This window comes from Lepeophtheirus salmonis, chromosome 1 (genome assembly GCF_016086655.4).
Source record: "Lepeophtheirus salmonis chromosome 1, UVic_Lsal_1.4, whole genome shotgun sequence".
Taxonomy (NCBI): domain Eukaryota; kingdom Metazoa; phylum Arthropoda; class Copepoda; order Siphonostomatoida; family Caligidae; genus Lepeophtheirus; species Lepeophtheirus salmonis.
In genome coordinates this window covers 19,162,828-19,234,916 of record NC_052131.2, presented here as the reverse complement: position 1 = coordinate 19,234,916, position 72,089 = coordinate 19,162,828, and the positions used below count along the sequence as shown (strand labels likewise).

General features: G+C 33.5%; 2 protein-coding genes and 3 long non-coding RNA genes across 6 annotated transcripts; 1 reads left to right on the top strand and 4 right to left on the bottom strand.

Annotated features, from left to right (window-relative positions):
• Positions 1-14,002: 14,002 nt before the first annotated feature.
• On the bottom strand, positions 14,003-20,878 carry LOC139905535 (uncharacterized). 2 transcript variants are annotated; one of them, XR_011780400.1, is made up of 3 exons: positions 20,667-20,878; positions 16,194-20,280; positions 14,003-16,131 (listed from the first exon to the last, which is right to left on the bottom strand). It is a non-coding gene; the product is annotated as an uncharacterized lncRNA (long non-coding RNA). The 2 variants fall into 2 exon arrangements; XR_011780399.1 differs by having other exon boundaries at positions 14,003-20,280.
• A 2,827-nt stretch (positions 20,879-23,705) lies between these two features.
• On the bottom strand, positions 23,706-25,240 carry LOC121124795 (uncharacterized). Its single transcript, XR_005866434.2, has 3 exons — positions 24,940-25,240; positions 24,706-24,882; positions 23,706-24,013 (listed from the first exon to the last, which is right to left on the bottom strand). It is a non-coding gene; the product is annotated as an uncharacterized lncRNA (long non-coding RNA).
• LOC121120036 (uncharacterized) lies at positions 24,977-29,918 on the top strand. Its single transcript, XM_040714888.2, has 11 exons — positions 24,977-25,726; positions 25,792-25,855; positions 25,976-26,086; positions 26,143-26,214; positions 26,280-26,444; positions 26,507-26,817; positions 27,613-27,721; positions 28,609-28,766; positions 28,819-29,418; positions 29,475-29,574; positions 29,629-29,918. Exons 1-11 carry the CDS (start codon positions 25,580-25,582, stop codon positions 29,763-29,765), a joined length of 1,974 nt encoding a protein of 657 aa, XP_040570822.1. The 5' UTR covers positions 24,977-25,579; the 3' UTR covers positions 29,766-29,918.
• On the bottom strand, positions 29,845-30,721 carry LOC121120046 (uncharacterized). The gene is made up of 2 exons (XR_005864905.2): positions 30,304-30,721; positions 29,845-30,213 (listed from the first exon to the last, which is right to left on the bottom strand). It is a non-coding gene; the product is annotated as an uncharacterized lncRNA (long non-coding RNA).
• Positions 30,722-31,628: 907 nt separating this feature from the next.
• On the bottom strand, positions 31,629-34,989 carry LOC121120026 (uncharacterized). Its single transcript, XM_040714880.2, has 7 exons — positions 34,852-34,989; positions 34,738-34,793; positions 34,539-34,683; positions 33,106-33,288; positions 32,272-32,483; positions 32,015-32,218; positions 31,629-31,944 (listed from the first exon to the last, which is right to left on the bottom strand). The coding sequence occupies exons 1-7, from the start codon at positions 34,892-34,894 to the stop codon at positions 31,921-31,923; spliced, it is 867 nt and encodes a 288-aa protein (XP_040570814.1). The 5' UTR covers positions 34,895-34,989; the 3' UTR covers positions 31,629-31,920.
• Between the last annotated feature and the right edge of the window lie 37,100 nt (positions 34,990-72,089).

Genomic DNA, 72,089 nt, shown 5'->3' with positions numbered 1-72,089 from the left:
ATAAAAAATGATAAGCCTACTAGATGGAAACTAAACGAAAAGTTACTCGGAATTGCTCACGTTGAGGAGGCAATCCACAATGCAATTGATTACATTAAGGAAGATATAAATTCTGGATGAACGGTGGAAGACGCATTAAGTCTTTTTTACACGACTGCTAAAAGAATCTTAATTTTTACTGGTAAAACTGAGGCGAAGAAGAGAAGAGACCGAGAAAAGATTCTAAGAAAATTATTGGAAGAAAAAGAAAAACAGTATATTGAGTGAAGAATTATAAAATTTAATCAATTATAAAATGGAAGGGGCACGTACAAGAACCCGTACTTTAAATGAAAACATAAATTCAAGAAATTTAAATCTATTAAAAAACATAGCAAAAACTAATGGAGTTGATATAATAAATGTCATTGAGACTGAAAATACAAAAAAATGCACCACAGAACAGAAGATTGAATTCATTCAGACCTATTATTAACGCCTATACACTGCAAAGAAAGAGCTTGGGTCTGGGGAGAAATAATAAAGGAAAATTATCTGTTTGAAAAAGTGCAGAGGGATTTGACAAAGAGATTTACTCCAACGGAGATCTGGGAATACATAATTAAAAAACTTAATGTAAAAAAATCCCCAGGTATAACCGGATTCCCAGCTGAGTTTTACATGCATTTTCCACAGTTAACCATATCTCTTGCAAAACTTTTCACCAATGTTTTTTTTTGCCCAGGTCTCTCAAACGATAGAAAAAAGGGGATTATAATTTTAGTTTTCTAATTTCTATTAATTGAAAATTCTTTAACTTTATTTATTATTTTTTTAAATATATTCTATATTAGTTTTTCCTTGTCGTCTTTTAAGATCATTGAAATATCTCAAACATCTTGTTGTAATATAGAATTTATTGATTCCTAATAGAGTTATAACATTGATTATTATGATGTATTTATAAGTATGTGTTTGTTGATAGGTGTGGAATACCTCAGAGAATCCCCTGCGCGGTCCACACACTACAATGGATATTAACCTTTATAAATAAGGACGTCTCCTTGCGAGTTTTGTTAAAAAAAATTCGCCAGTTCGTGGGGAAACTTAGGAAGTCTTCAGTGGCAACGGAGAAGCTGATAGCTGAACCTGGCATTGTTCTAATAAAGGACTGCCCGACCAGATGGTAAAAAATGAAAAAAGGTCAAAAATTTGAAAAACGGCTTTATATTTACCAAAATCAGTATTTTCACATGGTCAATTATAAGTTGCATTTTCAAGAGTGCCAAAGAAAGTGCAGATTTGATTATATTAACATAAAATGGACAGAACAAAACAAAAATGTTGTATACAAGGAGGTTTTACAATAGAAATGTACCTATTATATAATTATAGTTTAGAGTAAATTCTTTTAGTATGTAAATTTATAGACATTTCGGTTAATTCCACTGTAAATCTGAGCCCATCAACTGGAAACTTCCTTAAATAGGAGATCAAATTCGTGTCTCGCTCATATTTAAATCCGTACTGAATTTCTAGACCCCATACGTAACATATTTGATACATGAGTATTGCAACCCTTGATAATAATTTCAATTGCGCATATATTCAATAGATACCATAGAAAAAAATCATACATATGACCTTTCAGTGTTGCAAACCTTATCGACAAAATGCTAAAATCAATGATTTTTTTTTGAAAAAATACAAATCTAATTTTAAAAGTCATATAGCACTTCCAAAATTAGATTTGCAAGAACAATCCTTCAGTTACATTGAATTGAAACAATATATTATAAAAAATCTCAATTTAAAACCCTTAAGAAATTAAGAAATGCATTTCGTATTTCCTTCCCCCTTGTTCTTCTTCTTCTCGTCTTAATTTCTTGTATATATGTATGCATTAAAGTACTGTCTTTTACGTAGTATAAATAGTCATGTATTTTGTATATTAATTAGAGTAAGGTTTTGTATTATAAAGAATACAGATATTCCTTTAAATAAGTATAGTCTTATTCCTCCACGCCATTTCTCTCGGTCATCCTGGATTCATCGTTTGTGTCTCCTCTCCCTCGTCAAGACACACCAAAAAGAAAAAAGGCAAATGGATGACGTTTGACGCTTCTCCCTACTCTTTCTTCTTCTATTTAAATTTCATATATATATTCATGGTATTGTGGTCAACCAAGCAATCGAACAGGGCCAATCCGAATCAATCTGGCGCCTTAAACAAAATATTACCCAATAATATGTATATTAAATATTAAACTGTTGCACAAAGCTGAATATCTTACACATTTATTATATTATGAGAAAATATAAATACCTCTAATAATATAATATATAAATAAGAAATGTATCATCAATAGCCAATGCAAAATATAAAATTGAACTATGTACAAAAAGAAAACTGTAGAAAAGTGTTACAAAATAAAAATATTACAACTGCACGAATATTTGTATAGTGTATCCAGTTGATATGCAGCATGCACTTATTAACTGGTCGGAGCAGTGCATTCAGGTTGGGTTGTAGCCGAAAATATAGACTATTGATTCAGGACTAATTTATGCTTTCACACGACAAGAACCCCCCACTACCCCCAAAGTCTTGCATTAATGTCTCGAAAATAATAATAAAAACAGAGCCCACCTGTCTAGAGAGGTTAACACTATAGACAAACTAAGACCACTCTGGGTCTATCAGATATGAACTCACAGGAGGAATTTACAAGCTTTTGAAAAGTCAGGAAAGCAATTGAAACCCAATCAGAGGCCTCTCTACAAAGAATCTACTAGAAAATAAAAAAATTAAATCCGACTGGACCTGACAATTAAAGACCGACCAGACCCTAGTTTTATGGGCGCAACTCGGCCCAACTATAATGTTGTAAAAATTGAAACCGTCCCAAAAGTCGGTCAGGTTAGGGGTCACCATTTTTTTCCTCTTTGCACCTATTATGCCACCCCTGAATGAGCGTAATACTTAGCATTTGCCTATATTGTTAATGCCACGTGTAAATCTTCCCAGTAAATAACGTGCTATAAGCAAAAAAAAAATATTTTTAAAGAAATTGGACACCATTTTATAAAAATTGTGAGTATCATTTAGGAACCCCAGGGATTGCTTGTATTGCTTTTAGTAAACTACGCCCTTGAGGCTCATTTTAATTTATTACGAAACAAAAAGGGATTATTCTATTAATGAGTATTTTTTTAGGTTGGACTTTTTATACTAGATAAACATTAAATGAATAAATAAATATTAAAAAATGAACGATTGAACGGAAAAAAGAACGTATGAACGGCAAACGGAGAGTTTTTACAAAATGAACAGCTAGACTGAAAAAGAGTGAACGGGTACAAGCCTGCTTTATGATTGATAGTTATTATTTATTGATATCAGTTTTCATATTTAACATCGTTTGGTGTTCTATAATTTGTTAATTGTTTAAAATTGAGTACACCATCTTTTAAGACCTAATGATTTTATAAGAAATTGTACAGACAATAAAAATATTAGTGCCAGTGATTAGAAAAACTTCGCTGGAAATATTCATTTAATTTTTCACGTGCTAATTATGAATTCACATGCAGTTTATACAAAACCGTTATATAGAAATTAATTGACTTTTCTAGTTCTCCATCTTCAAGTTCGAATCCATGAGCTGTCTAATTTGAAAAAAATACAGATAGAAAAATTTCATTCTAATTCATTATTTTTATATTAGTGACTTTTTCCTCAGATTAACCCCCCTCCACACCCCTTCTATAAAAAGAAAAATGTTGAATAGGTATTTAGTGACTATTTACTTAAATGAAAGGTATCTGATGCCGATGGTAGACTCATTGCCAAATATTATCTAGTGATTAGAACAAATTTTATGTCGGCGTTATAACAATATTATACAAGATCTGGCGTTCAATGAATTAAATACGTAATATTCGCCTATTATGACTTCGAATACAATGAAAAAGGAACACTGGTACCAAAGAATGATAATGTCAGTAAAAAAAAATCAATATTTTTTCTCGCAGATTCATGAATGATTCACAAAGGACTAAAATTTAACAGATTTTGAATATTTTATTTTTTAACTTCAATAAATGCTATTTTTCAATTTATAGTTATGCCTCTTGAATGTTATTAAGCCTGAGTTCCCCATTCTGGATGCTGATCGCCTTTGCAAACCCAGTAAGAAGTCAAATGAATCATATACATTTATAAATTTTAGTTATAGTCTAGAGATCATATAAAAAAACAGTAAATTGGCGTTGGGTTATGAGCCCACTATATGCTCTGCAGAAAAAGTAAATAGAGTCTCGAATAAGGGATTCCTTTACCAATTACAATGATTTGGAAGTGGGTTATAAACCTACTCCGTGCAATACTGACATATTGCACAACTTGTGTGCCGATGAAATACATACACACACAGACACTTAATTATTAATTAAATTTTATACGCCTTAAGAAAAGTTTTGTCACCATTGGGAGATGTTGCATGAACCATCAGCATCAGTAATAACATTGATATTTTTTGTCTTCGTAATCTTAAGTCAGTAGTTCTTGTCAGTTTCCTCAGTGTCATAATATTATCTTTGTCAGACATCGACATTGGTCCGTCGTAGTTTTCTTTTATTTCATCTATGCCCCGTCTTTGTCTCGTCTTCGTCTCATCTTCATCTCGTCTTTTTCAGAGTTTGGCCTTCACCAGAGTTTGGTCTTCGTCAGATTTTTGTCTTCTTTATTATTTTTGTCAGTTTTATTTCTTTGTCTCATCTTCGTCATGAAAAATAGCTTTGTTGACGAAATGATTTCGTCTCGTCAGACTTGACAATGTTAACATTTTTATAGACTTTTCTTAATGTTTTTTTATTACAGTACACCAAAGGAACGACATTCTTCATTAGCTATTCCATTCTTTCCTTCGGTATATATATATATATTTAAATATATTCCATTTCTTATCATGTACAACTCTAGAAATAGCAGATATGAAAGGAAAATGTGTGCTAATTTTGTATTCATATTAGAGGGAGGAAATAATTGTCTAAAAATGTCTTCCAATTATACCATTGAATTAGTGGGCATCTTATCTTAATGGAAAATATCATACTAAATTTAGTAGATGCATTTTCGACTACTTCCACTAAATCTTTAATACATTCAATTTTCTGTTGTTTATAATAATATTTTGAAATGAAACAGAATGTGCTGAAAGTGCACCTAAAAAATTAAAAATCCAAAAAACGAATTATTGTAATAACGGAAAAAAGGAAGAATGAATATATTGAATATGAATTACTCTTACTAATCATTAATAAATTAATTCGAAATAAAATCTATAATACATGTACATCTTAGTGCTATTATACTAATAAAATTTATTCTCTGTAACAATAAAGATAATTAAATAATAATCATATTTAAACGAACTTAATTAATGAGTTTTGATATAACTCATACTACAAGTATAATATCTAGTTCCTAATTTCTTGGAATTTCCTGGAATTACTCCTTTCATTATCTTATCATTATTTCTATACGAAAACTTATCCACAAAAACCATCTCCAAAAAGTTTATAAACATAATTTTAATATAATACTAGCACGAATACGCTGTTTATGTTAAAATTTTAAACATAAACGATTTTTTATAAACTACATATAATTATATAATAGGTAAATTTCTATTGTAAAACCTCATTGTACAGAGCATTTTTTGTTGCTTCTGTCCATTTTATGTTAATATAATCAAATCTGCAATTTCTTTGGCACTCTTGAAAATGCAACTTATAATTGACCATGTAAAAATACTGATTTTGGTAAAAATAAAGCAGTTTTTCAAATTTTTGACCCTTTGACTTATTTATTGTCATTGCCATTGATAACTTGCCATGTTCCTTCTGCCACCATAATGAAGATTGAAGATACATACTAAGATTAATTCGCTCATCCTCTTCCTAATTCCCTTTTTTAATTCGTATTTAAAATACTTAGGGTTGTTGGAACCGTTGTTAAAGAGGGAATTTGATTTGTTGAAAGAGATTATTTAAAAAAAAAGGAATAAAAAACTTTGTCTATTAAAAAACTATCTCAAAACAAGAGAAAATCTTCGAACAAATTTCCCGAAATTGATTCATATTACATCTCTTGCTCATGGATTACACAGGGTTGAAGATATGGCTGGATAAAAGTTACCTTGCATCTTTTAAATAGTTTCTCCTAAGTATGATACTAATCGTCAACAAAGTAACTTCCCATTACTGTTCTTTCATGTGCATCATGTCGAAGAAAAGTGCCTTTTTTCATGGGTCTCATAAACGCAGGAGTTATAATTTGTTGAATAAAAGTATGTCTTGCAGTTTTTAGCGGGTTTCTTGTGCCCATCTTATTAGTTATGGCAAGTAAACCGCCACTCCGAAACCTCCCATCACATCAACAACTTAAAATTCTTTAAGAGATAAAAGACTCAAGGAGACGAAGGATGCTTAAACAGTGCATCATTCAATTTGGATATAGCAAAGTTATTTGTGTCGTGTAACATCCCTTAAACTGTCCTGAATTATCCCAATTTCTCCAAGTTAATTGAAAAATATACTAGAAAAACTACTCCACGTCAATGAGTCGTTTACAACTTGATCAGGGAAGTATGTCAATGAGTTTTGAATATAATAAAAGAAGAGGTGGAAGAAAAGGACATTTTCGTTGCACTAAATGAGACAAGAGATTATCATGGGAGATCAATGACGGCAATTTTGATTGCCCCTTTTGGACGGACATTTCTTTTGGAGACCTTACGTTATTGACTAGATTGATATTGAGATTGCAAATGCAAACAATCTAAAGAAAATCGTAATAAGCTTAGTTTATAAGCTATTTGGTTAAGATTTTGTCCCATGTAGACTTAAAGTTGTCATCACTGACGCCGCCTTGTATTATCTCAAAGCAAGAGAAGATCTTCGAACAAATTTCCCGAAATTGATTCATATTACATCTGTTGCTCATGGATTACATAGGGTTGAAGATATGGCTCAATAAAAGTTTCCTCTAACGAACAAACTTATATACAATGTGAAGAAGATGTTTTTGAATTCCGGAAGAAGGAAGCGAGTATTTATTGCTTCATACGAAATTCACCTCCCTCCAACAACAATTATTAAAAGATAGGGAGCTGGTTAGTGGAGTACTACTACCATCACTTTGATGTCTTCAGAAAATATTTAAACAGCCTTGATGAAGATCTGCCATCAACCAGAAGAGCAACAGAAGAAATTATTAATGATTCCATACGAAAATAAATCGTATTTATACAGGTAAATTTTTGTCAAATACCTTTGGCAATAATTGCGCTTGAAGAAAGATTACCTCTTCTTACCACCCTAACCATAGTAGAACATCTGACTCAAGATTTGAAGGAAGAACCATTCAAGACCAAGTTAAAAGAAGTACATACATTAAAAGAACCCTGGCTACAGAAAACTAAAGGAACCCTCAATAAGTGATAACCTTGTATGCAAAAATGCTCCCAATTGTCAATTATGATGCTCAGAGAGTCATTAGTATTCTTTTATTGCTTTTTATACTCACAACGCCATCACAAAGTCAATTGAGTCCAAAAGTAAATTATTGTTGTCAAATATTAAGGAATAACTTGTGGATATCATGCCTCAGACGAGACTACAGGTAGATTGAGATATTATTTACTTTTCCATGGGCTCGAAACCAGAAAAATCCGAAGCATGATGACTCAACATTTAAAAAAGGTAGATTTTTATTGATTTTTGATCAATTTTGTTTTAATAATAATTTGGAATTTTTCATGAAAATATATTACAATATTATTCCGAGTGGCAAAATTGAATCGGTAATATATTTATCAATTATCCATTTATTTTGAATATGAAGCATCTATAAATTTGTTTTAATCCTCTTACATCTAAAATTTTAATCATATTAGTATATATTATTTTTGAAAAACTAATGAAAAGTTTAAATTTTTTTACGAAAAATTATCGCAATCTTTAATCAACGCAACCTCACCATCATATTTTATGAAATTACCTAAATTATTATTAACTCAAAATTCACCAAAAATCAATCAAAACCGACTTTTTTTAAATTAAATTTAAAAAAAATTAAAATGTGAGGTCTATTCTAAAACTTCAGCTAGGATATAAAGCACTTAAAGAAACAATAAAAAAGATATTTACTTCTAAGTAAGGTCCTTCATTTTACTCAATTTTTTAGTGGTTATATACATTTTTTATTAATTGTAATCAAGATAAATTGAAAATAATTCTTTTTTTAAATGCTGAATGTTTGTATCAATTTGTTATTTACTTTGATTTTCATCTACATATTTAGGCATTTCATGTCAAAATAGGGCACTGAATCGTAGCTATATCCAAGAAACTTGATCTTTTTAAGAAGGCTTTAAAGGCCATACCTACATACTTTGAAAGTTTTAATGGTCATTTTCGTATTCTACGTCTTAAATAACGATAATAAATGTGGGGTTCAGCTTGCGGGCGCTCCAAGGTTAAAGGTTTTTATAAATAAATTGAAATGGATTTCAATATACAACACAGAAAAACATCTAAGAGGACTAGCATGTCCGAGAGGGTCGAAAGACTTCCTGGATTAACAATTTCAATGAACCTTTGTAGTTCAGTCTTTTCTTCATTGGAGTCTCCAATACTTACAAAATACTTGACAAAAGCATTCAAATCAGCCAATAACGGTAGAGCTGATGTCTTGTATAGGGCATAAATATGTTATAAACGTCAATACGCGCCTGGAGATTCAAACTTTGACGAAACGATATTGTTTTATATACTAAAGCTATAAGTGTAACCTAATTTGAATCAGATTCTTGTTGCCTTTCATTCTCAATGCCAATACAGTAGTTTTTCCTTTGATGGTGCAACCCACAAGCTTTGATCCTATATCTGGACTCCATTCATTTAATAGAAGAATACTCGTTTTTCTTAGAATAGTTTCTAACTCAGACTTCTTTTCCTCCTAATGAGTTGAGTTGATAAATTGGCTTCTATAAACAACATCACATTGTCGGCGTAAATATCAAATATATGGGGGTTGTCATCAAATAAAATACTATAACCACCATAATTGCGCTTAATTTTATGGTTAATTCTTCTATAACCACAACAAATAATATAGGAGCAGTACGACATCCTAAACAACAGCTCCTATCTTACATTATCGGATTAATTTTTTCTTTTTCTATATTAATTCTAGAGGTCTCGTTAAAAAGTAAAGATCAAACAAGCATGTAAAAACCCTCGGTAAGAAATTTCTTCGTAGTATGGAGAATGTGGTCATGATTTAATGTATGAAATGCCTTACAAAAATCAACGGTGATTAGGGTGCCATATTTTTTGCTACTTTTTACCGACCCCACCCAACATCTAACACTTTTCTTCTTTTTTTGGAAACCTTTCTTATGTGTACCAATCTTCTTATTTAATATTGGCTCAATCTGATCCTCAATTACTCCAGATATAATTCGATATGTCTCATTTAGCACTGTTATCGGCCTCTAGTGACCAATGTCAGTCCCATCTCCTTTTTTTGGTATTAATACAATTCTTCGCTCTGTGATTGATCTAGGAAGCTTTTCGTGTCTTTCCATAGATTTCCTATCACATAGTAAATATCGAACAATCTCATCTTTAAACAGAGAATAAACTTTTCCTCCTATTCCATCAGGACCAGGAGCTTTGTCGTCCTTAAAGTTATTTTTAATGTAGTTCAATATAATTTCCGAAGAAAAAAAGAGGAGCCTTAGACTTCTTACAATACCACTATATCAGAAATTCTAAATCAATTAATAGTGTCGGATGGAAAAGTTCGCCAAAATAGAGTTCAATTTTTCAAAATCTTCTCTTGTAAGTCATCAGCTGTCTTTTATGATGGTTAACCAATCTCTTGGAAGAATCAAGGGTACAATGCTTTTTTTTATCCACAGGAAGTACTTAATTTAAATAGATAAATACAAACAGGAAATTAGTGTAAAATATGCATACATAAATAAACCTTATAGTTTGGAATTAATTTCCTATACAATACTTTAGAGTTTTAGCTGCCCTCTGTGCATGAACTAATGCATCGAATTTCTCTTTCAATCTATCCTGCAATAATTATATAATTGTATTCCCCATAAATATCATTTGTGGGATTTTGAATTTACGTGATGAAGAAACACTCCTAAACTCAAGATAGTTCAACGTGATAATATGCTTTTTTAACCTTAGAAAATAAAACGGGAGACAGAAGAGGCAAATCAGTTCTGGAAAATTGTTTTCCTCTTCTCCATGATATACAATCCCTTTGATTCAAAATACCCAACCGTGTCTAGTAAATCGAGTTCCAAAATCAATTTACGAAGAATATAGTTATTTGCATATTTTTCTGATGATTCAAGATCACCATTCATATCCCCAATAATAAAAGTGGAGTAGGCCCTTTTCTTTGAATATTTATGATTGCCTAAAAGAATGGAAATTATTTTTTGTTAGGACCATACGCATTTATTAAAGAAAAGTTTATGCCAAATGTCGAAATTAAAATCCTATGCCATTGACTAGAGCCGTTATAAGATTTTGTACATATAGAATCTTCTACTTTCTATTGTTGAATAATTCAACGTAAAAAATCGTAGAACGATTTATGTAGTCAAAAGGAACATGCTATGTTACAAGACGAGGAAACGAGGAAACTTTGGATTTAACATCCTGAAGACAGATTACATCAGGTCTGCAAGATAATAAATGTTTCATCAGGGCGTGGGGTGACCTCCAATTTTTTGATCTCCTTATGTTTAAGGACATCACTTTATTAATTCTGAGGCTCTTTGGTCTATCATTCGTAATGTTTTTTACTCTATCATAAAAAAAATCATCGACTCTCATTTGTACTTTTCCCCTCGTGTTTATTTTGATATTACACATGACAGAATAATATAAAATAGACAAAATCAATAAAAAGACCACCTGTTATTTATTTGGAGCTCCTCGATTGATTAAGGAGGTTCTTCCTCTTATTTGGTGATGACAATATGAATCCGGCTTATTTTGTTTCCCTACTGATTGTGAACAAAAACGTTTGGACAAAAAATTTTGCATATCAAAATCAATATAAGGCATTGGGGGTTTATTGAACTTTCTCTTTTCATTTGGGTCCTTAGAGCTACTAAAGGACCCATAGATTGAACTACTTTCTTCGCAAATATTTGATACTAAAATGATTTTCTTATTACAATTTATCTCTGTCGGAGTTGTATTTTCGCTTATTTTAACCTCTTAATATACAGTACAAGTGTTTACTCTGTCATATTTCTCCTCCCATTATATCTGTTATTTTTAGTGGTGTCAACAATGATGTAACTATTATCAGTGCTTTACTTGTTTTATTATTATCAATCGTATTTTCTTAGGATAAAACTTCCTTAACTGACTTATGATAATCTCTCCCATTTCACAAACTGATTGAATCAATTTTTGCAAAGTAACCTGTATTGGAACACTTTACACATGTTATTGACCGACCTACGTAGCTAATTCGAGTCTGTAAACCTCTAAAAGCTATATATCCTGGAATTTCACGATTTGGTATCAATCCAGGACATAAAATTTCCATTGTTAAGGATTTTTAATCTTCCATCAATAAAAATAATCTCTTTTGCAGGTTTTATAATTTCGTCGAAAACTTTTAATGCTTTATCTATGTGGCAGGGTTTGACAACCTCATGGGGAGTGTGAATTGTCATTTTCTTTTCAAATACAACAGGATTTCCAGACTCGTCTTTACGTTGGGCTCTTAACCCTCTTACAACTCCTTAAATTCCTCCATCCCTATTATTTGCTCCCCTTATTGTAAAGTATTGTGTCTTGACGAGGTTGATAGATACAAACTAGTTAAGTAGATGAATCCAAGGCGACCAAAAGAAGCGAGGAGAAGACGTGAAGGAATAATTCGAGGTGGGATTTATAACATGAACAAAGACATATTCTTATTAACTACATACTCAATACTGTTCTGACAAATACATCAGGGTCACGGCTATTTATACCAGAGATTAAATAGTACTTTACATACATCATATTATCTAATCATAATAAGAAGAAGAAGAAGGAGAAGAAGATGGAATGTAAATACACTACAGAAAGCTATCCTCTTCGTCAGAAAAGGCTATACTAGTATCCAATTCGGTTTTCAGTACTACAATAACCATACGACGAGATCTATGATATATATGAATTCATTGAGGAAGGAGTGTGTCTATCTTTAGTTCAAAAAATTTAATTCTCAACTTCTGAAACAGTTAACCATTTAGAAATGTGACCTCCATCAATGCTGGGAATGCCACTTATTACCTTCGTTCTAATTGCTTCTGTAGCCAATTTTTTTTTAAATGCATTTAAGTAACTATGTTCCCCACTAGATGATTCGTTCATTATTAAAATGTAAATTCCTTGGAACTTTTTCTCATATGAAGTGACAAACAAATATATGCAACCTCTTACCACCTGATTGATGTCAATAAGAATGTAAAGATGATATGCAAAAATTAGAAAATCTCTTTTTTCTCAAAGCTATTCCGCTCTATTAGATATGTATCTCACCAAATATATGTAATTTATTCGTGTTTCCTTCCCCCTTGTTCTCTTCTCTTATTTGATTGTATATATATATATATATGTAAGGTACAGTCTTTTACCTCGTTTTAAGTATAAACAGTCGTGTATTTTATGTATGCATCAGAGTAGGTTTTTGTTTAACTAATAATATAGATGTTCCTATTAACAAACCTTTGTATTATTCCTCCACGCCTTTCCTCCTCCTCACTTGTCTCTGTCGTCATGGATCCCTCCTCCTTATAAATAGTTTCCTTCTCCTCACCTTCGTCAAGACACAACATTGGCGAAGAGGATGGGATCAGGATCACGTGACCTCCCTGCTGTGGGATCGTCTGTAAAGCTAGCCCTGCTGGAGTTGGGTAGCCCTTTTTCGTCCAGAGGGAGAACACTCGTTCGTCTACGGAAGGCGGAGCAATACGGGCTGTGCCTCAGTTTGGGCCTCGTGGAGGAAGGAAGATAACCATGGTCACTTACAAGAAGTGAAGTGTATGTCCGTGTCAGGGACCACATTATTCAAAGTGGATTTCATCCTATGAAGTTCCGGTTCTTCGTTGTTCCTACTCTCCCGTTCACCTCATTGGGTTATGAATGTGCAATGGTTTCTCCTCTGGATCATCCAGAGTTGGATGAGGGTACATTGAGTGAGATCGATATGTTCCCCAGGGACGAGCAGGGTACTCATGGCCCTAAAACCTCTATAAGGGTGAACGATGTTTCTCCTAGGTACGAGTAGGGTGCTCGTGTGCCTTTAACCTCTATAAGGGCGAACGATATGTCTCCCAGGGACGAGGAGGGTGCTCGTGTCCCTAAAACCTCTATAAGGGTGAACGATATTTCTCACAGGAACGGGCAGTATAGACACAATATATCTAGAGTCTCACTTATACACAAACTCAATGCAAAACTCCATTATAATAATACTTATGAAAAATAAAAATTAGAGGGCCAAATAATATGCCTTGTCACTCTTCTCCTCTTTCTTTGAGGACAGTTTGTTAATACAAGTTACAACTCCTACAAAATAGCAACTTGTACATGATGGACCATAGATATAGTTGATAATATTGTAGAGAAAAACCCATGCGAGGAGAAAGGGGGGAGAAAGACATATGGTATCATTGTTTAAAATACTGATGTGATTCTCACTGATAATCACATCAGTATTTTTCACTTGCCTGCTTTATTATGATTTTTGAGGGTATAACGAAAGTATTTATTAGCAAAAATGTTTAATAATGGTATACTACGTATACTTAGACGGGCTTTATCCCTTGCAGTAGATTTGAAAACGTGACGCTCCATGAAATTGTAATTTATTATGAACCATATTCTCAGAATAATAACTAATAAAACGACAAAGTAAGAGTATTTCGAAATATATTTGAAGTTCCAAGTTTAAAATAGAAGGCTTAAATTAAATATAATCTACATACTAAAAATAAACCATCATACATTTATGTTCAATATACAAAATTAAACAATTAGAATCATATAACTAATAATAACAATAAATTATAAATACAGAATATTGAAATAATAGATTGATCCAAATAATATTTTCTTGTTCTAACATCGGAATTCAGTTCCATATTTCATAACTTTAGGTTCCAAACCACAAGCCAGACGTGGTGTTTAATCAAAAAGATTATCACCCTTTTTTTTTTCCTCATGTACAAGTTGCATATACAATTGTGCACAGGATAGATATATTTATATCGATGAGATCTTAATAATTATTAAAAATAAAGTGTTGCGTCTTGACGAGGGAGAGACACAATCTGATTTATAGTAGGAGAGATCCAGGATGACCAAGAGACATGAGGAGAAAAATTCACGTGGAGGAATAATGTAACACTGTTTATAAGATCATGTGTATTCTAACTATACTCTAATATATTTACAAAAGACGAGACTATTTACAATACGTAAAATATAGTACTTTAATACATAAACGAATATACAAGAAGATAAAAACAAGAAAGGAAATATGAAATACATAACATCACCCCCCAAGCACCAAATCCATGGCGGTGCTTACACAGGTTCCTCTCCATGAACAGCAGCCTATAGATCCGCTCCATCCATGTCCAGGCGCGGACAAAACATTCTTTCTTGTACTGCAAAACTTTATCTCCATAGACGTGCCGTGCTCTCAGCACGCGCACCGGAGAAAGGAGGACAATACTCCTCATAAAGGTTTTAAGGACCCGAGCACCCTGCTCGTCCCTGGGAGAAATGACATTCACCCTTATTGAGGTTTTAAGGACCCAAGCACCCTGCTCGTCCCTGGGAGAAATAACCTTCACCCTTATAGAGGTTTTAGAGACACGAGCACCCTGCTCGTTCCTGGGAGACATCTTGCTCGATGTACCCTCATCCAACTCAGGCTGATCCAGGAGAGAGGTCGTTGCACATCCATTAACCAATGATGTGAACGGGAGAGTAGGAACAGCAGAGAACCAAAATTGCGTAGGACTAAATCCACTTTTAATTATGTGGTCCCTGCCCGGACATACACCTCACTTCTTGAAAGTGACCAAGGTTCTCTTCCTTCCTCCACGAGGCCCAAACTGAGGCACAGTCCATATTGCTCCGCCTTCTGCAGACGAACGAGCGTTCTCCCCATCGACGAAAAAGGGCTTCCCAACTCCAAAAGGGCTAGCTTCGCCGACGATCCCACAGCAAGGAGGTCACGTGATCCTGATCCCATCCTCGTCGCCAATGTTGTGTCTTGACGAACAAGAGAGTCAAACTTATTTATAAGGTGGAGAGATCCAGGATGACCAAGAGACATGAGGAGAAGAATTCACGTGGAGGAATAATGTAACACTGTTTATAAGATCATGTGTATTCTAACTATACTCTAATATATTTACAAAAGACGAGACTATTTACAATACGTAAAACATACTACTTTAATACATAAACGAATATAAAAGAAGATAAAAACAAGAAAGGAAATATGAAATACATAACATAAAGTAAATGTCAAAATCATAAAATAATGTTAGATTTAAATCCATATCTTTTTCCATTCTTAGTACGAAGAGCTTTTAGAATCCCACTTTCATTTATTTCATGTTTATCTAAAAAAAGAAAAGTTAATCCATGCAGTCAAATTTTAAACCTTAATTACTTATCTTAGATATAAAAATAAGACTCTTTTCTAACTGATAAGACAATTCAGGCAATCATTCTTGACTTAATGTAGTTTTCTAACATGACATCGTAAAGATTTAGAGCAAAAGCTAATTATGTAGTAATGTCCGGCGATATTACTCCTTATTAAGAGCATCAAAAAAAGATTTCCCCGGTTATTTATGCTTGTATAACAACATACTATTATCATGAAGGATACACACTATTGCTAATTATAATGCTACACCCAATGCAACTACCCCCGTTGTTGTGACCATTTAAGCCGTTGTTTTTGCCTTTTTATGAGTTTTCTGAACACCATTTCTTGGAACTTATGAACCATAGCTAACCCTTAAGTGACAAAAAAGTAATATTTATTGACTATGTAATATTGAAAAACCTAATGATCATACCCAAGTCTTTAAGTGAAGAAACTAGTGTCAGACAAACTAGTTGCAAACCATCAAAAGCTACTACCCCCGTTGTTGTGACCATTTCAGCAGTTGTTTTTGCCTTTTATGAGTTGTGTATCACAATTCTTTATATTTTTAACTAAAATTGAATCATATTTTATGATTAGATTTAAAAAAATGAATACTTACTGTTAGATGGTACAAAATTCAGAGTTCCATTTCGAAATCAGTAAATATTTTATACTTTTTACTGATACTTTTATCGTAATTCTCTAAACATGCTGAAAATTCTCTCAACTTCACAATTTACAATGGGGGTATTTCTATAAATTGAATCTTCAACACAGGCTAGGTCTCGCAATTCATTGTAAGCTGGATTTTCTGATTGGAAATTGGTCAATTTAGATCGAAATGGCTCTAGCTTAATATCATTTCGTAGCAGTTCAACGATGGTAATGCTGACAAGTAAGGGTAATCGTCCTTCTAAAGCTGTGATGGCCCCAGAAATTTGATTGAGATTTTTATGAATATTGGTCAACTCTTCAAATATATATTCGTCAGTAATGATCTCCTTTGCTTTAATTATAGAAAGCATTTTTTCATGGAGGCTACTTAAATATTCCCTGATTACTATGAAGTGCTTGAAATAGTAAGCTGCTGCTTTTAACCAAGTTCCCTAACGTGTAATGACTGGAGGTGGGGTTAAGGGGATTCGGTAAGAAGCAGCGAATCTACGTTTTCTTAGTCTAGTGTTCAAAAATATTTTTTTGATTTCGGATATTAATTCATTTTTTCTAGGGAACTCTTTACGAGCAAGTTCAGCAACGTTATAGAGCACATGAGCCACGCATATAATATGTTTCAACTGAGAGTAGTATCTTTTTAGGTCTTCGCCAGCTTTTTTGCAATAAGAAGCTCCATCTGTAATAAATACCTTCAGATGAGTAGCATTAAAGTCGGTTCCAAGTGTAACTTGAATACTCTCGACAATAAAATTTATTATGTTCTTGGTATTAGCACGTTTAATGTCTATCACGTTGATGAGATATGGAAGACCCAAGAAATAGCCGTCCAATGGACCAATTAATAAAGCAGTGATTGATCGCTCCTGATTATCTTTTGTCTCATCGACAGCAACCAAAAATATCCTTATCTTCGACTTTTCCTTTGATTTTGGAGATGGCATCGTTACCAACATCCTTCATTAATTTAATGATGGTTCCTCAGGAAGGGACGGGTTTACCCGTGTATTTCTCCATAAATTTTTTGAACGTCGGATGATTAGCAATGGATAAGGGCATATTACATGCAATGAACATCTTTGTGAGATCAAGATGTAGTCATCATTAACTTGATTTTTTAGATGACTATCCATGCTGTTGATATGAGATGAGGATAATGAGTGGCGTTTAATTCTAGACGGGGGACTAAAATCACATTTATATCGACAAGCAATCTGTTTCTCCTCTGGTAAGTATTTTGCAAATTCCTGGGTCTCCATTTTCATAAATCCAGACAGAAGGCGACTTTATTTTAGGCATTTTATTCAGTTCTCTATCGACTATCAGCATCTAATATTATATTAATATTGAATAATATAGGCGGGAATGATAACGTTCTTGATAGAAGAAGATGTATACTATTTAATCAATGATGCCATGCGTATTTATTCCTTTGTCCTCGCACGCTTTTCTATTCTTAATAAAATTATCCCCTTTAATCATAGATAATGATGGAAATCCACTGTAGAATGGGCACGTTAAAAAAACAACCCAAAATGAACATGGTAACACTCACAATTTGAAGAATGATTAGGAGGAGAGAAATAATTATGCTCATGACGTTTCATTCGATCAGCTGTGACTAGGGAGGAAGGCGAAAAGGATATAAACAAGGACATTTTCTAGCCTTGTAAACAATTACTCCGACACGATCCCCAACTCTACTCTGAGTCCAAAAATGTTTTACAATAATAGCTCTGAAACAAATTCTCAGGGTTACGCTCCGTCTTTTATGAGCACACACGAGTGTTAATAATGTTTGGGCTAAGCCCACCCTCCTCCAATTATGAAAGATAGCAACACCCTTGATAAAGACCAATAAAAAAAACTTGGAGGGCTTGGAACTGCTAGCCGTTTAAGAGGTTTCATTTTCTAAAGTATTTACATTTTTAGTTCAAAACTAAATATTAAGCAATCTTAAGTGAGTTTTAGGTCAAGAACAAGACATAAAACTGCCCCCTCCCCCGTGAACATAGATAATTCCTCCCATTTGGAACTTTTGACTTAGACAGATTCCTTGGTAATCCACTAGTCATTTGACAGAACTTTACAATAAATTAATTTAATTGGTGAATTAGCTTGGCAGATTATTTCATGAATCTACAAAATCAGCAGAATTAGAGGAATAAACAAGAAAATTAGCCCAATTAGTGGACTAAAGAAAATTAGAAATCCCCCCTCCCCCTTTACTAATAACCGGCATTAGGTACATTGTCCAAGACCCATGCATCCCACATTGTAAGGAAATAATGATCATGACGACAAGTACAATCTACAGCTACAATCAGCATGGACATTCTACTCTGAGTCCATCAAAAGCTTACAATTATAACTCGGTAACAAATACTATGGATTTTTAAGAGAAAATAAAAATGTTCAATCAGGTTTTCAATGTTATTGACTTATTTAGGAAAGGATATTCATCACACAGGAATTAAATAATAATGAAAATTACAAAGTAAAATAAAATTACTTATTTTTATTACCAATTACAAATTAACGGCCAGCTAAAAAAAAATCCAGATCTCCATCATTAACCATAGAGATAAGCTACATAGAGTGATTGTCAGGTTAATAAAATTAGCGGGCTATACCATCATGTAATCGGACTTGCTAGAATTTTCAATTTGATGTACTGTACCAACTAGAGGACAAGGGATACAGATTTTGATGTCAGAGTATATAAACGGTATATTAACAGAAAAAAATTCTAGAAATTATATGATTAACAGTAACAGTATATTATACTGTTATATAAGTCAAAAATCAGTTGGAAACATGGCAACTTGGGTGTCCTATAATTGTACCTCAAGAGTGGCAACTTTCGTAAGATATCGTTTTTAAGAAAAATAAGAGGTCTTTCAATATATTAATTATAATTTCTTTGATTCATCTCCAGGCATAAAATTATATAATTTTGGAAAACATGAAAGTGAGATTTCTTTGATATTTGGCAATATTACGAGACAAACGAAGCAAAAAAGTGAAGTATCGTGATATATCTGGAGATTATGTTCTTAGAACAAGTATAGGGCTTCAATAAAACAACATCTATAATGTAGAAAATAATTTATTCACATTAAATAAACCAATAATAATTCATTCAAGACTCCAGTTAAAAAAAAAAAAAAAAATGCATATAAATTTTTTAAATACCCTCACCGATTTTTTTTAGTACAGCATTTATAATATTTAACCTTTGCAACAATATTATACATACAATTATTTTTGGATTTAGACACATTCAAATAATTTAAGATTTTCTTGGTATTAACAAAGGGACCATAGCTTTTAATAATGAAATAAAACGTTTCTAAGTTATTAATTCAATCAATTTAAAAACATCATATAATTTTACTACGGACTTATAAACTAGGCCCATTGTATATTTTAGTCTTCTTCTGTCCTTATTGATGGTGAAAAGAGTTAAATTCGCAAATTTTAACTAATTGGTATACGAGACATTAGAAGAAATCAATTCCTCAATTTTCGTAAACATTTATTTTGGTTCCACATTATAGTCTTCCTACTCAAGAATGACTTTCAAATAGGCTTTAACGTTATGAATTGCATCAACCTTCTTAACTTTATTTGAACTCACAATATACACAAACTTTGACTATGGAACCGAGATGAAAGAAATAGATTCATGAATAGCTTTAAAGGTTTAGCCTTCCCAGAGGATCAATCCATTCAGGGACCTAATCATTTAGGCCTGATTGTGCTTCAGAGGTCGTATCGAGGCCGTGATAGAGGCTGATGTCAATTCTATCGACCAAGTCTCAAGGCAAATTACCTACCAATGACTTTGTTTTTATTTGAAATAAAAATATTATTTAATTACGTTTTGTAAATACAAGAGAGGGCGTGGATTTCATATTCGAGGCCTATATACATTATAAATTTCGAGGCTATCTCAGTTAATGTTGCGTCAGTCTAGTTCAGTCTTAGCACCGGTCCTTAGGAATGTCAGTCCTTGGGACTGGTTTTCAACTAAGCCAAATAAGATATATGAGATATGTGTTAAAATCATTGCACATATCTTGCAAAAAAGGTTCATGTTTTAATTACAATGCAATATAAAACAAAGGTATTATATTTTTACTGAGTTATATAATTTTATTAATGATATAAGAAAATAATTTTTAGAAAAGAAAAAACCCTCATTGACGTCACTAGGGATCAATTTTACCTTCTTTAATGACTGAAAAGTGGGACTGGATGGAACCGTAGTCCTTGCTCTGAAATAAGGATCGACACAACACTAATTTGAGTGTTTTTTTAAAGTTTCATGCTTGGACGAAAATAAGAAAAACTAATATGAAAGGAGAGAAAGAAAAGTTGTTTTATCCAGGGTAAGAATGGAACTGAAAACATACTTTCAGCCTCCGCTCTTTCACTCACTTTCCCTCCTCACACGTACTCAATATTTATGCATGCATAAAAGAATGTTGTTTTGTTGGGCCATAGTTTGAAAATGCTTTATTATTTTTTTACGTAGCGAACAGCAACAATATATTTCTGAAAGATTGAAATCATTGCAAGATGCGTATTTTTGTTACATTTTGGGTGTGGAACTTGAGTTTTTTGCTTTCTATTTTTAGTGTGTATGTACATAACATGAAGTTCATAGAGAAATAGATAGACGTACGACTCTTACGCTCATGATATTCTTTTTATTGCCCACCCAATGTAAAACGCTTATATATGTGTGTGTGTTTCCTACTTCAATCCGTGTGTTGTTTTTTGCGCCCATATTTTCTGATGTCCTTCCCTTCCCTCATTCAGTAATATAAGTAAATATAAGTCCAAATATAGAGGGAGCAAGTGTCTTGCCGTTTTTCCTTCACAGCTCTTATTATCCTACAAAGAAGGAACGCCATTGCTTCAAAGCCTCTTCAACATTTATTCTTCAAAGATATGGAGCATATATTCCCTCAGCCAATGGGGCCTAAATTAAATGATCCCCTTTCCTAACACTGGCTCATTGCATTATTGAATCAGAATCAAAACAAAGTCTTTATTTCACAAAGAGACTTGACTTATGCCCATTTTAATTTACAGTTACAGATTTAATCACGAAATTTTATCACTGGACTTTAATCTAAAAATTTATCTTTTGAGAAAGATACAGTTTAAATTTGGGAACTGCCTTCCTCACGGTTCCCTAATTTTTAATTGGCGAAGGGTCTCTTTTGCCATACTTTTTGTAATGTGTTTGTGTCTCCTTCCCTCTTATTCTCTTATTTATTGTATTTTCTGTATGTATATATATTTGTAAAGTACTGTCTTTACCTCGTTATAAGTATAAATAGTTATGTATTCTATGTATATACCAGAGTAGTGTGTTGTATTAATAAGAATATAATTGTTTCAATTAAACAATCCTTGTATTCCTCCACGTCATTCCTTACCTCATTTCTCCCGACACTTGTCGTCATGAATCATTATTTTCTTAAGAAGTGGGATAAATGGGTCTTGGACAATGTACTTGATGCTGTTAGCAGGGGGGACTTCTAATTTTCTTTAGTGCACTAATTTGCTAATTTTCTTGTTTATTCCTCTAATTCTGCTTATTTTGTTGATTCATGAAATAATCTGCCAAGCTAATTCACCAATTAAATTAATTTATTGTAAAGGTCTGTCAAATGACTAGTGGATTACCAAGGAATCTATCGAAGTCAAAAGTTCCAAACATGGAAGGAATTATCTATGTTCACGGGGGAGGGGGCAGTTTTATGTCTTGTTCTTGACCTAAAACTCACTTAAGATTGCTTAATATTTAGTTTTGAACTAAAAATGTAAATACTTTAGAAAATGAAACCTCTTAAACGGCTAGCAGTTCCAAGCCCTCCAAGTTTTTTTTATTGGTCTTTATCAAGGGTGTTGCTATCTTTCATAATTGGAGGAGGGTGGGCTTAGCCCAAACATTATTAACACTCGTGTGTGCTCATAAAAGACGGAGCGTAATCCTGAGAATTTGTTGCAGAGCTATTATTGTAAAACATTTTTGGACTCAGAGTAGAGTTGGGGATCGTGTCGGAGTAATTGTTTACAAGACTAGGAAATGTCCTTGTTTATATCCTTTTTGCCTTCCTCCCTAGTCACAGCTGATCGAATGAAACGTCATGAGCATTATTGTAATGTATTCGTGTCTCTTTCCCTCTGATTCTTTTTTATTGTATTTTCTTGTATGTATATATATTTTTAAGGTACTGTTTTTACCTTTTTATTAGAACTAAGAATATAGATGTTCTTATAAATAAGCCTTGTCTTATTCCTTCACGCCTTTCCTTCTCCTCATTTCTCTCGGTCGTCCTGGATCCCTCCTCCTTATAAATATTTGGTACCTCGGTCCCCTTCATCAAGACACAACAATTATTCTTCTCCTCCTCCAAAACATTCTTCAAATTGTCAGGGTTACCATTTGATTTTCGGTGTCTTTTGTTTTTAACGTAACCATTCAATTTTACTTATCCTTGGGAGGGGAACCGGGGGCTCCAGTGATAAAGGTTACCTCGAGTGTCATAATTACTATGACACCCACTGATTACCGGCATTCCAAACATCCTTATTATCTACATACATACTGATTCATTAATCATAATGAAATTGATACATTTATTGTTATGATCAAGTTGCAACTTGTATGGGCAGACAATTTCTACTTTTCATTACGCGATAATCCAATTATAATATTAGTCATTTCATCATCCATGTCATGTATGTTACCCAAGGTCGTCCGCAGGGAGTAGGCTGGAAGAGCTGTACACCCCCCCCCCTCCCACAAAAAAAATGCTTATTACTAGGATATTTATTATTTTAATTTTTTTTTTCAAAACATTTAATTTTTAAAATTAAATTAAATTTTTCAATTTTTTTTCCGAAAAAGCTATTCCCAAAAAAAAAAAAAAAAAAAAAAAAAAAAAATTAAATTATTTATTTTTACCTCAAATGCTGTAAATGTTTCATTTAAAAATTATCCATCTCATTTACTTGATGTAGTTTAACGAATTTGTACTAGAGGCTGACCAATAACCAATACATTTTTTATGACCGATTACTTTTTTTAATTTTTTTTGAGCGAAATATGTGACTAACAATTAATAGCCCAATTTATTTCAAACTATGCCTCTATTGCAATAATTTATAGCAGTGGCTCAGTGGAGCATAAAGGTTCTGCAAGGTTATACCTAAAGGTCATTACGAAATGTCTTAGGTACACTGTATATGTTTGCCAGCACGTCATATCTTCGCATTTATTATCTCAAAATTAGTGTCTACGTAAGCGGAAAGTAGAAATTCAATTATAGGTATCTTTTAATAAATAATGAAATAACTTTTCTAAGTGAAGCAAAGCGACGTAATGAGTAGCCAAATATATTATTGGAGAAGGAGATTAGCGGTAGTCTTGTGTCAGTCCTTATTTAGGACTGAGGACTGAGAACAGCCTGTCCAGTCCAGTCCCATTCAGTCCCACTGGTCGGCTCTTAAAAAAGGTAAAATTGATCCTTCGCGACGTCATTGAAGGTATTCTTCCTTTATATAATAACTTAAATTATAAGTAGTTATTGGTGATTTAACAAAAGGAAAAGCGCTATGGTAGAACCTTGTATTTCTATTAACATTGGTTATCCTAAATTTATAAAAAAGAAGGTTTGTACAGCCATGTAAAGGTAAACTTATAAATGAGCTATAATATATATTATTTTTAAAGAAATAAATACTGCATTTATAAAGAAAAGTGGTCCACTTTTGTCGTGGCCCTGGAATATTAGCCCCACTGTCCCCTGATAATCCCCTACCATCTATGTATTTAACTTAAGAAATTTAGGAAGCTTCCTTCTCTCTTCCGTCGTCTCTAACGTGTTAGTTCAGAGGCAATACAAAAGAAACAAAGATATTTTGGGCTGAGGTTATAATTAAAATAATAATAAAAATAAGAACATAATTAATCATTGTCTATAATTATTACTATTAAGATATATTTGTGATGGCTGAAAGGGGGTCGAAGGGGAAGGGATCTTGAGTGTACTCAGAATATTAGTATCTAAATCATTAGATACTAATATTCTGAGTACACTATAAAAATAATATATATTATAGCTCATTTATAAGTTTACCTTTACATGGCTGTACAAACCTTCTTTTTTATAAATTTAGGATAACCAATGTTAATAGAAATACAAGGTTAACCCATAGCACTTTTCCTACAAATGTTTGACTTCTACCATGGGGGTTGTGAGTCGATCCGTGGACTGAAGAATGAGGTCAGAGGAGATTACATCTCATTAAGTAAATCACTACAACCTTTTATTGAATCTACCATGAACCACTACTGTATAATAATGGATGAACGTAATATTTATCATAGAGAGAAACTACTATGTCATCAAATCCATTTACTCCTGAAACAGATAATCAATATAAACATATGTTCATAAATAAAAATATACTGTACATACTCCATTGATTGTCTTATCCTACGTGTTAATTTATTCCAGTATTTGTGATCGGTTGACAAGAGATTACTTTCCTCCTACTACAATTAATATATATTCTTCACAATACTAAGTTGTTTAATTGTTTAATAAGTTTAAAGTAATTGAATTTGAAATATCCACTGTCACTGTCTCCAAAACCTGAAAAGTTTCCTTTTTGAATATTCCTCGGAATTTTGCAACCCTTGACTGTATTTCCAATATAACTTTTGAAATCTTGCCTTGAAAATGAAAGAAAAAAAAAACCGACCACCTCCTTGCTACATTTACATCCTGATTGCTGTGTATTATAGATAAGGAAGTTTCATTGTCCCACCCTGTATAAATAGATTTCCCAGTAATGCAAATGTATATTGTATATACATAAAAATCGGTATAGGTATTGACGTTAGACCTAAAATTTGCTACAGATAAAGCCTTCTACCATAACTATAATGATAAAATGTATCTTTGATGGGAGTTTTAGAACATATTAAGGGACAATGGCACATCGAGTTAAAAATAAAATATAACCACAATGATTATAAAATTGATAAAAATTACTTTATCATTGAAGGGTAGAACTAGTTTACTTTCATTAAACTATTGTTGAGGTCATAACAAAATGTCTACAAAAATGTATTATATCTGTTTAAGTTTTCTCATATCTGCAATAACAATTTATGGAGAGGAATGCAAATTACCATCTCTTCCGAAGGGTTACATAGCAAGGATACAAATGAACTCCGAGATTGGGTTTTTTAAATCAAAAGTAAAGTTTTCTTTTATTCTAATATTTATTAAATTACATAGTTATCAATAATATATCATCCACAGTCACATAGTTTTACAGAAATCGTAGATATAAATCCCAACAGAGCATTAATCCACAGTTTTACGGGTAAGAAAGTGATGTTATACCGAGATAAGTTAGATTTGTGTGAAAAATATTATCCCAAATTAAAATAATAGTATTTAAATTTATTTTCAAAAATATCTAATTATTATGAGCTTTTTCTAGAAATCCAATATGATGAAGGCCCGAATAAAATATTTGAGGAATGGGGCATTTGGTATCCAAGTATGGATGGGTTTAAGAATTTCCTTCATGTTTTAAAGGATGAAAATAATCGTAATTAATTCATTTCGCAATTTTATATTTTAAATTACTCCCATGAATTTGTATAGATTATAAATGTACGGTTGATGACTTGTCAGATAATGACCTTTTTCTATTTCTACTCGGATACTCTGAAAAAGGTAAGCTTCTTTAAATTCTGCAAAGTTGGTCCAAATTCGTAAATATCAACAATTTTTATTATCAGAGAAAAATCCAGGAGTTATAAACACTCTACATTTTGGCCCAAATCACGGCTACACCTGTGGAGAAGAAACCGTTATTAATGGAGTACCCGTAAAGGAGTATACAACTAAATGGGTACAAAACAGTGATCCAGTATTTGAAATGGACATAACATACTATTGGTCTGGTAATTGACTAAATATTTTTTTTTTAAATGAAATAATTTTGTGAACTGATAAATACTCTTAGTCGAGGGGAAGTGGTTTGGAACTACAGGGCCTGATCAATCCATGCCAATTAATGCAAAAATGACTGGCAAACTAGGTGGTTCCGAAGAAGATACCAAGGATTTTAAATTTGATCTCGTGTTCTCAGGATTTAACGCACTGTCTGAGAGTTATAACCATAATTGGTTGAGTCATTTTCCAGCTCTTCCATGTAAAGATAGAGTCCCAAACATCAAAATTAATTTTTATCCTGAATATTTTGGTTTTAACTTTGAAACACATTCAACAATTAGTAATGGCGAAGAGTCATTCCCTATAACCGTTCGCGGAAGGGTAAGCTTTTATTATTATTTAATGTTTAAATGAATGGGTCATAAAATTAGTGTTGGATAGTTCTAAAAAAACTAAGAAACCTCTTTTAAAAAAAGACAAGATATCTTATTTTTTAGGTAGGACGTGTGTGACTAGAACTCAAGTGTTTTGCCTATCCTCATTTAGGACTGAAAACTGCAGTTATATATTTCTTTCCAACTCTATGTACCTGTGTCCCTTAATATCCTAATTCCCCCCATCAAAGATAAATTTTATCATTATAGTTATAGTGGGTGTCAGTCCTTATGTATTCAGTCCAGTCCAATCCCGTCTTAGTACTGGCCTTATCAGTCCTTAGGGATCCTTTTTCCCCCCAAAAAAATGTCAAGGTTTTATTAAACCAATTAAGATATACGAGTATGAGATATGTTTTGCGTTCGTTGCATATATATCACAAAAAATATTCGTTTTTTCATTATAATACAATATACCATAAAAGAAACATATTAAACTATTACTTGGTTTTATAATTTGTTATAACATTAAATGGATTAATTAAAAGAAGGAAAACACCCTCAATGACGTCATGAGGGATCGATTTTACAGTTGCTTAAAATTCATGGTTAAACAACAGCCGTACGCTGTGGTAACTAACTTATTAAATCTTTGATTATTAGGTAAAGTAATAATATTGCAAAATACCCGCATTACTACTAAAAACTATTATTTAAATTTGATTGATTTACTACTTGACTCAATAATATTTTCATAAACTCTCCTCTAAATCATATGTTTTACTCGACAATTTTTCTATAGGAATTCCATCATATCACTGAATCTTATCTGAGGAGAGAATTTTACTATTCACCCATCAATAAACCAGGAAGAGTCATTAATCTGAACATTGTTAAGGACTTTCGAAAGGGTAAGACTAAGAAATTTTTTTAAATGTTTATTTGATAAAGTGTGGGAACCCATAACATACATAGCAGTAACTTAATTACGAAAAACGTGATTTTTGTGGAATCAAGAAAAGACAACTCAAAAATAATTTGTGAAGTGCTTAAATGCTATATTTAACTATATATTTATTTCAATATGTCCTCCTTCACAAGCAATAGCAGACTATATACGCTGGCGAACTTATTGGCAGCATCGACGATGAAGGCCGTGTCCATAGCGTAACACGCGTTCATCATGAATCCAAATTCGGATGAGTGGTACAACAGACATTTCTTCGCCAAGGCATCCGAAACTTCAATAGTCTAGGGGATTGAGGACAGGACTGGAGGGAGATAAATCGGGGTGGAGGAGATAGCCCATATGTTGGCTTTTCTGTTGTTGCTCCGTCATTTCTATTTTTAGAGACATGGGATAAAAACCAAACTTGTTCAATATCTTTCAGCTGTCGTTTGGTTGCGTAATGTAACCTCGTAATTCTAAAAAAGTTTCAGGTCCCCACTCTGTATGTCATATTGGCACTATTTATTAAAAAATGTCCTAAGAAGGCTATGCCTTTTCTAAAGAAGGTCATTTAAACATAAAATAATGCATTCTTTTATTTAAAAAAGCCATTTGATAAATATTATTAATAAATTAATTTTGAAAATCCTAGTGACATAATCACATTATAGACGTGAATTCAAAATTCAAAATGATATGATAATACTATTGTTACAAATTCTAATTCAGAATACAACTCTTAATTAATATTATTTGTGCATTAAAGTCTAGGCTTTTAGTATAAATATCGAATACAACCATGTCATACAAAAATAATGTTTAGATTTAAAAAAATATTTTTTTTTTGAGGTTTGTCATACATAATGAACATTGATGAAGGAACCTGCTTAATAAAAACTATCACTGATCACGATTCAGACGCCATAGTTACTCCCGATGGTTCTATTATTATGGCTGATTCAAGTCATTTTTGGAACAGCGATCAGTTATACAACTCGAATGGACATGTAACTCAAATGAACTAGTTCAACATTCCAAAGCTCTATTTAAAAATTTCAGGTGAAGATAAGGGGTATAAACGCAACTGTTTTGGTTAGGGTCATACCAAGAAACAACTCGGAATCCATAACGAAAGCAATTTATTTCAGTGCTGATGATTGGAATGAAGCTGATGATTTCGTATATGCTAAAGGAGTTCCTCTCAGAATAGAAACGCACGTCACCTCCAAGTATGGGGATCCAAAGTTTGCTACTGTACAGAACATTGAGGGGTTCACGTCAACTTTTAGAAATCTAGATATTTTTGACATTGGACCTTGCTTTCTTGATGAGCAAAAACGAAGAAAAATGATTCGATTCCCATTGAAAGAGGGCATGCTACTGGGGGAATTTCCAGAGTTAGTTAAATTAAGTATCCGGGATAGTGGGTCAACCTGTGCTGGGATAGAACCCATAAGACTACAAAATATTGAATTCATAGCATCTGAAGATAGTAATTTAATTTACGTTTTCTTCGATGTTTTAGAAGTAGGAAAACCTAACGATGGTGGATTAAATCCAAGGTTCGCTACCTTGGGCCTTACATTGGAAGGAGCTTTGAAAAACCTTGAAGAAAAAATCAATGACTCCAAATTTGTCATATATGTTCCTTCGCTTGGAGTGAGTTCAATTTAAATGTCTATTACTTTAATATAATCCGTACATTTTTATTTTAGAAAAGTTTAAAAACTATAGCTGAGCCAAATTTCTTTATTGATGTACAATCTGAGGATGCCGAAGCCTTTCGACATCTTGAGCCAACTACTTATGGTCCAGGTAAGTTTTTGGCATTCAAAATTATAAGATAATTCTTTGCATTTACAATTTTAGGCTCAATGGCAGGAATTGCAATTGGAATGCTTTCTATTGGGATACTACTAGGTTTTGCTTCTTACTATAGTCTAAAACGTTTGGATATGGTTCCCGCACTCTCCTTAAATCGGCCTTTTGTACACTTCAATCGATGAACAGTAACCTCCTTTGTTATGTTTTTTCACATCCATGAGTAAAATTATCACAAGTTTTCTATATTTTAATAATACAAAATTTAATTTATATAAGTTATTTATAATTTTTGTTTATTCCAAAGAAATAGAGTTAATTGATTTAGTTATCTGAAATCCATCTCGCATTGCCTTAGTTCCTTCTTCATGTTCTTTTCTTTTCCGAACCAGGGATTGGCGTAAATTCTTTATATCTTCATCATATATTTTTTCTGTTTGGCCCGAGAACTTGTCATAAATTTTATCTATTTGAAAGGAATAACGAACTGATGAAGTTAATAGGTTTTTCAAGCATTGAGGACCAGTTTCACAAGGAAGGAAGCCCTGAGAGTTAATAAGTGAGACCCATATGGATAGATTGACAACAAAAATAGCCAATTTCATCTTAAATAAATAACCAGACAACAAACCCCTGCAAATATATAATAATTTATATATAAAAGATAATATATACTTATGAACATGAAAAAATTGAATAATTCACCTTTTTGAATATACTCACGTATGTTATGATGGGGGCTCTTCGGATAATGTTGCAGACGCTACAACATCAATACTACTACTATCAAGATGCAGTATCGAATGAAGATATTTATTTTATCATCTTGTCAAATCCAGTTTTTTTATAAACCTTTTTCCATATAACATGAATTTGTTCGTATATAAATAGTTTGAAGTACATACATAGTAAGACTTATTAACTCGCTATAAACAATAAATATCAAATCAAACAAATTAATTCTGACGCTAAATCAAAGATGATGATTAATTAACATACAAGATCTACGACCGATTTCGAATAGTGATGAGCCATGAGCTGAATTTTGCTGTCCTAGTATTTTAAAGTAAATAAAAAAACAACTCGAGAAATTACTGGATATACTCGTTACTCGCCCTAAAACTTATTGTTCGCTATCAAACTTGTATGTCATAAAATAATATTTTTAAATGAAGGATTGAAAATTTGTCAATCAAAATTTTTTATACTAAAACTTATGGTTAATAGATTAAGTAAAAATTATCTTAACTTATTTAAATCGTGGTCATGAGTAGTAATGAAAATTGTTTTTATTTTGAGCATGTTAAAAAAAGACACTGAAAATCAACATGGTAAACATGATAATTTGAATAATGTTTTAGAAGGTAGAAGCTTAGCTGTCATGACGTTTCGTTAGATCAATTACATGCAGCTGTGACAATTGAGGTGGAAGAGAAAGAAGGCGAAGAAATATTAAACTAGAATGTTTGATTATATATTTTTAAATGCATCTTCACCAGAGAATTTTAGATAATTCAAAATTTTATTGATTATTTGCTGTCTACGTAATGGTTAAAAAATATCAAATTGGCAAAATAACTCCTATATCGGTCCTCAATTCTACTCTGAGTCCAACAAGGACTTACAATTATAATTATGCAATAAATCATCAAGGTAACTCTCCGTCTTTTATGAGGACATATGAATGCTAAATCAAGTCTTGAATATAATTGAAAATGAACTTCACTACTTAGAGTGAGATAATAATGACAACAGCTGTCAAAATTCCTTCATCAAATTATCAATTCCAAAAAAATGGCTTAGCTATAAAATACACACAATTTACATCACTGGTCATAAGCGTAATTCAACTGTTTATATAATCAACACATCAATCTATATCTATAATTGGGGTATAACCAGTATATCTTTAGTAGTATTGATGTTTAAAAACATGAATGAATAATAATTATAGAAAAATAAATTTTTTTTTAAACGGGTAACATATATTTTTAAATATTCATTCTTAAAGAGGAGAAATTGACTTCAAAAACCATTCTCTAAAGTAATAAGTAACAATATATTTATTTAATATCGTGTTTTATCATAATTTAACAAATAAAATATGCAATTGACATATCAATAATGTTTCAACAAATAAATAATGTTCCTTTACAAATGAGAACAAACATTACACGAGCAAAATTAGAATTAGTCTCCCCATACAAATGTGGCTAGGATAAACGACGATCGATCAAACTCTGAGATAAGTTTAATACGTTTAATTATACAACTTGACATACTACATGACAAGGCATATATCAAGAGTAATATTGTATTGACGTGGTTTGATAGTACGATTTAATAGTTATAGTCATCACAGAGCTGAAATACATGTTGAAATGAATTAAGTACATCAAAACGATTGTTAGTATATATAATGTTTATAACTTACAAAATTTGAGACTAATTTTAAACAGCTGAGTTTGTCCATATTTTCAATACTATTTAAGTGGTTATGAATCGAAGGTACGTGAGCATTCTGTAGAAAACATAGTTCAAAAGCCATCATCACTATCTCTTTTACCTTGGAGTTATTTTCGAATAACAAATCAATTGATGACCTCACTTTACTGGCACTCACAGTATCATTATCAACCTAAAGTTAATGAAAATTTAGACAAAGAATACCTCAAAATTAACTCTTCTTACCCATCCCAATTCTTTATAAATACAATATTCTGATTGACTATTGTCGTCCGGGCATTCTGGATCACATTCTGCCCAATGAATAATATCTACTTCAGGAGCAGTGCCACACCAACGATTGCCACCAAAGTCTATACGAGTACATCCGTTATATAGCTTACCCTTGTATTTGAATGGGAAGTAACATTGAGCTGTGGGTTCTATTGTTGCACAACCTGAAAGGAAACATTTCCGAATATTAGAGAATGATCATGAGAATTAATAGGACATGACTATAAAAAAAAAAAAAAAAAGGGGATCACTCAATAATTTTGCTCGTACGTCATGTTTTCTCTTTTTATTTTGAAGTTGGAGACCTCATCATGCGGAAAGTTGAAATTCAATTATTGCAACCTTTTAATATTTGAGAAATAACTTTGCCCAACAAAAAATATAATGTTGGAATAGGATAAAAGGGACACGGAGTCGATAAGGGGACTGAGAGATGAGACCAAAGAAAATCACATCTGATTATGTAAGGCACTGCAACTTTTTCTACGGTCTGATCTCCCCTGGTCTCATCCCTTCAGTCTACGGATAGACTCCAAAAGTCCCTCTTCTATCTCTCCCCCCCACGAATACTCCATAAGAGAGGAAGTCATAACCTCCTCCCCTTAATGAACCCTTCCATTTACTTTCATGATCCTCCAAAGGGCTAATTATCCGAATATCTTGAAGTTATTTCCTTATTATCCAAAAGTTGCAATAACTGAATTTCAACTTTCTGCTGTAGAAAGAGAAATTATGACCTGCAGCCAAACTTATACAATATACCGAAATTTAAAACCCATTGCTTACCTCCGCCATAGGATTCCATGCATGAATGCATAGTCGTGTTGCATGCTCCATAGTCCCATAGACCATCACCTGTTTTGCACCAAAAAACGCCTCCCAAATCCTCATCAGTACACTTTTTATATCTTTTCCCCTTATATCTAAAGGGAAATGCACAAAGTACGCCATTATTGGTCCTGCAGTCCTCTAAATAAGAATAAATGTATTCAAATAATTTTTGTAAGAAGGGATATCACAAATTCTAAGAAAAAAACACATGTATTTTTAAAACACAACTGAGGCAATATAAAAGAAAATATGGTAGCCCTGGATAATGAAATACAGCTGTAAATATTTGAATCTTTGGAGAGGGGCGTGGAGTTGTCAATCATCAAACATATGCTGCAAGATAATAATCATGACAAACACCCATCGATCTTGGATTAGTGAACGGATCGATCATCTGAGAAGGCTAAACCTCTAAAATCTGTTTCTTTCATCCCCGTTTAAGTAATCATAATCATGGATTTACTTTGATAAAAGAGTTTATGAATTTCTTAGCCCCACCCAAATTTAATTCGTCAACTTGACATGTTGATGACTCATTATTTCAATTCTAAACCAATTGGTTATCTTTTTGAGTACTCAAATCCCAGTCTAAGCTCACTGAAATTATCTCTATTTTATATTACCTAATTTTTCCTTTTAAGACCGAGATATTGCATCTGCAGCAAAAAAAAAAAAAGTAAAAGAAAAAAAAAAAAAAGCAGTTATTGAAAATGAGATATTTCGTGTAAAATCCGTTAAAGGGTTAAATAAGGTGGATAATTATTTTCATAAAATATCTTAAGCTGTTATGTTTCCGCTTCTTTTCTCGTAATGCGTCTGTTGAGCGTTGCTGGGTTATATAATAATTACTTCTTTTTAATCTGATAACAAATCCCAACATTGACTGAATTAGAGTTCCGTAGTTTAAAAGAAATGGGGGACTACCAACTGATTTGGGCCTTCCCCCCTGTTTCTTTTAGGAAGAAAGGTTGCGAAATACAATAAAGTTAGCAACGCGAACAAGGGGGGTATAATACAACAAAATGACGTCGATACGAAAAGGGCCAGAAACAAAGGCCTAAATTAGTTGGTAGTTTACCAATTCTTTGAAGCTATGGAATTATTATTCAAGAATGATTGAGAAGTGTTCACAGTTTAAAAAGAACTCATTCTAATTAAACCAATCAACGTTCAGAGTACTGATCAAGGAAAAAAAGAGAAAAATCGACGGCTGACAACAAAATACACTATATATTTTTGTACTAGTTAAGTAATGCCGTTTCATATTTCTAACAGCTAAGTGAATTTTGATTTAAATCCCAAATTGATTGGTTGACATTAAGTCTACAGCCCTTACATCTGTGAGTTGAGTCATGAGCTCATGGAGTATACAAAAAATATCATCTTACCCTCACGAGTTCTCTCGACTGACGAATTTTCTTGGAGTAAATTTACATTCTCTTCCTCGTTGTTTTCGGCATTACATTTACATTGAGTTTGAGCCTTTCGATATTCTTCAGCGAATTTGGATCCTTCCAAACAAGAGCCTTCAAACTAATAAACATTGGGAATGAGTACAATACAAAATAAATCAATATTTTAACTTACTATATCAGAGCAAAAGTCATGAGTATCCGTAGATCCTGTCACATGAACTCCTAAGTCTATGAAAATGAAAAATGTATCCTCATCTCTTTCAAAATGAACCATACTTTAACTCACCTGATAAGAGGGGTAAGACAAATAAAAGAACTCGAACGATCATCTCTAAAATGGAAATATCAGCTATGTGTGTACGTATATCGAATATGTAAATATCTCAAAGAGTTGATTGAGAATGTTTGAAAGAAATGCTTAAATATGGATATATATAGGTACATATGCAACACATGTGTCATGTACACATGTGAAATCATTATTCAACATGTTAAACGTAACTTCATAACTGTCACTCAGTACCATTATATGTCAATTTACACATTACACACTGTTACAAAAATCCATGGAAAATTAATTACTCTATTTACTTCTGTTTGCACCTGAAGCTTTTTATCAACTCGCAACCTCTACTAACAAAAAAAAAAAACAACAATGGAACAACTAGAAAAACGTTTATGCTAATTTCCCTAGATATAAAGATATAGTCCTCTATCATCATTCATTTTTTTGGCTCCTTTTTCACTGTTTATAACTTCAGATATTATTGGTTTATGAGTCTTCATTTCTCAAAATAATAAATTATAAAAATACTAATTTCATACAAAATAATTAAGGTGATTTTTTTTTACGATATCTCATTTTGATGTCTCAGATTGTAATGAAGTTTAACACGTAGAAAATATTATTTACTCTATTGGTGTCTGTATTGCTTATTCTATTATAAAAAAAGGAGCAACTGATTGTAGCAGAAGTATGATCAGCCATGACATTTTAGACACATGGAAGTCTATCAAGGTCATATTTGCTTCTTTTTTTCAACTATAGTCGTAGATCCTTCTTCTTATACATACTTTATACAATAACTGTTCATAGTGTATAAAAGGACTCTTCAAGTGTCATTTTTTCAACATAAAAGACCGATAGGGACCGGTTCTAGGACTGACAAATGTTATTTGTACCGCACTTGTAGGATTGCAGTATTTTTTGACCGGTCTATCACTAAAATGTACATAGATATTAAATATTATATACTTTTAATTGATAATTTTATAAGTACAAAAATCCATGGCTGACCATGAAATGACAATAATTCAAGGTCCTTGATTTATATGAATTAATATAAAAATTCTATTCTGTTTGAGTTGATAATGTTTTAAATTATAGAAAAGTCAAATAAATAAAGTCGAATGCACTGGATCTTTGTTTATTTCAAAAAGTTAATCCTATTGTTGAATAACTATGAAAAATAGCTATTATACTCGTATGTGGCTATTCTACTGCGATTATTTGTTGACAAATTTAATTTATTTTCCATGTAAACTGCATAGGGTGTCAACATCAAAATCCTGGTTAGTGTGTTATAAGAGTGAACTATCGGATGTCAAAATGGGGTTAAGAAATATATTGACTTAAACTTCTTGTATATCAAAAATCCATCCCCTTGATAGATATTTTTATGAAACAAATATCTGACACTAAAATACAGTAATAGTAACATATTTTATTATATCGTTATACAATCTTATTTTCGTGTTGTAGATAAAAACTAAGTATTATGAGGAAAATATTCTACATTTCTCCTCCTAATCGATCAAAAACAAAACAAAAAAATGTACAAATCTTACCATGCTAGGGATTTTCAGCATACTTTGATTTATTTCAAATATCAATATTTATCATTTCCAGTAAGTAGTGTTCACTATAAATGTTAATTCATTTATCAATTCTTAAACCCATTAATGAAATTTATTGGAAATGTGTCCATTTAATGAAGTAAAAATATCAACCTTTACACCTTAAATGACGTCTCTTTCTATGTTTATGATGCAACTTAAGACGTCAGTGAAAAGGGTGGATCCTAGACCTATTAACTTTCCTCGAAGCGCCACAAGTGAGAACTTGCATACCCCCAGTGATACGCGTACAGCGGAGCCTTACAACTCGAAGTTATTGTTTATTTTTAGAATTATTTTTCAAAAATTGTTACAATATGTTTATTTATTAAATTGACAATTTTTACGTAAGACAAAATGCATATTTTTTTCTGTTACGCCCATTGATCACTCCAAATATGAGTTTATATTTTATGTAAAATTATCCAATTTGCATCATTTTTTATTTTTAGGATTTTTATTATAAATCTAGCGACTTTATGAAGTACAAAATGACGTCATGTTATTTTACAAAAACCCTCACGTTTGAAACAACTAATTATTTGTTGATAAATACTACTCTTTGTTAAGAGATTTATTCAACGTGTAGTTAGATAATTGATTGTTTACTTTTCAAAAGAAGATAAGGTTATGTGGGTGGAGAGAAATTGATTAGATTGTATTTAATTAGTCAAAAATAACTCGAGGTTTATAAATGACATTTAAAAATTTCGTAATATGCTATACTGTAGTTGTATTTATAAACTAGCGGTAGTACCATACATTGTCCGGAGTTATTAGGCGTCGACGAACTGACAAACTTAGCTTGAATAATATATAACTCCCCAAGAAATCCTCAGTCTTACTCTCTTTTTCATGAGCATACTCACACGTATTTACTCAATACTTATTTGTTTTCTCCTCAAGAATGAAAGTACAATAATAATAGCTGGAGAGTTAATATGACGTGATGAGCCATGGAGACTTTAGTCTCTAGAGAGCTACTTGGCTGTCCTTTATCTCCCCACGCTCGTTGCTTAACCTAATCTAAAGTCTAAGTTTTTATATGTAGGTATGTTAACAAAGTAGAGGTCACCACCGATCCTTTTGCACAAGGGAGTTATGTAGCTCTACCATATGATTCATTTTCAAACCGGTTCTTCAACGAATGTTTGATTATTGAATGATTAAACATTATTTGATTTGAATACTGTATTTTGGTAAAGTTTATCAAAAGTGTATTATATTTAATGAGTTTAACGTTTACATAAAGTTCCTAGCCACATCACTGTCCAAAAAAATATTCAATTCCGTGAGATATAACTATATTAATTCGTCATTTAAGGTAGCGCCTTCAAATTCTTGTCACGGATAGCTTTTATGTTTTTACTCCCGAATCTCTCCAGTTAACTTGTAGGTTTTTTTTAATACACCCTACGTAAGTAGTAGGGTTTTATCCAATATTTGTCCAAATTTCAGCATACTTTATACTGGTTATTTACCCTCAGGTCTTCCTCAAATTAGGGTCATAATTAATTAAGTTGAATTAATTTGGATTATTTTCCGTTTATTACTAAAGCTTTGATATAATTGAACAATTTCTCCTTCTAAGAATGCCTGAAAGGGCTATTAGAAAGACTTGAATTGCTAAAACGTTTATTTGTCAGCATTTTAATTCATTTCCATAGTCAAGCAAGGATCTCAGAAATTGACCTATTCTTTATGTCTATGTTACATCCAGATACTATAATGCAATGATAACTTCACGAAAGTTGGAGGAAGTATGCGAATTAAGATATGAAATATCAAAAGATTTTTTGTTTTACTTTGCCTTTAAACGGATTGTCTTAAGGATATATACAAAATTCAAGAACCTTTCCGATACAAATATGATGGCAACATTCTCAGACGAATATAATAAACTGTTCCTTTGGTCGCCTAACGCTTTTGAGTCTATAAATCCTTCTCCGTATACCTCAAACTTAAATGACCGTCAGACCTCTCTTTCACAAAGTGTCTCCAAAACAACTAAGAATACCTCCAAGTTAAATGAAACCCAAGCTTCTCATTTTTAAAGTGGCCTTAAAAAATTCAATGAAATATTTGTCTCACTTTCTTCACTCCAAAAAAAAAAAAAAAACACACAAACTTTAAAATTTTAGTTTCAAAATATAAGAATAAGTCCAAAAGACATTCTATTTATGAAGATTTTAATTACCCTACTTGTTTAATCCAACTACATGTTCTAGCTTTTTCTGGGCAAACTTCTGAAGGGGAAATGGATGAATAAATTTTACAATTCTTATGATAATCAATTGAACTATCTTGATGCGATTCAAATAGTTAAAGTAGTTTTCGAAAAATTAAAAAAGAGTTTATTAGATCCTAGAACGATTTCTAAATCAAATAATGATTTCTTTGGATAACTATTAGTTATGGAGATAACCTTTCGGAACTTCAAAGAATTAAAATTAATTCTTCCTTAAATGATATGATGAAAGCTTGCATTTCTTCCACAATAGTTGTTTTAGAGAGACAATATAAAAATTATTTTGAATTTAACAATAATAACTTATCTGAAAGATTGAAGGAACAAATTACGTCGGCAAGGTGCCACAACATGGGAGCTGAACAACTTATTGGTATGTTTCTAGCAATAAAAAATAAATCTTTAAGTACTACTATGGACTATATATCATCTTGATTAAGAGCTTCAAAGAGTGGTACTATAGATTATACATACTAAACATCTCCACTTGGAGAAGACATCATAACAAAAAGTGTAAAATTTGCAAGAATGTATATAAATATTTAATAGTTTTGCAATAAATTAGTATTTTCTTCTTTGTAAATAAAGATTATTACTGAATTAATAATTATTAAACTATATATTAATATAGATTTCTAAGATTTTTATTTTTTCATCAAGTTTATTTATTATTATTATTTATAAGTATGTGTCATGCTTATTATGATTTGTGACGTCATTTTCAAATTTGCAGGACCAACTAGTGTTCAAATAGGTTAAACATACACAAGTTGCTCATAAACAAAGGGATATGATTACCAGAAAAGATTTTAATTTTTTGCAACGAAAAATTGCAATTACTTGTGATATATCCAACCAATTAAAGTAATTTTGGTATCATTGCATTATATAGCTAAAATTATATAATTGATATTATATAAAAAATACAAAAATATACTGTTTTGATATTTTGTTAACATACCTATTATATGTACTTCTCTCTTATTTTACTTTTTTAATGAGCTAAAATTACTGTATAGATTACATACATCTTATTCTTTAATCGTTAGATGGCTCTGAAGAATAATCCATGCAACTTTTTAAAGTCTTTTTCACGACAAATTGCGATGTTTTTTTTGTTGCAAAAGAGTATATGTTTTATTCAATTCAGTCAAACTGTATAAACTCATTGAATACTTAAATTGTATCTCATGGTAACCTAATAAAAGATTATACATACAGACAGGCAAACTTTGCTTAATGAATATTTATTATTTAAAAAAATCAAACTTGTAACATTTATATGTTCTTTTAAGCTATAAACTCCAATTTTTATTGTGTAATCAAAGAAGATACTTATTAGTCATAAACAGGTGTGGTTCTATATATATATTATTATTATTATTTTTTTTTTTTTTTTGGGGGAGACACACACTTGAAAAATGACTTAAGTTGCCTTACCGGGTCTACTGATAGTCCGCCAAACCATCCCTGACTGTGATTTCTGTATATTCGAGTCCCTGTGAATTAAATCAGCAGTACATATAAAGCAGTGACAGTAAAATTTAGCACTGCCTTTGAGCGAATAGGTGATGGGGAATAAAATATTTTCACTGGCGTAATAAATTACACCATACAACATATCCTGAGGGATCAAAGTTGATATATTTACTACATAAGATAAACAAATGTCCCATAAATCTTGATTATTTCATCAAATGACAATATGAACATAAAAAGACTTATCATTGGCATTGAATACTAGTAGATGCCAATGATGAAAACTGATATTCGTACAAAAGAGGGATAAAATATTCATAGGCAGTAGGGTTTAAGTCTTTTTACTTATTGGACCCAATTAGACATTCAATAATTCATTATTATTTTTATTTTTATTATAATATATATATTCATATAATTTATTCTCAACCAAAACAGAAAAACATAATTATTATCAATATAAATAATAAAATACACATAAAAACAAAGAAATTGAATGGATAGTTAAAGGGATTTTTACAAATTCATTCATATTTTCAGTGAGAAGCTTCTAATCGTGTATAAAAATTAAGAAAGTTTAAGTTGTTTCATTCATTTTTTCTTCTTCTTTTCGTTTCGATTTTCTCTCCACCCTGGGCCCCTTCCCCTCCTCTCCCCAAATAAACAGATCAATTTTCAAAAAAAAAAAAAAAAAAGGAACACATATTGAGTAATAGAAAAAAAAAGAAAAGAATTGAAAACATTTGTGACTATTAAGACAGGTTAACGAGTGCACGCATTTCCTTCTCAATCCATTACGATATTACTCAACTGTTTAACTAGAGTCCACCGCAGTTATTTGTGTAAACATTAAAAAGAAGAAACGTAATAAGTTTCTCGATCTTGATGTCTTCTTAGCTTCTGGAGACATAAAAAAAAGCCAGTACCTCTCCTTCAGTGTTATTCCGTAGCCTTCCTTAACCCTTTCCTTGATCTTGCCTCGTAGCTCACATAACTCCCGGCAAACCCATGGATAGTTGAGAGGACGTTCCACTTCGTCTTTACAGAAATTAAATTTTCTATCTTCTTGCAGGGAATGTTTGGAATTCGTAAAGAGAGAGCCCGTCGCCAGTCGGTATCGAAACAGCCTCTGATGCGAATTTGTAAAGGGGTTATTTAAAATTCATTTTACGTTATTGAAAACAGAGTCGTAAAGATCCCCTATGAAGTTGTCACTTTTTAACAAATTGCTCTAGTTATTATGTATTCAACTTCCTACTATTACCATTTTAACCGATATACAGGGAACATTTCTTATGGGCAAGAGACAAATAACTAGTATTAGTAATACAGATGGAAAAAGGGTTTTCATTGTTATAGTACTTTGTTGTTCAGTCACATAAAATGGTTGACATTAACAATGCTAACGTAAAAATATTCTATAAAAGTCTCATATAAAACGCCATCTATGTAAAAAAACAAAAATAGATTTTGACAAAAACATTATAACATATTTTTTTTTTGGTCATATGCTTATTTCAAATATTAAATCGTATCTAGAAGTTATTAATTATAATTTGCCCCATCAAATAAATGTTAACTTTTACAAAGATAACAAAAATAACAATAGGAGTGCCATATCTTTTTTCTTTTCTGTTCCTCCAAGGTCACGGTTTTACAAGTAAATACTATGGATAAATAGAAATATCATCAACATATTAATGTTGTATGTAAAAAAAAAAGGGAAATAAACAATATAAGCAGTATTACATGATTGATAAAATGACTTAGACAGCACACGCAATGTGTACAACAAGTGTTTGTTAGGCTTCACCTCCTACTTTACAATTTTTGACAAATATATGGTATGCCATAATTGAAGCTTGTGCCAGCTCGGGATGCACCCTCTACAAATTGGGGATTCGGAAGCCTCATGACAATATCAGAAACATCCACAAGACAATGGCCAATATTACCCCAATTATTATGTCTCATAACACCCCACTAAGCCATTGTATATATTTGATTATGTTACTAAAAAAAATTATACGTATTTTCACATAATTTATATGTTTGTACAACAAATTTAATTCACTAATGAATTTTAAATGGAAAAATAAATAAAAATATGTTGAAAAAAAAGTTAAAAATAATAACATGGTTGTCCCATCGGTGTCCCAATTACTTTGAATATAAAATGGTTGCCGTTTACTGTCACATGTCAAAACAATGTATCCCTAAAATGAATTAAACTGTATATTAGGGTGTCTTATATTACCCCGTTATTTGCTTAATATAGGTTGTATAAGTGGATTGTACAAGTTACGATTTGTAGGTTGCAACACTTTATTAAATTACAAAATCGGCTTTTTTAATTACCTACTATTATTGATGCAATCATTTCATTTTAATCAATTATAATGACTTGGTAATGGAATATTTTCGAGTTATATAACTGTGGGCATTTGAGCCTGATAATGTGATAAGGATTCAAGGATTAATTAATAATTTTCAGTCAAAAAGTCAAAAATGACATAATTAATATAATTTGTTGTAAAAATAAATCAATTTTTTTAATGGGGGAAAAAAAAGTTATATTAATCTTAATTTCCTTGGCAATTAAAAAAGTGCTTACATGATGGTCGGAATTGACGATTTCCATGATTTTATCCACGTTTCGACAAATTTAGGTTCCAAAGCGTGGTTCATCTTTGACATCAAAATTACCAGAATGAAATCGTTGAAACCAAAATTGCGGTAATTGGTTGTCACAGTATCAGTACCATATATGTACATTATTCACATTTTCAGGCACCTGGTTGGCGTTTTGTCTTAATCGCAGAAAAACTGTAAAATATTCTGTGCTTCCTCTTTACAAGAGTCTATTTTTGACGTACGTTCAAACAAATCTGAGTCAAACAATCGCAAAACTGTCTAAAAAAGTTATTTAGTACAAAATCTTATCTTTCTAACACTACGTAGCATAAACCGATTACACTTATACAACGTGAGATACACATTACTAAATCCATCTATAGGAAAACTGATGAATTTTTCTGTACTAAGGCTATTATATCGACCATCCATGGAATTTTCAATCATAGTATTCTCTTCATTACTAAATTATCTATTTTTTGTTTTGCAACTTTTACAATTTGTTCACAATTTACATATTGTACAAACACGGAAATGGTGTGCTACACATCAATAAACTAAAGAATTTTAAATTGTTCAGCCAAATTAATTTTTATAAAAAATGAGACCCTGGAATTCATCTTGATTTGGTAAAGCAAGATGGGAGATAAGTTCATATAAATTATTGAGAATTTTCCAAATGAATTTCCTACTCTAAAAGTTTCTACAAATACCAGACGATTTAGAATCATGGAGTCTATCAAAATGAATAATAAGACTTGCAATTCAAGTTATATAAGATTTTTATCATAAATCTTCTAGTAAATTGTACATAGAAACATTATTACAAATATGTTGATTTCATATTACAGGAGTTACAGATAAATCCAGACAAAGTCTGACTTCATCAAAATCAATAACGAAAGTAACATGGTCAAGGTCTACGGTCTTTATTTAGGAATATATGTATAGAAATAACATTTAATTCGATTTGTCCACCATCAACTGCCACCACACTCTCGATCCTTATCCTAAAGTTGATACAGATGTTTCTGAAATTAGACGGATCTAGCTTCATATCCTCAAGTACAATGCGGGTCTTCAAGGAATTCATCGAAGGGTGAGATTTGGATCCTACGAGCAAATCTTGGAAAATATTGGCGCCGTGTACCGTTTCAAAGTTCTGTTGGAGGAATTAAGGGTATCCGACCGCAACCTTGTTCATCCGAAAAAATATGGGTTCTTGAAGGTTACCCAGAATAAAAATAAGGTCTAAAACAGCAATTTTAGGTTAATTGTACATATTCATCTAGCTCTGTAAGAGTCCTCATTGATGAGCCTTTGCTTTGGTAGAATAAGAAGTGTGGGATAAAGTTACCCTTACTCGAGACTACGCCGGGAATATGATGGTGGAGGGATGTTTGCTCTTGTACTTCGGGCTGACATCAGCCTTGCTATCTGAGATCCACCTGTCGTTTCTCCTGATTCTCTGTGTGTCGACCTTGAAATTTTTTTCGTCGGAGAAAAATAACATAGGAGAAATTGGACCCATATTTAACTACCTTAAGATCTTGGTACAGACGATTGGCTATAGCTACGATCAAAAGGAAATGAGATTGGCCCAGTACATAGGAGGTGAAGCCCAAGTCCCTGATAGCTCTATTTTTGGTCATTGTGTATTCAGAGCATTCCTTTGCCGGATTCGAATCATATTTGTTGGATTTGTATCAATTGACTTGTTCTGGCCGTCAAGGATTGTGAGACTCCTATTCTTGTCGCTTTGGAGCTTGTAAGGTCTCATCGAGTTCGCCCAACTCATTGAGGTGCTATAGAACATCATTGACGGTCGTCCCAGGGTATCTGTTGGAGTTGATAATAGCCCTGGTGTCGTTTTCTACTCGGGCTAATTTCAGCAATAATCAATCTTTGCATCGATTCTGAACCAAATGTTTGCTAAACCTCTCACATCCGGCCATTAACTCGACCGAAAGTTCCCTCGTTATTTGTCAAAATAAAGTCAAATTTTATCCTTATTTATCAGTTAGCACATTTACATTCGTTTATTTTTCTAATATTAGTAAGTCTTTTAAATGGCTCATATCATTACCCTTCAATAAGAAACTCCCATAATCGTTCATTGTATTATGATAGTCAATCTATGAATAATAACTTTGTATATGACATACATAAGTAAAATTAAAAAAAAGAAAAACATAAGTTTAATTAAGGAGGATATTAGATATTATGTTATATGTACAATATTACGTATATATGCTTATCTCATAGGTGTTGCTATGTTTTAATTTTAATTCATCAAGGATAATATTTGTGATTATGAATTTAATAATGTAATAATTTCATGTAATCTTTGAAAAAAATAGGATATCATTATAAAACTGGAGGGAACACTCCTGGTTATTCCTTCTGTAACTCAACCCCATAAACAACAAAATAATACTGTTGGATACGGATACAACAGTTGTGAAGAGAATGGTAGTTGATTTAATATTGTCTTTATTATGTGTATTTTTAGACTGCCTGGGATGCTTGATCAACATGGTCAACAACAAGTCTCATTTGATTTACTTCTTTCTCAAGAATTTCAGGGTATCCACGATAAATTGAAACTACTTTAAACTTCATCCAGATCCAAAATGTGGATATTTGGGGTTAAATCATACTAATATAAAAGGTTGCATGAACAATACACTATAACTTCCACCTCAATTGTTTTGACGACAAACAATAGTCATCATAGAACAAGCAAGGAGAGACGCCATCCTCGAATTGGCTCGCGCGGGACACAAGCTCTCTGCTAACTACAAGCTTCTTAACTACCCCACGGTGTACCAGGTATTCAATGCCTGGGAGGTTGAGGGGAAGTGACCGAATCCGCACTCCCCGCTTCCTTGGAGGCCTCTGGAAGTCCATCAAGGCTTCGCCGGGGACTTCTTTGTCCAGCTTGGCCAAGAACCGTGGAGTAAGCAACCAGCTGGTCTACAATGCTGTGAATGAAGACATCGGGAACAGGTCATACCGAATGACCAAACAACACATCCTCACGGCATCCATGAAGGCCACCAGGCTCACCAACGGTAAGCGTCTCCTCAATGACCTGAAGAGCCATGGAGGAAGAATCTTCTTCTTCTCTGACGAGAAGAACTGGACTGTCAACAGAAGCTACAACGTCCAGAATGACAGGTGGCTGGCCAAGGAGAGAGAAGAGGTTCCTGCGGTCTTCACCACAAAGTTCCTGGGCTCTGTGATGACCCTGGGTGTCATCTGCAGCATTGGTGAGGTGATGCCTCATTTCTTCTTCAATCCCAAGGAAAGGGTTAACGTGATAAGGTACTGCGAAGTTATGGAGGAGTTTGTCATCCCCTGGATGAAGGATCCGGCTGCTGGGAGGGAGTTCATATTTCAACAAGACTCAGCGCCCGCACACATCGCCATGAGGACCACTGACCTCTTCAACTCCCACGACATCACCTTCTGGGATCGCAACACCTGGCCCTCCAACTCACCCGACCTCAATGCGTGTGATTACTACTGGTAGGGGAAGTTGGAGAGGGAGGTGTGCAAGGTCAGCCACAAGAGCATTGCAGCCCTGAAGGGCTCCATTACGAAGGAGTGGAATGCTGTCGATTCCGCGGAAGTCATCAGGGCATGCAAATTCTTTAGGGGCAGGATGGAGAAGATGGTGGCTGCTGAGGGAGGACATGTTGATTAAATTTATTGTTTAATATCATGTCTAACTTTTTCATATTAACAAATATATTCCAAATTACATTTTTATCAAGCAGGTTGAATTTTAAGATAGTTCCTATTTATTGTGGACACTGTATGCTTGTACATTTATGATTATTTTACAAAACTTTTGTGGTACATACAAAGTGGAGATCCAAAACTTACAGTAGTATTAAATTACGATTTGATCCCCTTATTTTTAATTACAATATTTTTTATGGAACCTAACAACAGCTAACACTAACTAAAGAAGTTTTATTATATTCCATGCCTGTAAATGTAAAAATGTCAAGGTAAAAAAAAGGATATCTCCTCCGCGCCAGTGTCATTGCTGAGAAGGCTGCAGAGACCGTTAACATCTCCATCCGGACTGTCTAAAATATCATGAAGCCCGTTAAGATTGTAATCCTCCCATTCATCCCTGAAAAAACAAATTCTGCAGCAATAATATAGCTAACTTCTGGCATGCCTATATGTTTCACTTATCCAGCCCTGGCCTCAAGCCCCTAGACTTTGTTCTTTGGAATTTCTTGAAGCCTCTCATCCAAATTTGGATTCGTTTTGAGCTGCCATCATGGCAGCGAGGTATACCATAGACATGGTCTTAATCGTCAAGAACTTCGAATCTGTTGAATAAAAAGTATAGCAAAATATAGTATTTAAGCATATTACTAAATTGGTCTTGAATTATCTTTTGCTCATTCCATAAAAATCTCGTTTTTCGTTATTTAATGTTGCTACTGCAAGTTTTGGGTCTCCAAATTGCAAGTACAGTAATAATAATCGTTAGCATTTTGGGTATATATATAAAATAACATGGTAACCTGACATGTTGAACAAAAGAGAAGTTTAGCCGTCATGGTGTTTCATTAGATCTGTTACAAGCATCTGTGACAAGAGGGAGGTAGATACGGAAATTAAAAAGGACATAAATAAGAATAACTCTGATATCGAGCCTCAATTCTACCCTGATTCAAACAAGAACTTATAGTATATAACTCCGCAACACATCCTAAGAGTTATAAGCACACACAAATACTTGATCAAGTTTGGTATACATCAACTATAGCTTGTATGTAGAAGAGTAAGTTAACTGTTCAGGAATTAAATAATAGTGGCAGCAGCTCAGAAAAAGAAAATCCACTCTTTTGGTCGTCAACTCTAAAAAAAGGGAAGCTAAAAATGCAACCTATGAGCATCATGGAAGTTATAAAGGTATGCACTCAGCAGAGCGTGAACCTTCACCTATGGTCATTTTAGCTGAATTAGATTATTTGTTATACAAAACATCTTTATGAAACCTACATCATCCAAGCAATTTGAGATATCTACCTCAATACAATGTGCATTTTTAAGATTAAGAATTTTTTTCAATAAGTTTTTCTCGAGAACCCTTATTCGTACAGCTTTAAAAACCAGTTTATCAGATTCATCAGACAATTTTGTGTAAGTTATGTTTCCAAAGCGTAGAAAATGTCCTCCGAGTACGACCCGACGGATATACTCCAAGCAGACCGTGCCCTCAAAGAGATCATCGACTTTCTCAAGTTGTACTCTGCCACCCTGTACAAAGTCGTAAAGGAGTTCAACGAGTCTGGAGGGATGAGAAACCCAGCAAGGAAGAATGCATATCAATCTGCGTCCAAAAAACGTACTCCGGCCTTTCTGAAGGAGCTCCAGGAAAAGATCAATGACGACCCCAGCATCTCCATGAGGAACCTGGCTACGAGGATGAATGTGGAAAAGTACACAATCAGGAAAGCCGTCCATGAGGACCTCAGGTGAAAGAGCTACGTGTTTAAAGTACGGCAGATACTTTCCGAGGCCATGAAGGCCAGGAGAGTGGAAAGATATCAGAAGCTGCTTGTCTCTCTCAAGCACTCAGCAGCCGGCCGGATAAGGTTCTTTTCTGATGAGTACAACTTTTGTATTGATGCCAAAACCAACCAAAGAAATTACAGATACATTGCAACCGACCCTGATAACGTCCCAATCATCAGTAAGACCAAATTTCCAGCATCCCTTTATGTCCTCTTCCTCGTTTGCAATGAGGGGGACGTCATGCTCCCTCACTTCTTTGCCAAGGGCTAACATGTCAAAAAGGAGGTCTACTTGGAATCATGAAGGACGTTTGCAAACATTGGATAGGGCAGGTTGTAGTTGGAGAACCACATCTCTGCCAGCCAGACGGCACACCCACTCATGCCAACCACCTGGTACAAAATTGGCATTCAGACAATTTGGAGATGTTCTGATATAAGGAAATGTAGCCCCCTAGCTCCCCGAACTGCAATATTTTCGACTATTTTTTTTTGGGCGTCTGGGAGAGGGAGTCCAAATAGCGTGCTCAAAACGATTTGGCTTCTCTGGGAACCTCCATTATTGAGGCTGTGAACAATATGGATAAAGATTACTAGATTAAGGGGTGCAGCAGGTTCTGCGCCAGGTTTGGTTGAGACTGAGGGTGGGTTGATTGAATGATTAGGTTCATATGTTTGTATATAAATGGATTTGTAAATATATCTACTAATTTGAGAAATAAAAAGGTTTATATCCAGGTCTCGAAAATTCTTAAATGAAAACTGTACCCTGTATATTCCAAAGGTATGGTCGATCATACATTTTTACAGAACATTTTATGCTTATCTTCACTTCTCAAAATTTAATAGCCTCTTACTGTGACCAAAAATAATCTTGGTACCAAGTTTGATTAAAATCAATCAGTAACTTTTGCCGTAATCCTTTTGACTAAATAACAAACAAAGGGGAAAAAATATCCTTCGTTTAACTTTGTTGTAAAGGTTATTAAGCCTTAGTCCTGAAATCTATGTTAATGAAAGGGGGCTCCTCAGATTCAGCTGAAAAACTAAGAAGGAATAAATACAAAAGGTTTGACATTTTTTCCAAATACCAACGCTGTGCTGCAGTTATTTTGTGTCTCCTTTGACGCGCGCACGCCCAAGGACGAAAATGGGTCCATATATAATTATATTTGAGAGCTTAAATTGATATTAAAAGATACGGTGTAATGCTATAATTTTAAAATGGTGCTGTTTGTCCAAATCGGGCAATTTTAATGGGGAAAACATCTTTTTTTAGATTTTTATGCTTTAGGTAGCCTCCTAGCTACCTGGATCTGAATTCCTTGGACTACTATGTGCGAGATGTCTTGGAGATATGGTTCAATATACAAGGATGTTCTGAAAAGTTCCCAACCTAACAAAGATAGGAGACATTTTTTCTGTATTTTTTTTTTTTTCTTCCCAACATATTGTAGCTCTACATACTTCCCCCAGCGATGTTCCTATCTCTGTAACCAAATAGTACTCAGCTTTTTTATCTGCTAAATAATTGTTCATAAGACATTTTTGTTTTTAGCTCAATTACTCCGAGATGAATTAACTTGGACTTTTTATCACAACAAACATTTATATGTCTGCTAATGTTTGAACATATTTAAAGGTTACACTTTCAAAAACAAATATTTAATGTACCATACATCATGGAAATTTTTTGTGTCCAAAATTAATAATTGAATATCGACTTACAGATGTTCTATTTACATAATTAGAATTATATAAGATATGTGTTTGTACTTCCTATCTATAAAATATAACTTTTTATGCAAAATATATGTCGTTCTAATATTTCATTCTTCTTTTCTATAACATAATAGTTTAATGGAACAAACTCATTCACGTATTCCAATTGATAATAAAAGACGGAGAGTAACAATGAGGGTTTACACCTCGGGTGTAAGTGTAAGACCTTGTTGGACTCGGAAAGAATTGGAAATAGACAACGGAGTAATTCTAACAAGATATGGGCTGATGTTAAAATATTTTTCGATCCAATATTTTACAAATGTTTAGATGTACTCAAATCCCTGAAAGCATTTTTTTTTGTTTTTTCACATTTGGTTTATTTAGTTTGCCAACAGATTTGTATCCTCAGGATACACCATTTTAGAAAAATCATTACTAAATATTTATAATTTGTTTTTCAGTGACATTACTTTCTTTAGGCTCTGGAATCAGACTGATCAATTTGGAGTTGTAACAACTCAAGAAAATCTTTCATCCTGCTTGTTGGTTAATGCTTTACTTGATCGAAGGACTGTCTTGTGGGGGAAAAATTTATTATTTATTTTATAAAGTACAGATGTATAAATTTGATCTTGTTTAGTTAATATTAGCAAAATTATCGATTAATCCTAAGATAAATTTCAATGGAAGGCAAACTTGACACGTTTTTTTTTTCTCCATCTGAAATAACTGTAAATAGATGTGAATATATTTGAATAAATAAACACTTTAAATAACCATATTACTGTAGGTTAAGTTTATTATTATTGAACTTTAAAACTTTATATCCATATCGCTATAATTCTTAGCTATATATTAGCAAAATACCGTGTGGAGCTTATTTTTAGTTCTTCATCTCATAGCTGAGCTCATTTAATGAAATGTCTTGAGAGCTCAGTTGTTCTCCTCCCGAATGTTCCTCAAATTGTCAAAGGGGCCCACGTAATATTTTTCTTTTTTTTAGGCCTTACAAAACATTTCTGGTTCGGACTACATTTCTTAGTGTTTTCTTTTATTCTGGCATACCTTTTACTAAGTTTTAGGACAATTTGCCGAACGGACATTTCGCCAAAGAATGTTTAATTTATTGATGTATACGATTGTATATTTTGATTACATTTAAAATGATCGCCAAAGAATGTTTAATTTATTGATGTATACGATTGTATATTTTGATTACATTTAAAATGATCAATAGCTATTGTTCGTATACTATACATAAGAATTTTTTTACAATGTTACGTTGAGCAATGTTGTAGAACACATGATCAGCTGTCGATTCCCATAAAAAAGGTACAAGTTATTACTTTATACTTAAATATTACTTTGTCAAGAATGAATTAATAATTATTATAGCATTGTAATAAAAAAAACCATTTCCGATTACAAACTGCAAAATCTGCTCCCTCTTTTATCCATCCCTGGAGATGGATCAATGGGAGGAATTATTACAACACATGAAATCTAATATTTATTACTATTTTCTTCTGTCTAAATATAAGGAAAGGTTAATGTCGTCTTGCATATGTATATATAGAATTCCTAGTCGGTACACATGTTAAGCTTCATTGAACACGTAAAACTAAGTTTGATTTGTTACGCCTTTTAAATTAATATCCATAAAACTCATAAAATCAGGGTATAACATGCCCTAAAAAATATAAAAATATTATAATTCTAATATTAAGCATTATGTATTCCATGTACATTTAATAAAGGTTGTTGAAAATCCCCAATGCACCAACTGCGATACACTACGTCAGTTTGGTAAAATTAGTTGCAATTAACGTTTGTTGTGTTCAGACTTCCCATTGGGAGAAGAGTATTTAAATGGTGGAATTTAGATCAAAGTTTACTTGCTTTGTAAAATTATTTGCCATGGACTGACTTTTCGCAAGTGAGGGTAATTTAAAATATGATAACTGCTGATGATAAACCTACTTCGACAACAAATTTCTCCATTGAATAATGAATAAAACTTGCATGAATCATATTTTGTTAAAAGTCCTTATATATCATCAATTGGATTTTTTGAAATGTAATGTATGTAATTATGCGAATGATCTAATCTTATTTTGCAACTTCCCAGAAAAATTACATGGAAATATAACTGAATTGATCCTTTATGGACTAGTGTCCATACATCCATCAAAGCTACAAGTTTATTATCAATTACCATTTTTTTCAAAATAGTAGAATCTACAATTTTTTAGGAACACATAAACTATTAATGAAGGCTAAAATAGATGTGTATCACTATCTAACCTTGTTCAATTGCGGAAATAAAAAAACCAGAAATTATTTGATAAGAGATACCAATGAATTAGCTAAGAATTCATTGGAGAGTCTTTGTAGATATACCTATTACAAAATGGTACTCATATCGTCATCTGTATTGTATCACACAATTTTTCACCCGAAAAGAAATACTTCATGTGTTTGTAGACTGCCCAGTCATCTATATCCTTAAATATTTATATAACAATTGTTATGCAAATATGAACAAACCGAATAAAAAATAAAAAGTACATAAATAAACAATGAATGGGGAAGAAAACTATGTTAACGGTCTTTATAAAGACTAATAGACTGTATAATTTAGAAATTTACTTCGGTGACCTTGTGTATGAATAGCAACCCTCAACAATGAATATCATCAATATTATTACCTCAAAAAATAAATACGACAATGTTTGTAATGATTATAATACTATTTTATTGAATACAAATAAGCAATTAGACTTCTTCCTGACAAAATTAACAAAATAGAGCTCACTAAGAGAAAGGGATGATATATTTATTTTCAGTGAAGAACTCCATTCATGGCATGCATTAATAGCGCGTCAAAGTTAGAACTCTTTCTCTCTTTGACAAAAGGAGAAAATTGGACAAGTTCAAACTTGCAACAATAATTGGACGAGTTCATACGTGTAATTATTAATTATGCTAACGTGGTTTTTATAACGCAAATTGCAATATTATGCTAAAATGATAGATTTTCGACACTTCCCCCCTCCCCAGGACACGTTTAGCGATCTTAAGAGATATAAAGGTCTCATAATGAAAGACAAATACAATTTTAGGGAATATGCGGATCCCTAGAGGTTATTAAGTTAACGTGTGACCCGGAGGCAGGATTATGTATCTTTTCATAAATTGGACCGATGACGTTGTGCACTCGTTAGGCTTTCATAAAATTGTGCTGGTAGTTGCGAACTTTCCCACAATGTTTTTACTCGGCACCCAACTTTATAAGTCCGGAATATAACTCGACTATCGATTTGATGAAACCCAAAAACTACATAATATTACATGCTCCAACGAAAGAAAGAAAAAATGTATATATATACTCCACCCCATCATCGAAAAAAAATCGAAATGTATCTCAAACCACATAGCTGATACTCAAAACCTAAAACCTAGCAATCCTTGTTGAAACAGACCAAAGTCAGGTTATGCCAAGGAGTCTCCTGGCTAAGGTGAAAAACTTTACACTCCAAATAAAACCAATAGCTTGGAAAAACTGAGCATATCTAAATAGGGAACGCCTGCATGTCTTGTAGCTTCCAGCATCCTGAGTCGCAATCAGGGTTGAAATTCATTCAGCTGTACTCAAGATCAAGGAGTTTGGATTCTATGGTACTGTAAATCCCATATAGACCCTCTGGTCAGAAGGTTGTAAGGCTTCTGGCTCTCGGCAGGTCGGCTATTGCTGGGGTTTCCAACATGATTTAACTTTATCCGTGCGTTTTTGTCGACTGTGTACGGATGATAACTATAAGTCAGAATTAAAAGTTATGCCATAAAAAACCTCCTTGATGGGGAAAAAACGGTTCAAGTATCTTTGGAAAAAAATGTAGCCCAACTTCCTTCCGAAGCTAGTTCATAGGTATTTATTAGATTTTAAAATACTCGCAGCATTGAAAAAAAAATTCTTTCGGCACATCAATTATCTCAATTCAAATTATGATAACTGTGTCTGACAAAGGTAGCTTTATCGAGATGGTAGAAGTAACACCTTGGTTACGGCTGAAGATTTCTACGACTTTTCCAATTCTCCATTGATTTTTCTCTAGGAGTTCTGGTTTAAGCAGAACAACATCCCCTTATTGGAGAGTAGATTGTTTAATCCACCTTGAAGGGATACTTAACTCTTGTAAGTATTTCTTTTGATATATGTACCAAAACGAATTCAATATCCGTTTTTTAGTGATCCACATGTTAGAACATGGGACATTTTCCATCACCTTTGTCGGAAGGTGTGTTAATAGTTTTGATATTCCTGCCATACTGTACCATGTTCGGCAATATTCTTTGTTCCCCATTTAGAGTTGTTATAAGTGGGTGAACATTTATGGGCCCAATTAATTCAGAATAACTGTTTGGTACTCTTTAATGGGTAATTTGTTCTTCTGAATAAGCACTTTTAATTGCTTCTTGAAGATAACCACCATACGTTCTGTGAATCCATTGGTCCAAGGGACCTCAGGGTACTGATTTTCATTTCAATATATTCTCTTGAATAATTCTCCTCTTGAACTTTCTTAAAGTCTAGATTTTTAAGTGTTTGTAGTCGCCTTATTTGCAGCTACAAAATTACGGGAATTATAAGAGTAAATAATTTCCGGTTTGCCATAAAGGCAAACGTATCTTTTGAGAGTTTCTAGAAACTCTCGTGTGCAACAAGATTCAAAAATCTCGACGTGGATAGCTCTCGTATGAAGGAATGCAAATAAAGCCATCAAGTCAATTCCTACATTTCGCCATGGACTGGGATTATCCATTCTTATAGTAGGTAATGGAGCCATTCTTGGTGGCTCAAACTTTACATATCGACACCTAGGAACTTTTCATAGCTTCCTAACTAAAAATTTGACTTACTCATGATTAGCTTTGAACCAATACGGAGCTTTAAGCAAATCTGACGGATTGATGACTCCTGGACAAAACCTTAGTTGGGCACCGAAGAGCTAGTCAATTACTTTGCAAGCTTTACGTTCTTCCCATGGCATTCATCAACCTTTACCTCCTTTTATCCACTGGAGATTTAATAGGGAGTTGGTAGATATGACTATGTTATGGGGTGGGGATATACCAGTGGCTTTAGTGCAATCTGAATATAATTTGCTATAGTCACAGCCATAGTTAGTTCAACAAGTTCTGTTGGAGCAATCGTCAACATGTCTTCAACCTTACTTGTCTCATGGAGAGCTTTTGGCATTAGCGAGCTTTTCGAGTGTACATGTTGACTCAGCATTTTGCCTTCTTCAATTTCTACAACGAGATACGCAGCAAAACCTATTCCTACTTTGGAGGCATCTCTGAAGACAGCGAGAACCTTGATGCTTCCCCATCGTTATAACGTGGGAAAAGGAGATCTTTCATCAAAGGGATCTGTTCAACCAATTTGTTAAGGGCCTTAACGGCCTGTTTAGCAGCTCCAGTGTCTTTAGACTTAAGGTTTTTGTCCCACTTAAACTTGTCTTCCCATAACAAAGGAAGAGTTAGTTTAAATTGCATTATAACTGGTGAGACATAACCTTGTGTGTCAAAGACTTCACTTGATAGAGATACAATATCGCTTCTTGATAATGAAACACAATCAGGATTAAATCTTTCAAATTTGCTTGCAAGATCAAACATAAATTATTCTGTACATCTTTCCAACTTTAAACCAAGTGCAATTCGTTCTGGTTCAATCTCTGAAAGAATTTGTGGATGTGAGGATCCATAAAATCCTTCACTTTCTAGAATTTTTAATATCTCTAAAGTAGTTTGGGTGGTATCTTAAAACTATCTTAGAACTATATGGGGCTGAAACTAGTCCAAAGACAACGATCTTGAATCTCATCAACCGGGGTTGATCTCTGGGTCTTCCCCAAATAAAACAGAACATATCCTTATCAAGAAGGTCGGCAAGATTTTACGTTAAGAACATCTTTTTAATGTCTACAGCGACAAAATACTTCTTGCATTTAACCTTTAGAATAAGTTCCATTATTTGTGTAAGCGTATTCTTACCTGCCATTACTAGCTTATTCAAAGATTTAGTTTTATATTTGACAGGAAGTAAAAATGTATTTACCAGGATCCTACTTTTTTTAGAGTCCTTATAAAGAAAGCACATCAAGACAGGTCTTGATGTCTGGACATAGCTGGGATGTATTGTAATTCTTTCATTAGAACGAACTTCCTCTACATAATCAAGATCAAAAAACTCTTGATACTCCTCTTCAACTCAGTTCATATGTTCAGGTTTGACCTTATCGTGAACTTTATGCATGACAGAAATGGCTCTGCTATAGTTATCAGATGGAACTCTACCATTAGGATCACTATCAATCTATGGCATTTTTATGAACCAGCCACTGATGGATGCAGTACATGTAAAATTCTACAAATTTGCTAATTCAAAAACAACTTGCTTTTCTTTATATGAATTTATTGCTCCCCCTGCAACAGCAATATAAATATTGATATAATCTCCTTTTAATCCTGGAGATTTTGCTCTAGTAAATTCAATCATTGATAGGGTAGCTCCTGAATCAAGTAAAATAGGAGCCTTACATAATTTTCTATTTACAAGGTTAATAACCCAACAAAATTAAGTAGCACAAAATGGGTTGTATTCAATTTATACATACACCACTTATAGATCTCTTTCAAGGGGAAAGTTTTTTGTTTTATCTATTTTCTCCAAAGTATTTATGTTACTGATATTAATTTCATCTCTCTTATTCAGAAGATGATGGGACTTCTCAGATACATTCACACCTTTTTGAAGACTAAAATTACTATTGGAAAATGCAAGTTTTAAACCATCCCCGGTAACAGAGTTTGACATCGTAAATGAATCAGAATTTAAAAGAGGTTCGTTCTTAATAATTCTTAACATAATAGCCACACTTTCCTTAGTAATAATTGGAGTTGAATGTTTTCTATGGAACAAAAAATAAAAAGTTATTTTTATAATTTTTACGTGAATTTTTATTCCTACGATTAATATTTTTATAGTTTTCTTTATCGTTTTGAATATTTTTTCCCTCTCAAGATGTAATAAAACTTTTAAGGCGATTATTAGTATCTTGCTCAGATTTAAGAAGCTCCTGAAGTACTTTGGTCATAGCAGGACTAGCTCTACTATTGGTTCCGCTGCCCCTCTCTAGTCTCCTTTTCCGAAGAATTCCTCTTGGATTTATTGTTTTCCTATAAGGATTTTTGTACCATACAAGGACGTATTGACGATCCCCACACTAAGGACACCGACGCAAGTAAACCTAGTTCCTCCAACTTATCAGACGCTTCTTTAAAGGCAATTGAAGAGGCTCATCACCGATATTGTACCAACATCTTGATGCGGTGTTTGTAAGGGTCCTGAGATCATTGGCCTCAATTATAGCTCTTGATAGCGAAGAATAACTTTACACCGAACACAGAATAGTTTTGAGTTGAGTTGGAGAAATGATCAACCATTCTTCGAAGAAGGGCATTTAACCTCAATAATGTCACTCGGCAATCAACAAACACCTTCTCATACTCGAAGCAACGAGATGCGGCAAAGGGGAAACTCTCTTTGACGAGACTCTCAATGTTTTCCTCAGAACTCTTAGTGTGGACCTAATATAAAAGTCCTCTCAATGTTAATAAAAGCGAGCTTTCCTCGTAAGAAGAGAGACCATAAGAAGGGGCTTCTATCTGTCGAGACATTGACATTTCCTTCTTTTTCTATTAAAAAAAAACTTAAAAAACAAACAAATAATGAATCTATGTTTATTCAAAATTTCAAATGAGATCAACAGAAATTGATCAGAAAAAAATATAAATTAAAGTAATCTTTTGTTCTAGTTATAGGGTGGATTCAGGAACCAAGGTTGGTGAAAAACTTACAGGAAACAACCCAATAAATTATTCAGACACAGGATGTTGAACTTGCAGACTTAATTCCTACCGATAAAAAATCAAGTTCGAATCCCTTGACACCAAAACTAAAGTTTCTAGCTCTTTTGAAAAGAGGAATTAAGTTCAGGAGTCAGGATCAGTAATCAAAAGTGCAGGAAGCGAGATAGCCAATCAATTATTCCGACACAAGATGATGGACTTGCAGACTTAATTCCTCCCGATAAAATATCAGATTCGAATCCCTTGAAAACACAGTAAAGCTCTTACTAACTACCTATCTGGTATAATTAATTGAGAGGTATCATCTTGCAGCTTCAGTTTAGTTGAACTTCTACACCGGAGCATCAAGTATAAACTATAATGTTTATTTAAGTATTTTTTATTCGATTTCTTCATATTGATATATATATATAAAAAAAGGATAATATAAATATTATAATAATGAAGTCCTGGGCAGTTATGTACAGATACATAAAAAAGCAATATAGTTTAAATTTAGTACCCCAGAGTTGAACCACATCTACTAAAGTATACTACTAATATTCTACTCCTTCCTATGGCTTTCATCCTTACAACACCAGAGTGATTAACATCCCGTAGATCCCGTAGGAAACTACTTCTTAATATTAGCGGTAGTACAAGGCGAATATCCCAAAACAGTAAGTTATTCATACGGATAATGCATTGCCTTTCCTCAAGAATGCTCAATCTACTACATCGTTCCAAATTCCAAACTTTGCTGCAGATAGCACCAAAGATAACATTTTATCACTACTCGTCTGTTTAATAAGTTTATGTTCGTCTATCCCTGTCGACACAAGCAAATTGTATACCTTTACATCCGTTGTATCATCAACAATAGATGATTTGTCGAAGGGACCATGGGGGAGAAAATCAGCTTGAGTAATAACTGTCCTTTTACATATATTATATTTTAATCGAACATTAATAACTTAATGACAAACCGTGAGAGCAGTGCGGAAACTACAGGAAGAAGTTCTTTTCCCGACTTTGGAGTGGGAATTCCCGAACAGGACGTACAAGTTCATGCTCCAACGATCTTCCTTTCTCGGTATTCGAAACACAAAGTAAGTAAGCTTAGAAGACATAAAGATATACTTAACTATCTTTAACCTTGCCCCAGTAGAGCTAATGTGTCAGTACACTTGTTTGAGAATGTCTATATGCTCAGCTTCACCTTTGGTGATAATTAATATGTCATCAATCTACACTTTGACGTCAGAAATCTTTCAAAAAGCTTCTCTTGAGCTGCTTGCAAAAAAGCAGGAGCATACGCTCGATCCTCCATATGATGTTACTTTGAGATGTGGAATATTGTGGAAAATGTAGGTGTATGGGCGCCTTACAACAGCTCCGGAAATAGGGTTCTTCCCACATTTGGAACATACTTTTCCTAGCGCCGGACAAATACCTGGTTCAAAAGGATGACCGAAGGAAAATAATACTCTGATAAAGGGTTAAAACAGAAATGTATTCTAATAATAAAATATTGTTCATTAAAAGAGAATACATAAAATATGAGATCAACATCAGCTTTACATTTATATGCAACAAAATTCATTAACGTATATAGAATCTCCAAATTATATGTAATACATAAAAGTAAAACGATAAAATATGATACTATGAAAAGTTTTTCCTAAAATTCTTGTTATTCTGTTAAAAGCTAAATCACGTGGAATTTCAGCTAAGCCGACATTTAGGACTTTTTGATATTTTGATATTTTTTCATTAAATTAAGCGCTTTTAAACTTTTTTTCTGATGGTGCTACTTAAATAGTGAAAAAGTTTGAGCTATCTCTATAATGGGAAATACCAAGTAGAAGTTCCATAAATAAAAAAGTTGTGTGTACTTTAATAAAATCACAAAAACAGAGATAGATATGAATTAGAACTCATGTCCGATATTTAGTAATACTTGTATGTAACTGTATATTAAAACAAACAGTAAAAAACCAGTGTACGCCTTTGAACTATCAATCTGGGTGCGTCGCTTGAGCTCCTTGTAGGCGCACATGAGCTTATGAAGTGCACTTTATACTCTTCTTGGTTTTGGAGCGAAGGACGAAATGAACAGAAATGAACATGTAATATTTGCTGACGTAGATTACATAATGAGTAATGTAATATTATAGTTAAATGATAGATTTTCCAGGACACTCTCCCCATGAGACATTTAGCAATCTCATGATTTATGAAGGTCTCATAATTAAAGCCAAATAAACCGATGACTCGGCAAAAAATAGAGGACAAATAAATATGGAACGCTTCCGGCTTCATGTGTCTGAATCGAGACTGATATTTATTCAACCGTTTTCAGGATAAAGGAGTTTGGATCGTATGGGTTCGAAAATCCCATATAGAACCTCTATCATAATGTTGTAAGGCTTCAGACCCTCAGCAGGTACAACCACTGTTGTGAATTCCAACATGATTTATTTTTATCCGAACAATTCGGTCGACTCTCCACGGAGAAGAACTGCATATCATAGTTAAAAATTTTGACATAAAAAACCTCCTTCAGGGTAATAAGAAAACGGGAAAAAACTCTGAGGAAAAATATGGCTCAACGTCTGTCTGAAACTAGTTCTTCGATATTTATCATATGTATGCTTAAATACTTTTGTGTATAAGAGGAACAAATACTTGAAGTATAGAAAAAACCTTGAATGTTTTTCTTTAATAAATAGCTAAGAATAACCTGGGCGGTGCATTCCTCCTCCCAAAATCTTTATGGCATTCACTACTGTCAGCGTTATTCCTTAACAGCTCATCATTTAAGCCACGAGAGTGCTTTTCAGTGTCCTGAAGTGGAAAGAGTACATACTAAGAAGTTGCAGTTAGTACCTATTCACCTGCGTCAGAGTCTATGGTTGCTTCTTCATTAAAGTCATGTACAGGATCCCTTTCGATAGGAGATCGGTTGGTCCTCCCTCAGGGATGATCAAGCCCTTTGTTTGTGTGACTTTCAACGTCCGCTGTCTGCTTCTGCAACATCCATTATCGAGGTCTTGATTTCCCAAGTCTTTACTCGTATCGTCCGTCTCTTTGAATGCTTGTGGAGACACGAGCAATGGTACTTGCCTAACCGATCTGATAATGATCGTATTAGATAGAGGTTTAAAGATACAAACCAAATGCCTTGGTTATTTTCGTGGATTTCCATGACTCTTCCAATTCTCTATTGATTCATCTCAAGGGTGTCTGGTCTCAGCAGAACGACATCTTCTGGTTTGAGAATTTTTGCATGGTTCGAAGGTATACTTATTTCCTGTAAGTATTCCTTGCAACATACAGACCAAAGCGAATACAATATCCGTTTTTAGTGATCCACATGTTAGTACACAGTACAATTTCCGTTACCTTATTTGAAGGTATATTAATGGAGCAGAGATTTCTGCCATACTCTAGCAGTTCGGTGGTATAATAAGTTCCCCATCTTGAGTCGTTCCAAGTGAGCGGTCATTTATCTACTCAATTAGTTCAGAAATAATTGTTTGGAGCTCTTTAATGAAAAATAACTTTCAATTGATTCTTAAAGATAGCCAACATACGTTCTTTGACTCCATTTGTCCACGGGCCCTGGAGGCTACGGAATTTCCATTCAATGTGTTCTTCTGAGTAATTCTCCTCTTGAACTTTTTTGAAATCCAGATTTTTAAGTGATTGCAGCTGCCTGTTTGCGGCTACAAAATGACGAGTTTTATCCGAAAAGATAACTTCTAGTTTGCCGTACCAGCCAACGAATCCTCTGAGGGGTTATAAAAACCTCGAGTGGAACAAGATTCAATTATCTATACGTGGATAGCTCTTGTTTGAAGGCATGTAAATAAAGTCATCCATACTTTCATAGTTGGGGATGAGGGCAACCATATGCTTCATCACACTGATGTTTACTGTGTAATGGACACAGATAGTCGATTCCTACTTTACGTCATGGACTAGGATGATACATTCTTATATTAAGTAATCCATAATTACCGATAAACCAATACCGAGATCAAGCGTTTATAATGTTTGCTTTTTCGAGCAGTGAAATAGTTGTTGATGTCTATCAAGTACGATTCTTTCAGTCTGAGTTCCTTTAGCAATAATGATAGGATTAGTTATGTCGAAAGCAATAGTGGAAGACACGTGTAATCGGCTCTGAAGTCTAATAACTTCTAACTTTGTGTCTTAAAAAACAGGAAGATTGCATACTCAGAGCAACTGTCCTTATGGATTTTAATTTCCTTTGGAAACATGCTCCTAGTTAAGATCTAACTAAGAGGACTTCTGCCCATTCAAATTCTTCCCTAGTAACATTTAGAGATTAAATGAGCTCTTAACGACCCCATTTGCTTATTCGGATTAGTACTTTTTTAATTATACATAGCTTCGAGCATCATTGAACAAGTTCATCTATTACCGAAGTATACCGGGTTTTTGCTTTATGAACTTTCAGCAGCCATGGCCTTGACCTGAGATAAAAATAGGATGATTTTTTCAGACACAACATAGAAATATATGATGCTGAAACCAAACAAAACGGGAAGGCCTGGAGATCATCCCAAGTTGATGAGATTCAAAGTCGTTGTTTTTGCTTTGGTTTCAGCACCATATATTTCTATGTTGTATCTGAAAACAAGTGCGAAAAAGGCATCTAAAAATTATATTATTACGAAATGATATCCTCTGGAATTGTTGATAAAATAACTTATATGGACGATATTAATTCAAGGATAACTCTTGAAGAAGCCATCCAAACAACTTTAGAGATATTAAAAATGAGAGAAAAGTGGATGATGTTACGATCATAAGATCGCATCCTCCAATCCAGATATTTTTTCGAAGATAGAGAAAGAGAGAACCTGTCATGACCATCACCACCTCCAACACCCACACAGGCATCAACTAGCACCAATACAGTGCATTTGGAGAATGAAAGACAAGAAGCTCTGGAGTATGCAATGTTTATGGAAGAGATCTAAATAAGATCTCAGTATCAAATTACATAAATTCAGAAAATTAATTTAACTCTGTCACTGAAGCCATCAACATTGCCACTTTTCTGGGTTCCACGGACGGTCAGACAGTGAAAGATACATTTGACAACATTTCTGAACAGTTCCTTAATTTTTCTAACTCGACAGAAATGGACCAAGTTCAATCTTCCAAGCTCGCTTTCATAATGCAGCAAATGTTTCATATCTTCAAACAGCCTAAAGGTAGAAGATATTCTTCTGAACTCCTTTCCGTTGGTATGATATAACACAATATTAGTTCTGGACTGTACGAGCAAATATATACGTCCAATACTCTGTCACTTCCGTCACCCAGATATCTTAAGACTGTATTCAGTGTGATTACGGTAGAAACAGGATTATCTTCATCCACGGCAAACTACTTAAAAGCACGAATTAGAGGCTTGAAGAGCAGAGAAAAAAATGTAACACGGATGATCGACGACATTTATTCGGCCCAAACAGTAGAGTTTGTTAGAGGAAAATTTGTGGGAACTGCAAATAATCAAACTTCTAAAACTGTCCTCACATTCATGATTAAGTCAAACTCGGGTAAATACATGGACGTTGTTGCCCTCATCCCAGTGGTAAACCTAACAGCGGAGTTTCTTTTTAATCAGTATAATCCCATCATGAAGACTCTTTTTGGAAATATATTTCACTATTGTGGCATTATCTATTGACAATCACACAGTAAGTAGAAAATTATATATCTATAATCTGTGGGGAGGTAATCTTCACCGCTTAATACCTCAATCCCAAGATTGTTCAAATCGAGTTCATCTCCTCATAGATGCGGTCCACAATTTTAAGAGTATTTATAATGGTTTTGTGTATAATTGTGTCCTCCGCAACTTAAAGGGGGAGCTATGTGGTGACGTTATCTGTTATCCTATTGAGAGGTTGCGGGGTATTGAGATTTGTTTGATGTTCAGATAAGAGGAAAAAGAGAGGCAATTTACAGTTAATAAAAGGAAGTTGAATAATAAGGTCGTGTAGTTATTTATATACTAATTAACACCACAATTGCTGGCAGCGGTTGCCTACGGCTGATATAAGTAGAAAAAAAGGAAGCGGATTTGAGTTTAAGTGGAGAGGATGTTAAGGATGCCGTCGTGGATATAAAGGCCCTCAAATTCATTACCTCAAGACCGTAGGTTTGGTTCATATTAGTTGAAAACTTCTTCAAAAAGTACAAAATCACTAAGGACAATATTATCTTTTGTCAGTGGTTTTGAGGCTCAGTGAAGAAGATTTAATACGTAATTCCTATGAGCGTCTTAAAAAAGCTGTGTTACAGTGATTTCAAAAATCAAAGACTGAGCTTTTCGAAGAGCTGTCTGAGCCAAAGTCGATGCTAGGGAAGCCGTCAGAATACCTGGAGGAGTTGATACTTATAGGAAAAAAGTTAAGTGTGTCTGAAGACATAATAAAACACAAGTTTAGTTTTTAAAAGCATTGCTGGAGGTCATTAAAATGGCCACTGTGTCACAAGTAAGTCAACCCATCGAAGCTGTGGGAGCTATATCAGATTTTCTAACGACTGTTATATCTTCGGGAAATGTGTCTGCCATTGGAGGAGCCAGTCCTTAAGAAGGATAAGGCCCAGCATGCTTTGCTGGGACGAACGCATTTTACTCCCAGTTAGCGTCCGGTTGTCTGTCGGACACATATATTTTTTGGAGAGAAAGTAAGAACATGCAGAACATGGTGTCAATGGCCTACAAAAACTGGAGTTTGCGTATCCCCTCCTTCTAGTCCATCTAGCTGATCATCCTCCCCCAATAGATACCAGAGAAACTGAGTGGGCAAGTCGCTACAGCGACAAGTGGGTTGCCTTTAATCGAGGTCTCTACCCAATTCAGTCTTGGACAGATTAATAATTTTTCTCTTATCGATACGAGAGTAACTGTGTCTGTGATTCCGTGCAAAAGTATTTAAATATCTTCAATTACTCCTACATCCCTGCAATTATCAGCAGTTAATGGAGCCTCAATTAAAGTTCTTGGGGAAATAAAATTAAAAGTGTATATATGTAAATTAAAACGGACATTCTTCTGGACTTTCATCGTGGCAGACGTGCCCTGCCACTTTATCGGGTCAGACTTTTTCAGAAACTATCAATTTACGATGAACTGTGGAAAAGGGCTAATGAAGAACTCTCAGCCTGGATTTACTACTTTTGGAAGTCTAACTGAGAAACAAGAGAGTCACTCATTCCGCATAAAGGGAGAAGTTTCTAACCCTGTTGTTCATCAACTCTTAAAAGAGTTCCCATATCTTGTGTCCCCAGGCCATGTTTGTCGACCTACTAGAATTCCTTCTGAAACTCGCCATTCAATTGATACTGGAGATAGTGCACCTTCCACTGATGGAGTAAGAAAGTTTTCCCCTGAAAAAATGAAAATCTGCAAAGAAACACTAGATAATCTGTTAGAATTAGGTATAATTACACCATCTAAGTCTCCATGGGCATCTTCTCTTAATTTCGGTCCAAAAAAGAAAATTGGAGTTTGGAAAATGGTCGGAGATTATCGTAAATTAAATGCTGCCACGACTCCAGATAGGTACCCCTGACCTAGAATTCAAGATTTGATAGCCCTCCTTCATAAATAAAAAATATTTAGTACGATAAATCTCAGTCGAGCGTACTACAGCATTCCTGTAAAATAAGAACATCGGAATAAGACAGCTATAACAACTCCATTGGGATTGTACTAATTTTACTCTGTGCCTTTTGGCTTAAGGAACTCTGGGGCTACCTTTCAGAGGTTCATGAATGCGATATTTCAGGAGCTTGATTGTCTATATATTTATATGGACGACATTCTTATTTATACAAAATGGTAGAGACTCATAAAGAAAATTTGAGAAATTTTTTTGGAATCCTGAACTCCTACAAGCTTAGTTTCGTAACAGAGAAATGCTCCTTTTTCAAAGAGGAGCTTGTTTTTTTAGTATTGACTTTATCATCCAAAGGTATTCGGCCACTTAGCCCCTAGGTTGACGCAATTGATAATATATCTTTACAACCTAGTGATCAGAGGAGATTTTTTGAAATGGTTGGATATTACAGGAATTTAACTCCTCAGTTTGCCAACTTAGTATTCCCAATGCCAGAAATGATTAAAAACGCGGATGGAGAGAAGGATTTATTTTGATCGGAAGAAGTTTTATCATCTTTCAATGATATAAAGAAAGCTCTCAATGAGGCTACATCTCTCTCATTCTTAAGCCCTCATGAGTAAATATTTTATTTGGTTACTGATGCATCACAATATGATGTAGGAGCAGCTCTTCATCAACTTATTAATGGTCAACCTATTCCGGTAGGATTATATTCTAAGAAACTTAGTGAGGCTCAGAGGATGTATTCCACTTATGATCGTTAGTTGGTTCCGGCGTATTTCAGTGTTTTACATTTGAAAAACATCATTGAGTGTCAAGCGGTCACAATTTTCACAAACCACCGTCTATTAGCAGAAGCTCTAAGTAAACAAAATTGGGTCGACAACACCTCAATAGATCAAAGGAAATGATAATGGGGTTGTCGATTGTCTTTCTCGTCCAGTATCAAGAAAAAATGTTAAAATGAATCCAACCAATCTGTTATCGTTGGCAAAGGCTCAAGAATCTGAAAAGAAGGTCGTGGCTGATAGTGAGATTGAATATCTCAATGATTCTAGTCATTTCAGGGAGATTGAACTTGACAAAGAGATTAAATTAAAATGCGAGACATCGGCGCAGGCTTGGCGTCCTTATGTTCCTAAGGATTTGAGGGGAGAATTTCACTCGATTTCCCATATGGTTCGAAGGCTTCTGTCAGAGTCATCAAATAGAGTTATTTTTGACCTCGAATGGATCAACAGATAAAAGAGTGGGCCACCTTACTTGAGCGTTCCCAGAAATCTAAAGTCAATAGGCACGCCCAAGTTGAATTGAAATCATTTTACTCTGAGGAAAGGTTTCAGACTGTACACATCGACATGGAAGAACCTCTACCTTCGTGCCTAGTTCTTGGTCAGTCATCATCGGAGCCGTTTCGATATTTGTTGACTTGTATCAATAAAACCACCAGATGGATGGGAGCAGTTCTGTTGATTAACATCGAAGCTAAGACGATCGCAAATTGCGTTTGTGGGAGCCTGGATGTCGCGATTTGGAGTCCCTTTGTGCCTAGTTACGTACAGAGGAGCCCAGTTCGAATAGCAGCTGTTCAAAAGATTATCCATACTGTTTGGGTTTCACAGGATTCGTACAACAGCATATTGCCCTCAATCTAATAATATGGCGGAGAGGCAGCATGCTATTATGGCATGACAGGAGGCTTGGATAACTCTTTTACCTATGGTTTTGCATTGAATTCGATTAACACTAAGTTCAAATAATATATCTCCTTTCACCGCGGTTGCTGGTACGGATATGATGGCTCCTTAATGCCTAATAAACAAGTTGTTAGAAAAGTCTAATAATTTATCTTACGATCATTTAACTGAATTGACGAAAAGATTTAACTATATGGATTTTCAAATAATGTCTGAGGGCTCTTGTAATGCATCAAAGAAAACATTCACTCCTTTGGCACTTAAAGAAGCTGAATATATATGGATTTGAGTGGATTGAGTCAGGAGACCTCTAGAGGCACCATATATTGATCGTCCAAATCTAGGACTAGTCGTTTTTATGTTATGGAGTTTTAAAATGGAAAGAAAGATAACGTCTCTATTGAAAGGCTTAGAGAGATTTAGTGGAAGAAAGTATTCAAAATAAAATTTTGGGGAAAGAACCGATTGTTCAGATAAGATATTCCAAAAGAAACGTTAGGTCTAGGAAGGAAGATGATTATTAATAATATTAGAGATAAGTGTGTTGTTGTTATCCTTATTTATTATATTACTATTGTTATTATTATTCTTGTAATTATTTTGTGTGCTCCGCAACTTAAAGGGGGAGCTATGTGGTGACGTCATCTGTTATCCCATTGAGAGGTTGTGGGGTATTGTGATTTGTTTGATGTTTAAGTAAGAGGAAAAGGAGCGGCAATTTACAGTTAATAAAAGGAAGTTGAATAGTAAGGACGTGTATTTATTCGTATACTAATTATCCCCATAGTTTCCTTATTTGATACGAATCAACTTGTTCTAGTCGATCCATACAAACCCGAAAAAAGAATAATTTCTAAAATCATATACCTGAAAGTAGATCAATATGATATGCAAATTGAGAACATTGTTGGGAAATCTCCCCATTATTTAACTTTCTCTAGAGGATCTTCAACTCCAGCAAGGAATAGTTTTTATGTTGTCGGACATATATCACAATCATTATCCAAAAACTTGCTATGTCTGCACATCTCTAAAAATATATAACTGTGAAATCACCTTAAATCAGGAAAATAACAAAAATAAATACTGAACTACCGTTAGTTATTATAATACCTTCAACTAGAAATGAACTTTTTAGAAACTTATGTAGAATTGAGATACATTCAAGTCTTTCAGCAAATGATCAGAAATTCCTATTATGTGTACAGTTCTGTTTACACTATGTGTAGTCATATTATAGAATTACTTTACTTTTAGTTGAGGGTGTTATCATAGTTTTTAATAGGTAATAATGATTGAGTATTTACCCTGTATTTTATCCAATATCCTATGAAAAACCATCAACAAGTTGCAAATCTGGCCACTGTTTTTCTACCTATATTCCTAAAATATCGATAAACTTTTTAACGTTGTGGTGAAGAATTCTGCATTGCTTACTGATGATAAAATATTTGCCATTATCAATACAACAACAAATTTATTGCCAAACTGCATTCGAACTAACAGATCATTGTACTTCCAATATTATATTTTTATTTTTACATACGAAATAAAAATTATTTTTATACTTATGTAAAAAAATATATGGTAAATGAATGTCGAAGGTAATATAAATTAAGTTTTAATTTGTCTGTGTATAAAATAAAATTATTAAGTTAAAAGATAAATATGATTTAGGATAATTAAGATTTTGATTAATTTAAGATTGTGATAAATTGTTACAAGTCGGATAAATTTATCAATGTTGATAAATCATACTAGTCCTTTTTCCTTTTTGTAGTTACAGGAAAAGAGAGAGTCAGCCTTCCTGTATGAGCGCGATATTTTGTTTCCTTTCCAGTAGTTCTACTATTCGTAAAGTTGATAATTCTGTAGAGAAAAACGCGTGCAAGGAGAAGGGGAGGAGAAATACTTATGGTTAAGGGTGATAATTTTGGTAAGAATAGAAAAGCGTGCGAGGAGAAGAGAAGAAATACTTATGGCATCATTGATTAAATAATATACATCTTCTTCTATCAATCAAGAACGTTATCATTCCCGCCTTTATTATTCAATATTAATATAATATTAGATGGTGATAGTCGATAGAGAACTGAATAAAATGCCTAAAATAACGTCGCCTTCTGTCTAGATTACTGAAAATGGAGGCGCAGGAATTTGTAAAATACTTACCGGATGAGAAACAGATGGGTTGTCGGATTTCTCGATATAAATGTGCCTTTAGTCCCCTGTCTAGAATTACACACCACTCATTATCCTCATCTCATATCAAGAGCATGGATATTCATCTCATAAATCAAGTTAATGATGAATACATCAAGTCAGGCTTTAACTCTGATCTCACAAAGATGATTATTGCATGTAATATAACCTTATCCATTGCTAATCATCTACGTTCAAAAATTTATAGAGAAATACACGGGTAAACATATCCCTTCACGAGGAAGCATCATTAAATTCATGGAGGATGTTGGTACTGATGTCAGTTATAGAAATACATTTAAAAATGTTTTGAGTCATCCAGACCAAATGACGATCAAGTTATCAGTAAAAAGTATTTACTAATATCGAAATGGAACTCTGAATTTTGTACTATCTAAAAGTAAGTATTCAATTTTTTTTTAAATCTAACCCTAAAGTATGATTCTATTTTAGCTAAACATATCAAGAAATATGATACACAACTAAAACACAATTTAAATATTCTGTATATATAATTTATTGTTATTATTAGTTATATGATTCCAATTGTTTAATTTTGTATATTTAACATAAATGTATGATGGTATATTTTTTATTATCTAGATTATATTTAATTAAAGCCTTCTTTTTTAAACCTGGAACTTCAAATATATTTCGAAATACTCTACTTTGTCGTTTCATTAGCTATTATTCTGAGAATAAGGTTCATAATGAATTACAATTTCATGGAGTGTGACGTTTTCAAATCTACTGTAACGGATAAAAAACGTCGAAGTCAATTATACGTAGTATATCTTCATTAAACATTTTGCTAATAAATACATTCGTTATACCCTCAAAAATCATAATAAAGCAGGCAGATGATAATCACATCAGCATTTTAAACAATGATACCATATGTCTTTTTTTTCCCCTCCTCCTTGCACGCGTTTTTCTCTACAATATTATCAACTATAACTATGTATAATTGACTAAGACATTTTTTATCCGTTACAGTAGATTTGAAAACGTCACACTTCATAAAATTGAACCATATTCTCAGAATAATAACTAATGAAACGACAAAGTAGAGTATTTCGAAATATATTCGAAGTTCCAAGTCGAAAAAGATGGCTTAAATTAAATATAATCTACATACTAAAAAATAAAACATCATACATTTATGTTAAATATACAAAATTAAACAATTAGAATCATATAACTAATAATAACAATAAATTATAAATACTGAATATTGAAATAATAGATTGATCCAAATAATATTTTCTTGTTCTGACATGAATTCAGTTAAATATGTCATATTTTTAAGTTGCTAAACACAAGCCAGACGTATAGTTTAATCAAAAAGATCATCACCCTTTTTTCCTAAGGTGGAAATTGCTATATACAGGGTGTCCACGATAAATTGGAACTATCTTAAAATTCAACCTACTTGATAAAAAGAGAATTTGGAGTGTATTTGTTAATATGAAAAAGTTAGACATGATATTAAACCATAAATTTATTCGACATGTCTTCCCTCAGCAGCCACCATCTTCTCCATCCTGCCCCTAAAGGATTTGCATGCCCTGATGACTCTCCCGGAATCAACAGCATTCCACTCCCTCGTAATGGAGCCCTTCAGGGCCGCGGTGCTCTTGTGGCTGACCTTGCACACCTCCCTCTCCAACTTCCCCTACCAGTAGTAATCACACGGATGGAGGTTGGGTGAGTTGGAGGGCCAGGTGTTGCGATCCCAGAAAGTGATGTCGTGGGAGTTAAAGAGGTTAGTGGTCCTCATGGTGATGTGTGCGGGCGCTAATGTCTTGTTGGAATATAAACTCCCTCTCAGAGGCAGTATCCTTCATCCAGGGGATGACGAACTCCTCCACGACTTCGCAGTACCTTATCGCGTTAACCCTTTCGTTGGGATTGAAGAAGAATGGAGGCATCACCTCACCGGTGCTGCAGATGACACCCAGGGTCATCATGGTGAAGACCGCAGGGACCTCTTCTCTCTCCTTGGCAAGCCACTTGTCATTCTGGACGTTGTAGCACCTGTCACCAGTCCAGTTCTTCTCCCAGATTCTTCCTCCATGGGTCTTCAGGTCATTGAGGAGACGCTTACCGTTGGTGAACCTGGTGGACTTCATGGATGCCGTAAGGATGTGTTGTTTGGCCATTCGGTATGACCTGTACCCACGGTTCTTGGCCAGGTCCTCATTCACAGCCTTGCACCAGCTGCTCTGGACTCCACGGTTCTTGGCCAACCTGGACAAGGAAGTCCCCGGGAAGCCTTGATGGACTTCAGACCAACATCCCAGCTGCCTGGTACACCGTGGTCTTGGAGTAGTTAAGAAGCTTGTAGATAGCAGAGGGCTTGTGTCCACGGTTCTTCTCTCCTTGGTTCCAATGACCTGTTGTCAAAACAATTGTGAAGTCCCAACCTTTTATATTATTATGATTTAACGAATATCCACATTATGCCTTTATCGATGGACATGATAAATATATATCAACGGATGTGA

Coding starts and splice junctions, on each gene's coding strand:
- LOC121120036 (XM_040714888.2), top strand. CDS start 25,580: ATGTCTACAAAAATGTATTATATCTGTTTAAGTTTTCTCATATCTGCA. Junction 26,445..26,506: donor CATAACATACTATTGGTCTG/GTAATTGACTAA, acceptor AAATACTCTTAG/TCGAGGGGAAGTGGTTTGGA. Junction 26,818..27,612: donor CTATAACCGTTCGCGGAAGG/GTAAGCTTTTAT, acceptor ATTTTTCTATAG/GAATTCCATCATATCACTGA.
- LOC121120026 (XM_040714880.2), bottom strand. CDS start 34,894: ATGATCGTTCGAGTTCTTTTATTTGTCTTACCCCTCTTATCAG. Junction 33,289..34,538: donor AGTCGAGAGAACTCGTGAGG/GTAAGATGATAT, acceptor ATTCTTATTTAG/AGGACTGCAGGACCAATAAT. Junction 32,219..32,271: donor TTTATAAAGAATTGGGATGG/GTAAGAAGAGTT, acceptor CATTAACTTTAG/GTTGATAATGATACTGTGAG.